The following is a 72089-nucleotide window of genomic DNA, read 5'->3' on the forward strand; positions in this document are numbered from 1 at the left end:
TCATTACATTCCTGTTTTTGTTTATTAAGGACTATGAGGAACACACACAAATATGTTCTCTAATAGTGGAAATATTGTTTACAGTTGTCTTTGGGATCTAAATCTCATATTTTATATCATTTGTATTGACTATTAATTTTCATGACCATTAATTTACACCTCCTTATGACTATTATGAAACTACTGTCAAACACGATTAAGGAGCAACATTAGAGTAATTATTTTTCAGGGTATGAGGCTAAATGTTCCCATTTTGCCCTCTTTATTTCCTTGGAACCTGGCATAGAAATCTGAGGCTTCCCCTCTCAGGAGCAGTCTTTCCCTTCTGGGGTTAAGCAGAACAGCTAATTCAAGCATTTCCAAGGGCAAGAACACTGAAGGCAAGTCAAAGTGGTTGTCTAGGACCAGATAGGGTATGGCCAAACAGCTGTAGCCCATTGCCCAATTTGTCCATCCTGAAGCTGGGCTAATGGCTGCTGCAGGAGGGGCTGACTTTTCTTCCCCTTCAGCTCCTCACTGTACCCACTCCTCCTGCTTCTCCTGTAATAACAGGAAAGAGACTCTCAGTCTGTCCTGTTTCCATCTCTTCCTTTTCCAAGCAGTAGTTGTCCAGCCTTGCTCATAGTTTATTGTGTGAGAAGCCTTGAGCCAGCTGTGTCCTGGAAGATTTATGACTGCATTTTTAGACACTAGTTTATCTCTTGATCTTCTGCAGTCTTGAACTGAGCTCAAGAATTTGGAGTGAGAGAAGGAACATCTGTGCTTTCATCCTGCAAGGCGTCTACAGTCTTTCTGTATCGTCAGTAACATCTCTTTACCAGTGCAAGTGCTTTTCCTAAGGAGCAGAGAGACCTATTGATAAGGGAGAGATTCAGTTTGTTTAATTGTTGCTCTTCCGGATGGTAAAGTGGTTCATGGGTGAATGTTAATAAATTGTGCTCATAATGCCAGGAAAGAGGTATTTTGTCTACTGCCAACTCTGAAGTCCAGAGCTGGTAAATACTCCACAGTAGTCCATGGAGTACCGTGGTCAGCTGTTCCCATCTTTTCTGTGCACCATTGTAGTAGTGGTTTCTTGAGTTGGTCATGCTGACTGAATGTCCTCCACAGTGTGACCCTCCATCACTTCCATGTCATGCTGCCCATGGGACTCTGAATGATTGGGTTCCAAACTGCCTTGCTGGACAGTGCAAATACATCTCAGAAGTACTAAAATAAGAACGGAGATCGTTTTTCATTTTTGCCATATTTACCTCAATAATATATGAAGAGGACTTTTTCTGAAGAAAATTGAGTCCAGAAATCAGCAGTTTCTTTGTATTAGAATTTCTCTTCCATTTCTATATATAGCTAGGTTGTACTGACAAGATTAGATAATGGAGATTCAACACTGATATTTGTAACCAAAAGAAAGACTGGTTCTTTATAAGCATGAGTTGGGATCAACCTCATGCTCTCAGTACCAGTACAAATGTTTTCTTCCAACTCTCATCTTCGCTGTCCTCAGTCTCACTGATTTTTAATTTTGCTTATGTTTCCCTTACATCCTTCTGATTCCTCAGTAATTTGCACTATATCCCTGTTGGTATCATTTTTGTCTGAAGATTACTGCTTTGTGCTGACGTTCAGGAGCATCCCTCCCTTTCTGATCCAAGATGGTACCATTGACTTCTCCATTGAAAAGAATAAGCTTATGTGGAAACTCTCCCAAAGACAGAAGTTGTTATAGCAGCCTATACTGTCCTTTTCTTTGATGTCTTACCTTTTGTTCATGAAACACAACCCCAAAAATTGTTTTGTGGCAAAACTGGTATCACTCTCCCAGTAATAAAAGGGCTTACCAGAGGATTTCCCTTTTTCTTTCTTCTGCTATGGTTGCAGCCATAGATTCACATTTTTTTTCTAATTGTTTTTGGCTCCTAATAGGAATACACAATGTGACCAATTCATGCTTTTATGTCATGCAGTAATAAGTGAAAACTCCTCTTGGAGCAGATAGCTGCTTTCCCACCAACCTGTGAACACCCAATTCAAATTGGAATGAGTATCTTCATGCAGAGACAGCACCTGGCAGCCCAGACAGAATGGAGATTTTAATGTATATTTAGTGGACGGTATGAGGGAATGTTTTACCAGAGATTATCACTAAATAAATTCAAGACTGAGAATTTAACTTTGCTTTCAATGGAAGATAGTAAGCGTTGCATTCTTCCACTATGGCATTGGTTGCAAAAAATCCTTTTAGTATAAATTGTATTCTGGCACAAGATAAATGTGTCCCACACTATTAGTTTCATGTTATTGATTAGAGAGCACCAGTGTGCAGAAGTGACAGCTATACCATTAGGGTATGCTCTTGACTAAGAGAAAATAAATAGATCTTCATATTAATATGTGTCTTCCTGTAATTCACATAAAGAATGCACTCAGCAAAATGTCTTGTCTCTTAGCCATACAATGCAGAAGTCTAATAAAACTATAATCAGGATTTTTTACTGTTGCTGGATTACAAAGGAGCATTTTTAAAAGCACATGTCCATGTAACATGTGCACCTGTAATGATTTACTGTAGATAGTTTTGTGACATTTATCACCTCTTACACTGACCTGCTGAAGTAGTGAATGTCATTATACCCATTTCACAGATAAGGAATCTGGATTTGGATATATGACACCTTAGGTTCGGAGTTAAGTGGCTGATCAGTCACATGGCAGATTTACAGAGAAGGTGGAAGGGACTAAACCCAAAGATAATCCTTCCTTCCAAAACAAGATATTTGTAAGCAGCAGTTCTTAACATATTATGATTAAGGTAGAATATATGTGTGTGTGTGTGACCAAAAAAGCCCTAGAGTTACCAAATGGTAAGTCAAAATGGCATTAAAAAACATATATATATATATATATTATTGTTATTTGTTTGTTTTGTTTTTGCCCTGCAATCAATGAATCATAGAATCATTTATGTTGAAAAAGACCTTTAAGATCATAAATTCCAACCATCAACTTGATCTACTGAATCCCATTGCTAAGCTGTGTCCCTTAGTGCTTCATCCACACATCTCTTAAGCATCTCCAGGGATGGGGTCTCCACCACTTCTCTGGGTAGCCCATTCCAATGCTTGACCACTCTCTCCATGAAGAAATTCTTCCTGATACCTAATCTAAACATCCCATGGTACAACTTGAGGCCATTTATTTGCATTCTATTGCTTGTCACCTGAGAAAATATTGACACTTGCCTCACTGCAACCTCCTTTCAGGATTTTGCTCCGTTTGCTACAACTCTCTGGCCTGGCCCTACAGCCAACTCTTCACCCAGTGAACTGTACATCTGTGCAAGCCATGAGCAGCCAGTTTCCACAGGAGAGTACTGTGGGAAACAGTGTCAAATGCTTTACTAAAATAAAGGTAAACAACATCCCCAGCCTTTCCCTCATCTACCAAGCAGGTCATCTTGTCATAGAAGGAGATCAGGTTAGTCAGGCAGCACCTACCTTTCATAAACCCATGCTGGCTGCTTCTGATCGCTTGATTGTAATAATATTCAGGATGATGTGCTTCATAACCTTCCCTGGTACCGAGGTCAGACTGACAGGCCTATAATTCCCTGGATCCTTGATACTGCAATAACAACCATAGTATAGAGACAGAGGCACCAGCCTATGTTTAAAGTATTTCTAAAACTTATGACTTACTGTGACTCCTTTGGTTTTTGCTAGAGTAAAACTGGAAAACCTGAACTGGGGGTGTGGCTAAAACAGACAGGAAGTTTTACTAATGTTTTAAAAGTAAACCTTTAAATTAGCTTTGTGACCTATATATTTGAGTGCTTGAAGTTACCAAAAGTCTTGTATCTTACATGGGGAATAAATGGAAGAGTTTCAGATATTTGTTGTGAATACCAAGATACAGTCACCAACTCTCATTCAGCACGTACATGCCTCACAAATCCTGGGGAGGATGACTAAGAGGGCAGTCCTATTTTCTGCCATTGCTGTGTGACCAGCTTTGTATACCAACCAAGCAAAATCTTGCAGCACATTCAGTGATCTGTAAGCAGTCACAGCAAATCACTGTGTGGATGTCATTGAAGAGTCTGGACAAAAGCCTTTGATCAGCTATACTGCTTGTTCTACAGTAATTGCAGTGTCTGAGTGTTTTTCAGGGGAATACACAAATAAAGCACATTATTGAAATCCACAGATAACAGAGCCATTGTCATGGTATGAATGCTTAAACCCTGCATTTAAGAAAGCATGTGATTTATAAGGTGTACTACTTTAGCTATTTAAAAAATAATAATCACAACCACATTGGTAAATCTGGATTCATCAAATTTAAGGATCAAAATATGCAGAACAGAATCAGAAATGCAGACATATCAGTTAAGGAAATACATGCAAACAAACAAATATTCATTCTGTAGCTGCTTTAAAAGTCATATGACAGGAATGGCATCTCTGTTCCACATGTGCCTGGCTTCCCATGCACCATCTTCTGAAAATTATACTTGACTCTGAAGAGAATTGGAAGCTAAGAAAGTTATAATGTTGAGGTAGGAAGCAATGAAGGAAAAAAAGATTTACTGTTTCTCCTCCTAGCATTAGATAAAGAGGATAGTTTGTAATGATGAGGGATGGACACCTTGTTGTCTTTTTTTTTTTTCTTTTTTTTTTTTTTGTGTGTTTTTGTTTGTTTTGTTTTGTTTGTTTTGAAAGAGTGATTAATAAGAGAGCCCAAGAGTACAAAACACTATGTATTGGTAGTGAGTCAGAGTCGATTGCAAAGGACAGCACCTGTGGAAGAAAAAAGCTAAAAGATGCTTTTTTTTTTTTTTTTTTTTTCTTTTTTTCTCTTCACCACTAAAAAGCTTGAGAGAGAAGAAAAGTTCCTTTATCTAAAAAGAAAAGAAATGTTTGCAGTTTCTGGGTCAGCACAAAGGTCTTTCCTTGACATTCCAGGCAGAGGTACTGCAGCCTGGAAGGAAGAGTTTTGCTTTCTGCAGTCCCACAGCCTGTGTGGGAATCCTACAGGCTTTGAGACAAAAATGGACACCCTATAAGGAGATTGCTTGCTTTTCCATTTGCAGATGACCCATACGTGGCTTGATAATGCTGGATTGGATTGATAATGCTGACTTTAAAAACTGGAAAGATAAGCATTTGTTTGGATTCCTGACTAACTGCAGCAGCAGGAACAAACAGGGGGACTGCTCACAACTTCGTTCCTCTGAATATTTAGTATTTTATGACTAGTGTTGGTCAAATTAATTGATTAGCATAACATAAAATGCTCTGCAAACAACAGTCTCCTCTGTTAAGCATGCAGTAATCCTTACTGTAGCTGTATGGCAGAGGAAAGATGTGATTTAGCCTATATTCATGATTCTGAACTTCAAGGAAGTTGTGACCTTATGTTCTTCTATTTCCAGCTTCTATTGGTCAGCAGATTAAAAACCTAAATTTGAGCCATGTGAAGGAAAAATAAGATCAGGAAAACAAGATGCCATGGTTGAGTTCAGACTGGGTGCTTAAATAATGAAATGCTTATTGAAATTAAAAGAATATATGCTGAGCAAACTAAGGTTCTACTATTATAGTAATTTCTGGGAAACTTCGTCTTTGTAGCTATTTGCCAACTTCCTCAAACTCTAACATAACAACGGTACAGTGAAGTGAAATAATTATAACACCTGCTGGGGATGGGAGAGTAGCTCTAACAGACTATTTTATCTTACTATATTTAGGATGGTTGCACCTTTCACAAAATCATAAATTTTGCAGGGATGTTTGTGAAAATACAACACAAAAAGACCAATCTTTACATCTTAAGTATTACATAAAGCAGAAAATGACCCAAAAAAACAGCAAGGAAGTTACTTTTTATATTGACCATACAGACTGAACAGAGTCTGAGATTTTGTATGTGGAGCAGGAACTACTCATTGTGCTGAACATCAGCCATTTTATATTATGACACAGTTTGTGTCACTCTTGCCTTCTTGTCAGGGTCCTGGCTGAAGGTCATGTCTTTGCTTAGCATTTGGAAACAATCTGTCCTAACGTTCTCATCCAGAATCAGTGCCAAAACAGAACATTTTTATAAGTTCTGAGTCGTGTTGTACTACATCAAAAGGAAAATACACATCTGGCTTTTTTTTTTTTTTCTCTCTGTTTTGGGGACCAAAATTGAAAGTCAAATTATTTTAACATAAGTGTTTTTGAACTAGATTATGTAGTGAATCTCCAACTGCTTGGCTGGTAGGTTGTTGTCTGTTCTTCTACCACATACACACACATGCAAGCATTAGAGAATAGGTGGCAGAGATGGTTTTTGCATGGTACAGGTATGTACTAGTTAATGAGAGCTACCAGACAATGACAAGGAACACTCCATTAGATTGACATCTTAGGAACAGGCATCCACCGGGCACCTATAAAAATTCAAGAAAATAGAAATCTCCATCTAAACCAGTTGATTATTTTTTTTCCACAAAATAATTATTTACCACCATTACAGTTGCTGTCAGTGCAGATTTTCTGCCCAGCTTTCTGTCCAGACTCTTTGGAATTCTCAGCAGCGTAGGCTTAGCATTGCGAGGATAACTGAGAAACGTTATCCTAGCCTTTATTTCCTCTCATATGGGAACATAAGGAGCAGAATGTACAAGCATAGCTCTGCTGAATGCTGGTGCTGCCAGGAAAGCATGTGTTGTGTGCATGTGCCTCGCAGACTTGTACAATAGGATACACATGGAGTACATCTTGAAGTATCAGAGCTATTGTAGGATAAGTAATTGCCTCATCTTAAGCTGAGTCCAGATGCGCAACCCATAGTCCTGGCCAGGAGTTCACTCTTTCACCATAGCCTAGTGAGAAGAATAAAATTTTGCTGTACAAATGTTGCCACATTTAGCCACATTTTTCTCACTTGAAACAAGATTGCTCTAATCCATTCTGCATGTGGCTACAGCCTGAGATCATTTAGAAATGGAAACTAATACAGAATGTCACAACTCAATATGTCATTCCACAGTGAGATCTCATTACACTGGTGCTCAGGGGTCCATTCTGGTTGCCAGTAACTTTTTGAATAAAGTTGTTGGTTTTAAGTTCCTCATGTTGAACTGTTGCTATTAATATTCATGGATGTGGTTGCTCAGAGGTACTGTTTGTGAAAGGGCTACAGCTGTGGTGTTCAGTCCCTATCTTTGGGAAAGGAGGGGAAAAAATCCCCAGGACTTGTCATAAACATAGTGTCAGGTGTATTTATTCCTGTTTGTTCCTCATAACCTTCTATGAGGTATGGAAATGTTCTGCTTTGTACCATGCCGACAGTGTGTTTGCTATCTACATATAATCAGCGATGAAAGTGAAATTATCTGTTGTAGTTGATATTGAGTCATCTTCTCTGAGGGTGTGCTCTGTCACTTTTCTGTCCTTTCACCTCTTTCCCCTCTCTCTAGGGGTTCATTCAGGAGTTCATTTAGCTAGCTCTTTTTCTCCATGTTAAAAATTCTGGCCAACTTTAACAAAAGCACAGCCTTGTGTTTAAAAATAATAACAAAAAGTATAAGTTTTACCAAGGAGAAAAAGCACATAGCAGCATGGGGGAATTATGAATACTGCTCTCAAGCACTCCAAGAAATTGTGCATTTTTCCCCTTTTCTGATATTTGAAACAAATGGCAGTCTGTCAGGGGACACAGGTGGCAGACGTTGGCTCTGCTCAAAGACAAAAGAAACCTTGTGGTCTGGAATCTAAGGAGTGGGCATGTCTCAAAGAGAAAGATTTTAACTTCATAATACATTATCACTGCTACTGAAATTAAGTAGTTTTTTTGTTGTTGTTGTTGTTTTGTTTTGTTTTTAATATATCCTCTTATTAAAAGCACTCCCTCAAACTTTTGGTGAATGTAATGAGTTGCCTATCTGTAGGAACTCCAAAACAGGTAAAGAGAAAGTATAAATTTCTCTCCTCGGGTCTCCTTGGCACTACAGATCCACAGAGTGGGTTTTCTTTCAAAGCTCCATAGGGCTAACAGGAAGGAGAGGCAGCAGTCGAAGTCCAGTCCTGATTACTTCATTATATTTTTTTGATCCTTGTATTAGATTGCATTTATCGTCATCAGTTTTCATATTTTTGATCCCTGTGCTCTGTGCCTCATCACATCTCTCTTTCTGCAGTTTAATTTTTGTAAAAGTGTATAACAAAGCTCAAGATACATGCCAACACTATGTAAAGAGATAGCTTATCCCATTAAATGTATTTGTTTATTTGAAACCTGCTTTACTGATACTTATTTTTCCGTAATAGGGTCAATGCATCTTGTCCTTCTGTTGGAGAGTTAGGTAGCATTTAATTGCCATTAACCTGAAACATTGTTTTGACATAATTCAATTAACATTAAATGCAATTTATAAAATTTGAGTTTATCATATTTACCTCAGTTCATAAATTTAACATTTATGATCTGAGGTACATATCTTTTTTTTTAATATATATTATTTTTTATTTCTGCAGAATTAAGGAGATGCTATTAAATGCTTGATCACCTTTGATAAGTGTTGTTATCAATTATATCCTTACTTATTATTATCTGTCAAGATACGCATTATGAATAAGTATAAGTTAGGGTTGAGAGGTTGTGGTTCTGAGTCATTAATTCAAACTTGCATATATTCAGTAGTGTTTGGAAAATTGGTCTGTGATTGTGCATTTCTTCCAAAACAATTTATCTGAACTGATTAAGGAGAGAAGTAGTAGTTGGTTTAATGATAAAAAGTGGAGTCCTTTTAAAATCCTCTAATTGAGAATAAATGTTTCAAAAGTATTTGGTCTGAAAATAGTGAATATAAATGAGACATCATTTGTACATCTGAAGATATATCTTTACACTTATGAATCTGAGGAAAACATAAGGAACAGAATCAGATCAAAAGTACCAGGCAGGAGCCCAGGTTTTGACTTCCATAATTTCAAAAGTTATGCAACTGGCAATGTTTGTGCATGCTGTCTGATCATTTATGCTAGTAAGGAAGAGACTGGCAAGATCAAAAGCTAACAGGTAAAGTCCACCTAAGCTCAGTTAAAACCACCTGCCTAGAGCTAGGAGGACAGATAGATAAGCAATTTCAGCTTTCCATCTTTACCCGAGGAAACTCCTCCAAAAATTCAGATGATCCTTTGGTTTAGAATTGTCCCTTTTAAAATGTAAACTAAATCTTTACTAAAATTTGTCCATAATAAAATTAAGGAATAGCTCCTTTCTGCTACTTTCTGCTGTTCTAATCAGAGGAAACTATGTTGAGCCAAAGTATGTTTGTTTGAATTTTATCCCATTGCAAAGGCTACCTAGGCAAGTGAGTTGCTGCACAGCTGTTGAAGTACTGCCATTTTTCAGTCATACTACCTTTGCTAGGAGCGGGTGTTCAGATGAAGTTGTTGTCCATGTCGTATGTCAGTGAATCAACATCATTCCACTGGAAATATTCACTGGAAATTATTCACTGTGTTTGGCCAATTCTTTACACTGAGCAGATGTCTGCAGTTATAGATTAGAAGTAAACCACTGAAATAAACTGTGAAATGCATCTGATTCACAGCTCCTTTGCAGCTGTTATAAAATGTTAGTTTGGAATCCGCTGCATAGTACTATCAATTCAGGCAGTTCATGTATCTGATGTATACAATTCATGCATCTGAAGTATACTGATGTTAAATGGTTCACTAAAACTCTTGACACTGTAAGGCAAGACAATGCTATTGTTTCAATTTATGCTTAATGGTAATTGAATTATTAATCTTGAATTTACCATACGGAACATTTAAAATCATCATGTTTCTCTAGAGTTAAAGCAAGTGAAAGAGAGAGAAAAGATTAAATGCTTGGTCACTTTCAATAAGTATTAGTATCAATTATATTCAACAATTATTATCTGTCAAGATCGTCTTTGCAAATATGGAGACTTTGTAGTGTTAATATGCATACGCACATTAAAATATATGAAAAGTTGCAATCCATGTGCAGTAGCTGGTTTTCTATATTTATAATTCAAACATTTCCATTAAAAACACAGCTCTGTGGTTCATAATAAGAGTTAACTGTCAGAAGGAAAGTAATGTTTTGAACCAGTAGGTGTTAGGAAGAATCTACAGTTAGCAGTGTTTTAAAATAGCCAAATGGACTCCTGTAAGTATGAGCAAATTAAAACATTCAATTATTTCTGAAACATATCATTTATTCTCCAGATGGTATTACCAGGCCCCAACGTAATATGGTGCAGTAGATGATCTGTTTAAAATATCTAAAGCAATTGCAGTGCAGCTACCTGATCATTTCTGAAAGCATTTTTATCCACATTCTGTAGAATTCAGGTGACCATGACCATATGAAATCAAAATGCTCACTGTCTGAGAAAACACAACACAATTACATTGATAAAATTGATGAATAAATGGGGATTTTATACAATGGTCCTGCTAATTTTGTTTATCTCTAACCTGAACCATGTTTCACTTCACTAGCAATGTATTCCAAACTTTTTTTTTTTTTTAAGATAGTCTTTGTAAGCATTAAATCCATTAAAAATAATGATATAAGATCTTTCTCATGTGCAGTTTGACAGCATTCAATTCAAATGCTCTTTTGCAGCAGTCCCTTATGCAAACATATGCCTATCTAACCTTGCCATTTTGCTCCAGTGTCCCTCAGACCACAGAGATCTAAAACAAATCCTTGTAGCCTTGTGTTTAGTCCTATGAATAACTGTTTAGTCATCAACAAAATTATCTTCTGAGAAATGACTCCAAACAAAAATAAAAGTAATACTATTAAGAACGCGTAGCATAATTCTGTTCAAGGGTATTGAACGCAAATCCCTAAACTGAAACGTAGTTATGAGAGATTAATGGTTTCTGAAGAAGTAAGTGTCATATCCCATCTTTTGAGTCTACATTACTGTTGGGCTGGAAATATTAAGATTAAGCTTCAAGAAAGCAACAGCTTGCTGACAAAGCTCCTGCTCTTATATACATGTTCTTAAAGGGAAGAAATAAAGGGATTAGTAATTTATTTATTTTTTTAATTGGTTACATTTTTCAGCCTACCCATTCACTAAGCATGAAAGATTACTTAGGTGATAGCCAACAGAAGACATACCTTTCTTTTGAATGCTGAAGTCAAAACTTCAATGTTGAATGTTGAAGATGAGATTTCTACACATAATTTAAATTTCCATTCAAAAAAAAAAAAAAAAAGTAAAGAAAAACATACCTGTGTCTGTCTTCCATATTTTGTTGGCTATGTCATTTTCACAAAAATAAAACCGCAAGCAAGAGAACAATTAACTACAGTTGCAGTACTGCATTATAAGTTGTTAACAAGCATAAGCTCTGCATGTACATGTATATTGAAAATGTATTGTTTGGTTACATCAGTACAGGAGACCTTGGATACCCAAGGGTGTTGTTAGAACTCTGAATTTGTGCCTGTGATATACTACATCAGTTCAAGTACCGTGCTGCATTGGAAAGAGCTTTTAAGAATTTAGCAATCATTTGTGTCCAATTTTGTGACATGCTATCAATGCTGCATGAACTCCTCAGGGCTAAATGGCACCTCTGTAGCAGGAAGATATGTAACCCATTTTTCTTTTGTTTTGCTTATGTATCTGTGAACAACTCCAGTTCTGGGTTTCTGAGTTTCCCTTTTGTCTTCCTCTGTACATAAGGTAATGATGGTCTTTTAAAAGACCAGACCATATGTCAGATAGCTCTAGGCTATATCAACAACGTTCTTTTCTTTTGTGTGTGGGTTTTTTTTTGTTGTTTGTTCATTTGTTTGTTTGATTGATTGATGTTTTAAACTAGTCTTTCCTATCATGGCTGTATCTTTTTTAACAAAGAAGTTGAGGAAAGGTAGCAAATAAATAAAAATTGCTTGATATACTCCATGTATTGAGGAAATAAAATGAATCTTGTTAAATGTATAGTTCACAGGCCCCCTTTCACTTTATGAACTGATCACTTGCTGATTTTAGAAAAGGAGCTGGTATTTCAGAAGTAACAGTCTTACTGGGAGATGCATTAAGTTCTTAGATTCTGCAGTACTCAAACTAGTCTAGTCTTAGTAACTGCACTTTATGATTACCTCATCTATCTCATGACATTTCATGTCAGATCTGAAAGTACAGCTATTGTAAGTTTCTTGCTCACTAGCATTAACCTTAGAACTGAAGATGACAGACTGTGTAACCTCTTACATACTTTGGAGCCCTCGTTACACCAGTTTTCTGTCCATGCACAGAAGTAGTTCATTTTCCTTAGCAGCACTAGACACGGCTTTAATATTCCTGAGTGATTACAGCTAGTGAGATAAGACACAAAAGACTCTTCTAAAGTGACATTGTCAAGTGCGTTTTAGTACTTTAAAAATATGTTCATAGAAGGACACGTACATAAAAGAATGAGAAGACAAAGTCAGAAGCAATCAATTATAAAGATTATGAAAAATCTCAAGCACATGCTGTATTTCAAATAACCTATCAAGTATTTGAAAACTTAATTCATAGTCAACAATAATAGACCATGATGTGTAGAATATACAAAAAAAATTACATATTATACGAGTAAATCAAAGAGGGTTTTTGACAGTTATAGTAAAGGAAGATGGTGGTTAATATTTCCTGTGAAGATGCCTAAAAATATTTCACTCCAATTGGAAAATGAAAGAGACACAGATGTTCAAAAAATACAATAAATTAATAGTATATTAAAGAGGATTATGCCTTTCTATAATCCTATTAAAATGTTGCCTCAATAATCTGCACATTTATGTATCTTATAGCATGAAAAGTCCTTTGAAATTCATTTAGCCCATGATATATGTTACAGTTTGGTACTCCAACTCTCCCCAAATTTTATTTTATATTTGAGGAACTTGTACTACTCCTTAGAAAGAGCTTTGCTTTTTTTTTTTTTTTTTTTCCTTCCTAACTAGAGTTAGGAACATATTTGCTGTGCATTATAGCTTAAAATAGTTCTGCGAACATTGGGTGTTAAGCAGTGTTTACAGATTGTTTGAAGCAAGTAGATTATTGATCATTTTGCTCTCTAAGTCTGCTTTTGAAGTGTTTGATAGCTCAACCAAAAACACAGAGTACGTTGTTTTCCCTCTCTAAGAGTATAAGAGGAGTACTTCAGAAAATTGGTTGGTTATGCTTCCGTGCCTATTAATTCATAAAGGTACTATTGACTTATATAACTTCCTGGAAATTCTAATGAAAGTGTTTATAAAAGTGGTTGAAATATACAGTAATGTTGAATTTTCAGGCATATCTGTGAATACTTTTATTTTTGCTATGAATCAGTTCCAAAACAGTCAGTAGGAACACTCCAATGGACATTTGGACAAGGGCCTACTTGTCCAAATATATTATGTCGACCTTCATAAAAGCTTAATCCAAAGACAGAAATTCAATAATATTTTTATATCTGTTCGATACTGCTATTGATTCCTTTTATTTTTTCAACACTCATTACTCTCCTTCAACATGGGTACTGTCAAAGAGAGGGTCCAACTATTTTATTGTACAAACAGAGATTTAAAATCTCTGGTGGACTTCTCAATAGTGTCAGTATCTTTTTCTACTGGTGTAGTGAAAATCTTGTCTTAATGATCTTCCTGCTAATTTCTAAACTGACTCAAGAATCACCCAGGTATAAAATGCACATCTATATGAAACAAAAATGAAATGGAGAAGGCAGTAACAGTTTGTTCTTTGGTCACTTTAAACAAAGGTGTTCGCAGTTTATTATACTACTTAGAATAATAAGTTTTGTTATGTATCTCCTGAAACCATGTAAGTGTAAAAAGGGCCATTGAATTGCCATTTGACATAAATTCCCCCATCTAAAGAATCTGGCTTTTCAAAAGATCTCAGATCTTCAGCTATTTTGCACACTCAGTCTGGGTTTAATCTAAGAACCAGAGAGCTCTTGACTTGGAAAATAAACAAAAAAATGTTGTTTCTTGAAATGTGGGTTTCTTGCTCTTCAGTTCAAGTGTCAGTTTGGGTTGCTGTTTTTCTCTTTGTATGGAAAGATGAGTAAAGGTCACTGATGAAATTAGTTTTGTTTATTTTTTATTTATCCTCCTTATGGAATTCATCATCCTGTAGATCTCTCACAAGCTCTCTGGTTTTGTCTTTGAGTTGTGCTTAGTGCAGAATGCAGGTAGCTTATGATCACAGGATCACAGAATGGTTGAGGCTGGAAGGGAAGGGGTCTGTGGGGGCCATCTGTTTCCACCCCTACTCAAGCAGGGACACCTGGAGCAGGGTGCCCAGGGCCACATCCAGGCAGCTTTTGAAGGTCCCTGAGGAGGAGACCCCGCAGCCTCTCTGGGCAGCCTGTGACAGTGCTCCTCACATGCACAGTAAGAGGTGCTTCCTGATGTTTAGATGGAACCTTCTGAGTTCCAGTTTTTGCCCAGTGCCTCTTGTCTTGCTACTGGGCATGACTGAAAAGAGCCTGGCTTCATGGCTCCGTCTTTGCAACCCCCTGCCCTAAACCTCCTCTTCTACAGGCTGAACAGTCCCAGTTGTCCCATAGGAGAGGTGCTCCTGTCCCTTGATCCTCCTGGTAACCCTCTGTTGGACTCTTCCCAGTATTTCTAGGTCTTCCCTGTATTGGGAGGCCCAGAACTGGGCACAGGACTCCAGGTGCAGCCTTATTAATATTGAATAGAGCAGAAGGATTGCCTGCCTCTCTTGATGGGCGGCTTGATGGGTCAGTTCTTTCCAAGGAGCAAGCTTAGAAGCCGCTCAGTATGACTGAAACTAAGCAGCACAACTATAAAGCAACAGTAATCAAATGTTGGCACGTGTGACATGCAAGTAATTAACACTGCCTTAAAATCCCTGCACTGTATATTAAAATGAAATTTTAAATATTTTAAAGGTGACTAATGTAGCACAGCAAACTTAACGTAGGACTGCCAGCTGCTGTAGAAATCTGGCAAAAGCTGTGAGGACTGCTATAATCTGCTAACATTTGATATTTCGACTCATCAGATTATACAAATTCTTGCAGCTTTATTGCAGTACAGTAAAATACCATAAATTTGCTTCCATAAACTGTCTTGCCATTCTGATAATCTCATGGACAATAACACATTCTCATCAGCTGTTTGTCTGATTATTACTCTTATGTTGCTCTTATTTTAGCTGATTTAATGGGAGAGTTAGCAACATCAGATATAAACACTCACCATCTCATTCTTGTAATAACAGAACATTATACCAGACAAGGCAGTGCTACTCTAGAACAACCAGAAGTGGGACTTAATCATCAACAACCTCCATGCACTATTATAGAGAAGGAAGAAAAGTCGTCTGAGAGGGTTCTTTTACCTAGCATACAAAGATGTAACAACGCCCAGTAGTAACTGATGAAAAAAGCAAATTTGTGTTCAAAAGAGCACACATTTAATATTACAGTGACGAAAGTGCCTAGATGTGATGGGTTGCCCATCACTGGCATAAAAATTGGATCTTTTCTTGTAAATATTCTTCCTCAAACAGGAAGTCCCACATCTTGTGTTGCACATTTGAAATCTTTGTAATTTGTGCTAAGTTCCTTGTAAGATAGGGTTTGCTGGTTCGTTTAGCAGCCCTGTTTGTATTAACACATAGGGCAGTCAGTGACAATCTTTTAACCTTTATTTTTTAAGATTTAGCCATTAATTTTCCCTTCATTTTTTAATATTTTAAATAATGTATTTTAAAAATGAATATATTATTTATAATGTATTTCATTCTCTGATTCTCCATCATTTTCATCCAATAACTTGTACTGCTGAGACTTAATATCTTCAATCTTACAGCTAGTTCTAGCTACATGAGATTTGATGAGTGAAATGATACTCAAGTGCAACTATTCTCCTGTCTTGTCTCTGAAGCTGCAAAATCCTAGCCCCATGTTTGCTCTAGTAGGCACAGTATAGAGCCTTCTCTCAATGCACCTGTCAGCTGTATCTATAAAACTCATGATAATCTTAACTATGAAATATGCTTCATGAAAACTAAGTAAAAAAGTTGAATCCTTTTTGAAGTCTCTCTGCATTTTTGCATTGTTTCACTGATGTACATCAAAGTTGCATATTCTTCAAGTAAAAGGAGAGTCTGGACAAAGTCCTTTGAATGAGGTATTGTTGTTGACTCACTAAAAGTATTTAACAACAATTAAACTTCCAGACTCCACTGAATTTGCATTTACACGTTTAAATTCAATTGAAATTTGGTAGCCTCAGACTGAAAGATTTTTTGTATGTACTCAAAGTAAGAAAAAGCATACTTTTTTAGTCACAAAACTACTGCCAGTGTATTTATTAGGATGACAGGGTACAGAGATCACAGTTTGTCTATGTACTGCAGGTAGACTAGAATGTGGGCTATGCTCATAGTGGTTTAAGGGAGAAACAATCTAAACGTAGAAGGTAATATAGAGAATTTTTTATGAAAAGAAGTTTCAGACTGAAAACCATACTGAAAATATAATAAACAGATAAAATAAATTATGTCACAAAGTTATCCTTCTAATGAGTGATGCAGATAAGTGAGTGACAAAACTGATAACACTTAAAATTTCCTAACACTTTTTTTCTTAATTAATTTTTTTTCTAAATCTTTTTTTTTTTTTTTCATTCTTGCCACCTCATGACTCATAACAGTCTGGATGCATTTTTAACATACCACATATGAAAAAAGAAATTGCTGGCCAGCTGAGACCATGTAGACTGAATTTCAGCCTGGAGTGAATTTGACAGCTGAGTTATTGCAGACAGTGCTGTAATAACAACATTACCACCCTGACTGGATACATACATGGAATATTCTTTACACAGGAACTTATTTGCAATTCAGAAAACTCAGCTTGAACTTTAAGCACCGCTGAAATGGATTATAGCTTCACAGTGATATGCTGGAACAGGTTTTCAGTGGTTCAGGCAACCTCTTGCTTAGTCCTGTGCTAAAACTTCTGGGGAAATCACCCCTCCCTTTGATATTATAAAAATCACCCTTGCCTGTGATTACCTGAAGAGATGCTTTTTGCCTTCAGAATGTAGCTCACTGAACTAAATGGAGCAAATGCACTGACAGACTCTCATAAGTTCCTGGGGAAGAAGCCCAAACTACCTTCTAAAAAGTCATCTTTCTCTCTCACACATATACTTGCACACTGGGCAAAACGCTTCAGATTATACACATTGAAAAAAAGTACTTTATTACAGTAAAAAAGTACTTTTACAGAAAATGGACTGAATTTGATAAAAGTCATTCCTCTATTACTGCCATCTTGTCCCTTCCCTTCACCTCCCTCCCAATCTCTCTACCACTGGTTGTGAAAAGTTATTTCTGGAAAACTGTTACGTCTTTTTTATCCTTCACCTCATAGAATATGGAATTTTACCACAGGCCAAGTCAGTTATTGAACTGGTGCTGGGAGCCCCTTGCACTGTCCTTAATTGTAGCTACACTGTGAGAGAAGTTCCTGCATTCAGTTAATGCAAGCATATATTACACATTTGCTTCTATGGATGAGTAGAATACCTTTGTCATGTTGAAACATTGCCAGGAAGAAGAATCATATGGGATTTGCTCTCATCAATTGCTTAGCAATATCTGTCTTTATTTTAAGATCAACATATATGATAGTAATGCTTTAATGCAAAGAAAAGTGCATACTGCTTCCTTTTATTTACATATTTGTTTATTTATTTAGAGCACTAAATAAATAGTTTAAAGGATTTCATTCACAAAACCTTTTTTCAATCATTTTGGGATTAGGGAGGATGTGTGTATGAGAAGTCACCCTCTTTGAATAGTCTCTATACATTTGTTTTTGTTTTTGTTTTTTTTTTTAAATAACTATTATCTTGGAATGTGTGTGAAACTTATGATGAAACTTTGAATAGACTCTTGGCATTAGAGTAAATGTTACTCTTGGTTTCATAACTTTGACTCTGTTATTCTCACTGCATGTGTTACATGGGTCTGATGCTCAAGTTATGTGATAGTGCAACCTGCTTGGCAATAGAGGCAACATCACTCCTTCCAGAGAGGTTGGTGGTATTACAGTGTATGCTTGAAGGACAGAAAAATGTTGGATCTCATATACACGCATACACAAACAAATCCACAAAAACTGTGTGGCCAAAACGGCCAAAATGTTTAATTTATCATAACTATATTCTTCTTTTTGGAAAATATGAACAAATAACCAGGTGCTGGCATTTAAGTGACAACTGCCTCCAGGCTGATCTAATTTGCAAAGTGAGCCTGCACTGCTATCATAAACACCACATCATAAGAAACCACCAACACTAATGCTGACCAAAACAGTTGTGTCTTTCCAAAATTTACAGTATAATCACTTGAAAGAACTCATGCAGCATTAAAAAAGTTTCCAGTGTACAGTAATTCACTGTTAAAAATCATTTGCTCTATACAATAGGGTTCTCTGTCTACTCATGTTATTAGGAGCTCTTTACATGACTGTTTGGGTTGTAACATTGCCTGCAGTAAGTGACAATGCCTTCCAGGGGAAAGTTTTCTGTGGTTAACTGTAAAATATAGCACACCATTGGTTGTGGGAGATTAAGACTAAATGAAGCCAGAGGAAACCAAAATTTCAGACCATTTTGGAAGTTCTTTCCTTCCCTGTTACCTGAGACAGAACGCTCCATACCTGAATCCATCTTCTAATGCTCTGTGAAAACCTGGTGAGGTATCATGTGAGATCACTGTGGTATTGCCATACAATACTGCCTTTTCTATGCTTTTTGCTTCTTGTTGGGAATGATGGTTATAGCTACACTTTGAGTTGCCTAATATTTTCTTTATAACATCCTTCTAGCTAATTTAACTTAGGATTCTCTCTGTGACTCTCATTGTAACACCTGTAATATTTTGACGCTTTTGAATTATTTTCAGCAAAAACAATTGTTTCTAAAAGCAAGAATTAAAGGTAAATTGTTCTCAATAAGAATTTGTTTGTTTGTTTGTTTGTTTGTTTTTTAGAATGTAGCCATTTCTGGAAGGATTCTATGTATTTCTGTACTTTTGAATAACATCTGACAGAATTGTTCATGATACCACACATATTTTTGCTGCCTCTCTGAAAGAGCTTCCAAGCTGGATATTCTAAAAGCAAAAAATCCAGCTTGAAAGGAGTTGAAGGCATTGGAGCTGAAGTCCTCAAAGACATGATCTGTATGGTTCATGTTGGTCATTACCAGGCTTCTGTGTGAAAATGCTGCAAATTGTGGCAGCTGGGTCCCTGCTTTCCAGTGGCTGTTGAGACACTATGAACAGTCAGTTTAGGAGATGACTGCAGGCAGTGGAGTTTCTTTGGCTTAATGAGTTAGCACTCATCTACTGAATGGCTTCAGTTCATTGTGTTTTTGTGCTCCTACCATTGGATATGGAAGGTGAATGGTTACAGAAGTGACAATCAGCTAATGAGTTGTAATTTACTGTGTCATCATTTAGTTGTTTATACACCCAATAGCTGACTGCCTTCCATGCTCTCCAGTTTCTTACTGAAGGGAAGGCAGGGTTGATGATACTTGCACCTTTTGAGCTGCAATATATAAATTCACAATGTGCAGGTGTTAGGTCAAAAGATCACAATACAATTTAAAAGTAATACTTAACTTTGTGGATGGTGCTTGGAGTATGTTTTATAGTACAGCAGCTTGGGTAGAAGAAACATTTTTAAAAAACAGTGACCTTAAGCTTGTGTCTAACTTTTTCCAATCGCAAGTAATTTGTCAGAATTTTGTGCTTTTGTTGCAAATGTTACAAGAACCAATTGAAAAGAAAACAGTATCTGATGGTTTAAAAAAAAAATAAATAAAAATCAAATACTCATTTAACGTGATCCAGTTCCCTCTAGAAATACCATGGAGAAATTTTCCTCTAGATAAATTGCTATCATCAACTTATGCAATGTAGTTGATAGGCCCATTTGTTTCTGAGATAACATTAAATCATTATCTTTTTCTATGTACATGCTGAACTGAATTTGTATCATTATTCTCCCTTTTTGTTCTCCTGCTATGAAAGGACTCTCCAATTAAAGGCAGTGGTAAATTCAAGCCAAATGGCAACTTCTTGTCATTAACAAAAAGATGCATTTGGCAAGCTCAGAGCTCATTTCAAATTTTATTTAATTTTTGAAGTTATACTATGATCATTGCATAGGTGATACACTTGGGAGTATTAGTACACAAATTATAATACCTTGTGCATCCTTTTATGCCAGCTACATGTGACTAGAGTTAAATAGCAAATATTGCTACAAATCAATTACTACTTAACTGTATTTTGTGAGTGGTCTTCAATTGAGAACTATTGATTTTCTTTATAAACTGTGCTTTTGAACTAATTCATCCATGGAAATTCATTCATAGAAAAATAAATGATAAAATTATACACATTGACAGAAGCATTATTTCAAGATTCTGCTGAAAAGTGGATTAAAATATTTATTTTGGGATTAGCAGTATAGTGTTTGGGACTCTCCTGGGTTTAGTTAAATACTTGATATTACTTATCCATAAATTTAAATTCCCTGCTGTTTCTAATAAATCATAACCATAAAAATACACTTTAGAAAATAGTAACCTACTTTGTCTCAAAATTGTCTGTATTCACATTGAATCATAAAAAAATAACCTTTTCTTTTACAATTTAAATAGGATGTAATTATACCTAATATTAACAGATACTGATGTAATTTGTAATACCAGCTAGTTATCAGAACTAAAAAGAGGAGTTTAAATACCCATTATAGCTATACGTAATATTATAATAAGTTCCTGTATATATTAATTATGTAACAAGCAAAATCCTTAATCCCTTCCTTCTGGTAACAGTAATCTGCATAACTTCACTGAAGTCAATAAGATTACATAAAATTAACTTCAGAATTTCTACCTGGACTTTCATAATTCAACAAGATTAAAAATAAAAGTAGGCTTACTGCATATCTTAACTACCTGGAACAGTAACTAACTTAACAGCTTTCAAAAAATTTGCATGGTTATAAAAGACTCTCCTTCCTGAACCACACTGTCTTCAGTAATTTGACTGAAAAGTAATAAAGCTTAGGAAAACCTAGATAATGTATTGTAAACCCTTTGTGATTTTCTTCAGTTATTAAGGGTAGTCATTACCCTTTTTTGTAGTCTGTTGGTCTTTCATTTTGGAAGTGGATATGTGTCTATGTACTTGTGTTCAGTAGTTTTAAAATAAGGCCAGAAAATAAGGCCTGTGCATACTGGCTGTTTATGAAGTGATTCATTTTCTATTTGGACCTCCCATTGTGTTCACAATGAAGACAATTTAACTGCTCAGTTCTTGTGGCACTACTGTTTTAACAAAAAACAAGTATCAAAGTTATGCAGAAGAGTATCACAAAAAAAAAGAAAAATGAAGTTCACTTGGGGATTGTTAGAACTACAAGTATTTGATAAGTCACAGGATCAGTAAGATGATTTAGATGATCAGCCATAATCAATGAAAACTGCTTTTGGAGGCACAGTATTCAAAATGCATATGAGACTGTATTCATTTCTCAGGACCCTAAATAGTAGTTTTCCTACTTTCTACTACTTTCTATACAGTGCATGACCAGTTCTGAGGGATGCTCTGCACAATTTATGTGTTTTTGGCTGGACATACATTTAAAACTTTTTAAGAAAAATTATTTTGAGTTAATATAAGTATCTATAAGTATATATATAAAAGTATATATATATATATAATATCTCTATATATAGGTATATAAGTATGTATAAGTTAATATAAGTATCTGTAAGTAATCTAAGTAATATAGCTGAGGAATCAAATCTACTTATAAATATTCTGTAATCAGAATTGTCTCTCATACAAATGTTGTATTTGAAGTTTTTAGTAGAGAAGAAACAAATGAGCAAACCGAAGCAAAGAATGTTGCAAACGTTAATGCATACTCTTAATAATGCAAAAGTTAAATAGTCCCACCAGTTTTGGATTCACATTCTCCTGGTTAAACCCATGAATCACTACAAAAAAAGACTATGACTAAATTATTGTCTGGTAAGGGGTCCAAGGTTAAAATCCAGTAACAACAAAATACTGAAATCTGTGGTACAAGACGTTGCTTCTCAAGTGGTAGAAGTTTTGTAGGAATAGAATTCAGTTTTTCAGGTTTTGGTGCCATTTAAACTGGAAAGCAGGATGGTCTATCATTTTAGCCATCTAAGAATAAAAGTACAGGAGATGGGAAGGCAGAGAATGAAGAACTTAAAACCTGAGACAAAAAATTAGACATTAGGGACTTTGTTAAGTCCCTGTCTTAATTAATTTAGTGCAAAAATATATTTGAGTGTGGAATGCATAGATGCATCCTGCATGTTGAGTCATTATCGGATAACAGAACAGTAGTTATTCCCACAAAAACTCTAGTTATTCCCACAATTTCATATTGTGTCAAGATATGTACACATGACTCTTAAAGGGATAGATGCTTCTCTAAAAGTTTATGGTTTAATGTTGTCAATTATTGGTGGGACTGGTAAGTCCCATGAAACAAGTCTAGAAGACCTATAGAGAGATCATAGTTTGTGGCACTGCTGCAGTAATTAGAAACAGCTGACAAGGTTAAGATACACAGGCAGTCTGTCACTGTTCTGCAAGCACCAACAGAATAGCTAGGGAGGCTGGGGGACAAAGCATACCTGAAGGGTATTTAAAGGATCCTAAAGGAGGATCAATTGTAACATCTATTGCTTCTTGTCTATTCATAATACTGGAAAATATCCTTTGAAGAAGGCTGCAAGCTTTTTCTGTTAGACCACTAGTTTCTGCAAGAGAGATGCTTTAAAAAGTAGAGGTGATGAGGATGATAATAAGAAAAAAAAAAAATGATACTGAATAAAGCAATGAAAAACAGTCTATTCTCATTGTAGCAGCAAAGAGTGTGAACATATTGCAAAAACATAAAACTATTCTGGACCTTGCCTGGAATTCTTGACATTCATATTTATTTATGCAAACTATATTAATTTAAATTCTTTGCAGACAGGGCACATGAAAATTTTTGGAATTAGGTTTACTTTTGCAAGTGAATGAATTTACTGTTCAATATTAACTTATAAATTTAGTGGCCTTCACTGGTGGCTAGGAGAGTGGGATCATCATTATTATTGGGAAAAGACTTTAAGCACAGAGAACTTATATGTGTTAAAGTTGTTCAGTAACTAAAGATAGTTACATGCTTTATTTTACATAGGAATATGCTGTTGATCTCTAGAACTGCTATGGTATCTGCTAAATTTTCCTTTTCTTCTTATAACCAAAAGTATAATATATGCAACCTTTGACATGTTTTAAATTTAAATTCAGCAGATAGAAGCATGTAGACCTATGATGAGTGCATCTGAATTCAGACAACGCTAATTCAGGCTTTGAGCATGGATTTTTTTCCCTTTCTCCAAATGCAGCTTGGATATTAATTATTTTTTTTTGTTCACCCAAAATGTCAGAAAACCTGCAAGAGGAAGAGCCCTTGCTTTTGCATTCCCTTCTTTTGTTGTTAAGTAAGGTCCTCACTAGTAGAAGTAATTGGAGGAATCAAGGACCCTCCAGCTCTGTCTTATATTTAATTATTTAATTTTAATGGATTTAAGGACTTTAAATGGAATGGGTCTGTATTGGGTGAAGAGAAATAAGGTGAACGAGGGCCTAAATAACTCTAAGACAGATTTTTCAGCATGAGAGATTGAACCTCTTACTCTCTGGTCGTGCTGATTATGGTCAACATTATGTGGTGAATGTCAGAGACTTCCTGAGGAAGGAGTTGCTGGTGTGGAAACCAGTGAACTATGTGGGAAATAGTGGGATCAGGGAATAAGACTTGCAACAGATAGTATTCAGTGAAAACGTCAGGCTCTCAGTTGGCATACAAAGTATTTGTCTTTCCTCAGTCCCGCAGTGCTGGCCTTTAGAAGCTCTTTAAAGGCCCATTCCTTTCCAGAGGGTGCAACACTGAAGGACTGGTATAAGGATCAAAAGTGTGTGATGTCATGGTTAATTAGACCTGTCACAATTAGCAGGGTGATGATAAAAGAGGGGGGATTAATGATTTCCCAGCCCAAGTCCCTGAGTTACAGGGTCCTTCTTCCCCAATCTGCTCAGAAGCTGGACTCTCAGGGCAGGCATTCAACACCTCAGGAAAAAAAGGTAAAATCTTTGTACAAGAACTAGAAAAGCTTTATCAACATTTTCTTAGCAAGAGATATGATTGTATGTTCCTAAAAAACAATGCTAACATACTAAAAAGGAAATTCTTTTAGTTTCAGTATGACCAGAGAAAGTGACAGTAATGCTTTCTGCTGCAGATATTGATCAGAATGGACATTAGAGCTCATTAAAAGCAACTGTTCAGTATGAAGAACAGAGTTTGAAAAAAAAAATTGCCTGGGGGTAGTTCTCTTAATGGATTAATTCCCATAGACTCACACCCACAGGCACTGCCTTTTTCATACTGCTCATCCCACCTTCATTGCTGTGCAGAAAGCCCACAGCAAGGATGGGACAAGTCCTCTCTTGCCTGTAGCTTTACAGAAAGAAGGACACCTTTTGAGAGAGCTGTATGGGATGAGTTAACTCTATAAATGAGTATTGAGCATTGGTAGGCAATCATGGGCTTCCAGCAATGACTGTTTAATGTAAAAATGGTGATTCAATCCATGCGTGCATTGAATGTGACCTTACATATAATGGTATTTTATGTGCCAGAGTGTAGCCCTCATGTAATTTGCAATTTGTGTATGCTTGAAAATCCTTGTGTATGCAAGGCTGTGCATTGTGTACACATCTACGTACATATGTGCAGTTACCTCTGTGAATATGATGAAGAAAAAGTGAAAATAAAGTCCAGGCAGCTAGCAAATTTGATTTAATATCTGTTCTTATAGTCAAGAAGAGGTCCCTATTCAATTCTAGAATTTTAAATACATCATTAAACTTGATCCATCTAAAGAAAAGGATTAATAAAACATAGAAATTCCTGGGCTTGCCATGTTTTCATCCCTAAAATGCTCTCATCTGTCGCTGGTAACCAGCAATTTTCAAAGGTGCTTAAATACATCTTTTCTCATTCTTCCTGTTTACAAATATTACAAATATACCTACCAGGGAAACTAAAATCCTCCACCTCGTTTAGAAAATGCAGACAAAACATCAAAACATAAACTCAGTACTGTTTTTTTTTGTTTTACTTTTCTCAATGATACTCATTGCCTCAGTATGTGTATGCCTCGTGCATTCAATTGAATCCTCAAAACTTGTCTGTACAGAAAGAGAAAACTCTTATCAAGGATTCACAGGGAAGTAAAATAAATGTATTCCTAAATAATGTAGAACATCTATGCTAAACACAGGAAAAAAAAAAGCTGCCTCATGTAAGAACTATCTTTTTATCATGTATAAAAATCCATTTTTCATTTTCACAGTGTGAGTGAAAAGAAAGCCTGACACTGAAACTGGCTCAGGCATATTTTCAAAGCACAAGTAAAATTTTGACCCGCGCCATCCATTTTTTTCTTTTGGCTGGGTGTTGTTGAAGTGGTATTTTTGTTTGTTTTGTTGATTTTTTTTAAGTTATCACTACTTAAATCATTACTTACATTCTGCTGTTATACATCCATTTGTTTCTAATGAGCTTAATCATTAGGATCTTTGTTGGTCACTAACCTAATATTAGCATTGTCCCTCCGTGGCCATGTACAGGATCCATCACTTTTTTCAAACTCAGATTTGTAGAGCTCTTCTGACTTTTGTCACTTTTAACAACTCTAGAAGGACATAAAATATTTTAAAAGGTATAATTCCAATGGTGGTACAGTGCAGCACAAGTCTGTAAGATGGCTCTTGAAAACCAAGGTATTGTTACAGTATATCATTATCTGGACATTTGTCATAGAACAGGTTTTCATAATAAGCTTCAAAGAAGGTGGAAGCCCAGATCTAAGCTTCAGTTTTTTTCAGAAGTAGTTCTATAACAGGAGCTTTATATTCTCTGCACTTTGACCAGTAATCTCCACATGACCATTAAGGTTGAAATAAAGCTGGTTTCTCTATCTAACAATATGAGATGAAACTAAAAAAAATGAATTTTAAATCTTTTATTCTATTTCATGCCATTTAAATCCCTATTGCTCCCCTGAATTTCCCTTAATCTATCTGTTATAATGTACTGAAATTAGAGGTGGGGCATAATTATCTGTGAAACACTGAATCCCTTTCACTAGGTTTATTAAAGATAAAAGGATATCAAACCTGAAACAGGTTAAGGAGAATGGAGAATGCTGGACCAGCAAACCACTTTTGTAGTCTGGATTCCAAATGAAATGTCCTTAAAATAACCTTTTTCACATCATTATAACATGAAGAAGGACCATGGTTGATCCCAAAATGCAGGCTGAGTGAAGAGTCTCTCTACTCACAATGAAATTAACTCATATATTTCATAGGTACACAAGTTTTAAGATTTCCTCTTATTGCTTCTGATTGCCTCAGTATGCCTCTAGAAGCTTTAACCCCAGTTCTTGAATTCCTCAGATCTCCAGACAATCTGGATAAGTAACAAATAGAGGGTACATTACAATTAATAATCTTATATTTCTGTATACAAATTGACACATATATAAAGCATTAAACAGGCAAGAAGATGAGATTTTTTTGCCTCACTTATTTTTTGTTGCTCAATTTTTGTAGAGACAACCAGAAGGATTCGTGCAAGTTTTTATGTAAAATTTATAGTCTAAGACTAAGTCTAAATGACTGTCTTCCCAGCAATTTTTATATTCTCCAGACACTTTCAAGAGAAGAACTCTAATGGGATAAAATTCCTCATTTTTTTCAGGAAAAGACATCTTCCTCTAGTTATTGTATAGCTACAGCATGACTTTGGATCACCACCAAGTGACATTGCAGGTTCTAGTTCTCTCATTCTTCTTTTCCTCTTTGGAATGTATATCCCTCTTAGTTCTACAAATCTTAATTGAAATACATTGCAGAGATATTATTTTAGAAATATTTACTGCCTACTATTATGTATCTCATCTTTCACATTTATTTGAAATCTTGGTTTTGCACTTTTTTTTTTTTTTTTTTCCTAGAGAATATCATAAGCAGTTTTAGAGATACGCAACTGCAGTATCAGGTGGTCTTGCAACCAAGAGGTCAGATGAGTGAACTGACATAGCATTTTTAAATATGCTGCTTTGTCAAGACGGCTGACAGTTCTCCTGTTATGTACATAAAATCGCATATTGCTGTGAATGTTAACTTGGTTGTCAGGAGCAGTTTCGCCATTCTTTTTAGCCTGTGTCATGTAAGATTCCTTTGAGCAACTAAAAAAACAGCCATAATCCATTTGATTTTCTGTCTTCCCAAGAGGAAAACTTTTGACAGATGATAAATAGCAACTGCTGACAATCATCAACGTGAAGCTATCATGCTTTTACATTAAATACAAAAACAGAGTTGTAATGTCACTAGGGATAAGACTTTTGACACATAAGAGACAAATATATAATCCTCAGAACTAAATCACTATTGGGATCTAAGGAAGTGCAACAAAGCACAGCTGCTTTTAGAATCTCACAGAGTCAAACTAAAGCTAACTGTGATTTCTGGAATCATATGCATGTTCCCATCCAGACTATCTTGCTGTTGCACCATAAGTTGCTGTTACACATACAAATATCAGTGGATATATGTGCATGAAGTAGAAAGACATTTTACATTGCTGTCTTATTTAATTAGGGCCAGAAAGGGACCAACATCAGAAAAAAGAATGGTGTTTTCGGAGCCAGTTCAAAACTAAAATGCCAGCTTTTCCTATGGTAAAAAAAAAAAAAAAAAAGTCATACTAGTCATATTTAAGTATTCTATTTTATACAACTTCATGTCTGTATTTTACCCATTTACTCATAAATTAATTGTTGTTAAAAATATAAATAGTAACTTAAATTACATTCTGCTGGCTGGAAGTTTTAGTAATAAAATCTGAATTAGACTTTTGTCTGACTAAACATTTCTAAATTTTTTCATCTCTACAAATGGGAAAGTATTGTCTACATAGTAGTACTTTTAGCCTAGTATCTCTCCTAATGAAAACCAAAACCTGGTACTTTACAGCAATTTTGAAAACAAAGGTATTTCTGTTTTATACTGCTATATAACCCTGCTCCTACAATTGGCATTTGAGTGTGTTTATTTCTAGCATACACTTTACAGTTTTTGTTCCATTCTTCTTAAATATGGAAATTTAAGTAGAAGTAGAACTTTAAGTAAAGTCTCCTCCTTTTTAGCAGTCTCCTCCATTTTAACAGTGTGGCTGGGAACACTACAATTCTCTCGATGTAGATGTCAGTTCATTGAGGCTCATTTAGCAGACAAACTGTGGGGCTGAGCTAGTGAGATCTTTGAGACTGAGATGTCTGAGACTGATGCCTTTTAGACTGAGACTGTAAGATGCCTTAACACTTCATAATCCTCACTTGGTGCTAGAGAAGCACCTTTATACACTAGCCATAAGAGGAAATTCCTTTCTTTTAATCCACAGGTTTCAAAGGCATAACTACTATCCTATGCTGAGACAAAATTTATTATAACATGGATTTGCTTTTAGCCATTCTGGCTAACATAAAGGAAATTTTATTAGCTGATCTACATCTCTTTACCAAGAATCACTGTTGTCCTGACAATACCTGTTTCCCATTCAGGATCAGGACCTGGTTGATATGCACAGTCTTCAATGCAAAATCTTCTGTATTAAATTCAGTGACCTATTTTATGTAGATACTAATATTAGGAGATTTCAATATTCTTTTTGCTTTTAATATCTGTGAATGTAAATGGTCTGTGTATTCACTTCAGAAATGTATTTTATATCTATGATTTCCTAGATGTTTTAACTGGAAATGTTTACATTAAGCCAATAGAAAAGGAAGTTTAGGGAGATAGCAGTCAATACCATTTGTATCTGTTAGATAAAAATTGCTTGCATTAGTGTTCCATCATGTCTTAATGTGACAAGCTTCAAGTTAAGACAAGAAGGAATCTATGGAATGGATAATTTAAGCAGAAGTACCCAAGTATAACAGACAGCAGAGAAACCGTGTTTCCAGCTTGTGAAGTCTCAGAGGGGGAGAAGGTTTTTCATATAATAAACAGAACATCCTCCAGCAAACATACTGTTTCATCCTTCAGGGACACTGACCGTTCACTTTTTAAGAGAGTATGGGATCCTAATAGCATGTTCTTTCTTAAAATATCCTTTTCCTGTCACAGTGTCTGTCTTGAAGATCTTATAAATTAAACTTTGAAATCTAGAGTTTTAGAAGGCAGAGTATGGAGAATGACACATAGTGAAAATTCATTCTGCTGCTTAGGAATTTCTCAAAATGTCTGGAACCTTGGAGACTTAGAATTATGTAATGTAACGCTTTAATGAACACATCAAATACAGTTGACAAATTTGCAGCTGAAATAGGGTCCTCCTTTAAGCTTCTAGTTTAGTGCATTATTTTTCCCAGGAATGGATCCCTTAAAAAAAGCTTATAGAATCATAGAATCATAGAATCATAGAATATCCTGAGTTGGAAGGGACCCTTAAGGATCATCAAGTCCAACTCTTGACACCGCACAGGTCTACCCAAAAGTTCAGACCATGTGACTAAGTGCACAGTCCAATCTCTTCTTAAATTCAGACAGGCTCGGTGGAGTGACCACTTCCCTGGGGAGCCTGTTCCAGTGTGCAACCACCCTCTCTGTGAAGAACCCCCTCCTGATGTCAAGCCTAAATTTCCCCTGCCTCAGCTTAACCCCGTTCCCGTGGGTCCTGTCACTGGTGTTAATGGAGAAAAGGTCTCCTGCCTCTCGACACCCCCTTATGAGGAAGTTGTAGACTGCGATGAGGTCTCCCCTCAGCCTCCTCTTCTCCAGGCTGAACAGGCCCAGTGCCCTCAGCCGTTCCTCGTACGTCTTCCCCTCCAGGCCTTTCACCATCTTCGTAGCCCTCCTCTGGACACTCTCCAACAGTTTCATGTCCTTTTTATACTGTGGTGCCCAGAACTGCACACAGTACTCGAGGTGAGGCCACACCAGCGCAGAGTAGAGCGGGACAATCACCTCCCTCGACCTACTAGCGATGCCGTGCTTGATGCACCCCAGGACACGGTTGGCCCTCCTGGCTGCCAGGGCACACTGCCGGCTCATATTCAACTTGCTGTCTACCACGACCCCCAGATCCCTCTCTTCTAGGCTGCTCTCCAGCGTCTCGTCGCCCAGTCTGTACGTGCAGCCAGGGTTTCCCCGTCCCAGGTGCAGGACCCGGCACTTGCTCTTATTGAACTTCATGCGGTTGGCGATCGCCCAGCTCTCCAACCTATCCAGATCCCTCTGCAAGGCCTTTCCACCCTCATTCGAGTCCACAACTCCTCCAAGTTTGGTGTCATCAGCAAACTTGCTCAAAATACCTTCTATTCCTACATCCAGATCGTTTATAAAAATATTGAAAAGTACCGGCCCTAAAATGGAGCCTTGAGGGACCCCACTGGTGACCGCCCGCCAGCCTGACGCAGCGCCATTCACCATAACCCTTTGGGCCCTGCCCGTTAGCCAATTGCTCACCCATCGTATGATGTTTTTATTTAGCTGTATGGTGGACATTTTGTCCAGTAGGATCCTATGGGAAACCGTGTCAAAAGCCTTGCTGAAGTCCAAAAAAATCACATCAGCTGGTTTCCCTTGGTCCACCATACGGGTGATCTTATCATAAAAGGAAATCAGGTTAGTTAGGCAGGACCTACCCTTCACAAACCCATGCTGGCTGGGACCAATGACTGCTTTGTCCCCCAGGTGCGCCTCAATAAGTTCGAGAACCATCTTCTCCATGATTTTACCAGGCACTGACGTGAGACTGACAGGCCTGTAATTGCTAGGGTCTTCTTTCTGACCCTTCTTGAAAATCGGCACAACATTTGCCAGCTTCCAGTCTACCGGGACCTCTCCAGATTCCCAGGATTGTCGGAAAATAATTGAGAGAGGTTCCGCGATGACGTCCACCAGCTCTTTCAGCACCCGGGGATGAATCCCATCCGGACCCATGGACTTGTAGGGATCCAGGTGGAGTAGCAGATCCCGCACACGTTCAGGGTCAGTTGGGAGTTTGTCATCCCCACCGTCCCAGTCCTCCAGCTCAGGGCACCCTGGGTCCCGAAGCCCATCATCGGCATTGAAGACAGAGGCAAAGAAGGTGTTAAGCGTCTCTGCTTTGCCTATGTCATTGTCTGTGAGGAGACCTTCCCTATCAAGGAGCGGCCCTATGTATTCTTTAGTTCTCCTTTTTCCATTCACATATCTAAAAAAACCCTTTTTATTTTCTCTCACAGACACAGCCAGCTTCAACTCTAGGTGTGCTTTAGCCACACGAATTTTCTTCCTACAAACACGAACAGCATCCCTGTATTCAGGGATGCTTTTTTTTTGTTTGTTTCAGTAAAGCAAACTAAAGCAAATTATATGGTCTGCATGTTATTTCATCCTATTCTAATATAAGTGTTGTATGCATTGCTACTGTCATTTAAGTTTATGGGAGAAAAGATTTAAATTCTTATCAGCTCTGCTAGATTCATGAGCTCCAGGTTTTCATAACTGTTTATGTTTTTCAGTTTTACAGCCTGCCAAACATTTTCTTCCTTTCAGCCTCTTAAGTAACTCCGAACAAACAAAAACCTCAATGGATCTATCTGATGAGGGACTCTGATCCCACTTATAAAGAGTTTTGCTTCCTACTATAACAACCATGACTCCATTTAGCTAGTATCAGACAGCTCTGTTGTGATACTGTTACAGGAAATAGCTCTTGTAGGGGAGAAATCAATCTTTGTGAAGTCAGTCAAAACAGCATCATACATATCTATAACAATAACATAACAGTATTAATTGCCTAGTTTACTAGGAACTGAGTAGCACAGTGTAATGCCTTGAGAGAATACCTAGGAAATCTATGGGACATTTGTGGGTATGTTAACAATTTATCTACTCAGTATACTGTAACCACTTCCGCTTCTTCTGTCCAAGAGCTGATGAATGACCTGACCTGTCATTTCTTATATCTAATGCATTCCTTCTTTAATATACATATCTGGGTTTAGTTATTTCTATCCTTCATGTGCATACAGTTGCTAAAATATTTAGCTTAGCTGATGTTACATTCCTCAAAGATCGTATATATCCAAGAAGTACTCGAGAAGAAATAATTTGGTAACTACTGCTATAATATATTTTCAGGAGGAAATGCTGGCTTATCACACATAGAGGTTTCATATATTCATCTATTTGCTGAACTTTTGTAGTAGTCTTTTAGCTAATAGCCAAAAACAAAAGAGCGTTCCAGACTACATGATAGTTTTGTAGTTAAAATGTTTTCTGGGATGTAGGTAATTGGATATGAGTTCTTAGTCAGAAAGCAGAGAGAAGTATCCAAATGAGTGTGTTAGTCTGTGTTACAGCTCTCCATTGATTTTCCTTGGAAAGGTTTGGGTAGTCTTTGTGGTAGAGAAAAACAAATTCCTGTTGAACTCTGATGACAAGTACTTAAGACTAATCTTTAAGCATGTAGGATTGTCTTTCTGAAAAGTCATTCAAACAGAGAAATTGTTTTCTGTGGGTTGTTGTTTTGTTGTTTTTTTTCTTTAGTGCTCATGCACTATCCATCACTACATATATGTATAGGACCTAGAGAGCTTGCAAGTCCAAACTGATAGGAAAGCAAAAATTGGGAAAAACTATTCTACTATCCACAGTATTTTTAATGATTGTAAGAGAAGTCAGTACATCGTGCCTTTCTGAGCAAAAAAGAGGAGAAACAATTTCATTTATGAAAACAGGTTCTTCAGAAAAGCAAGATAATGTTTTCCTTGCTTGCAAAACTGTCCCAGTGCTATCAAGTTTTTTTGTTTGTTTGTTTGTTTTGTTTTGTTTTATTTACAACTGTACTGATAAGGCATTCTGTAGATTGTGTTAGACATAGCACTGTCTGTCTGTGATGTTTAGGGGAAGCTGAATGGGAGGCAAAGGGCTGTAAATGTATTTGAGAGAAAAGCTTTAAATACATATCTTGTCACGTAGGGGCTAATTCTTGGGGACTTTGACCACCTGTAAATTTCCCCACTAGAAGTTCTGAATTCTAAACCATCAATTATTCAAGCAAAGCAGCCTCATAGCTTGTCAGCAATCTGCTTGAGAATTCAGACTTCTAATTTTTGTATATGAAGATGGAAGTTTAAGATAGAAACAGATTTTACACTTATTTCCATCATAGTCCAATCTTCCTTTTTTTTTGTTTTTGTTTTTGAGAGAGAGCTATAAGTGAAAGAATGTTTTTAGAGGACAAATATATACGGGGAAAGGTAGGAAGAAAATGCGTTCTTTACATTTTTTGTTTTAGCACTGTATAGCTTTTGTGCATGCTCTGCTTTCTCATTACTCAATACCTTCTTCTCTTGCCTTTCCCCTTTATTCTTCTTTATTACACTCCCGTGGAATTCTTTTTCTGGAGGCTTCCCCCTGGCTTCCCTGGATCTCCAGAAAATTCTGTTCCCTTTCATTTGCATACTCCCATTTATTTGATTCTCTCTTTATATCTTTTACATAATCTGCATCTATTTCACTTCTAGTTCAGCTTCTTGGATTTGGTTTGTTTGTTTATTTGTTTTTATTCCACTCCTAGATTTTAGGAGCTTATGGGGTTTCATTTGTCCCTGTATCTCTGCGATGTTTTGCTGCTCTCACAGAATTTCTGCTGGATGAAGTGTCAAAAATACCAGACAGTGACATTTTTTAATCCAGGTTTTATTGACAGAAGATTTTGGTGTGCCCTGACTGAGCAGAAACTACTTACAAACTCTCAAAATACATTTATTTATACATATTGATTGTGTACAGCATCTCAATATTAGTTTGTAAAAAGAAATAAAATCTGCTCTTTGTACACTATTTGATTTACTAGCATTTACCCATGCAGTGAATGTCATAAAAACAGCTTCGCATTCATCTGTGTATTTTTTACAAGTTATTTATTTTATGGGTGTTTATAAATAGAACATCTCTTCACTAATATAACTGTGTAGTAATTTAATAGAAAAGTGCATGTGATAGTATCTTTGTTTTTTATTTCTAAACAAAAAGAAAACCTTAAAATTTCTAAATTCATAAAGACTGAACTTGAAGGTGTGATCAAAGTTATTTTTAGCAACTTTGATATGTAGTTACTTGTATTAGAACATGGAATGTTTTATATCATTTATATTTTATCATAATGTATGCATGTCTATTTATATATATCATATACCAAATACTTTGGTACAGCATCTCACCACCAAGCTGTGCTTTCAGATTTTTTGAGAGATTTTGTCTGCAGTGTCCAGATGTTGAAAGATACCTACAGATAAAGTAAATGAAATTTCAGAAGTTGTTTAGGTAGCTAATATTTTTTATATCAGTTGGTGATTTTTTTTTCTTGAAGACTTGGGTATTTAAGTACCTATTGCTAACCATTGTCAATCCATACTAGGTGGTGTACTTTGAATGCTTAAGAGTCTGTCTTTGAAGACTTAGTTGAATTGTCATGCATATTTTGGCACATTTTCAACTTTAAAATTTGAATTTTTTGCGTATAGGAACATAAATATGTGTGTATTCTGCCTTTCTGTATCTGGGCCTATACGTGTTATAGAATACATGAGAAGTTTGTAGTATGCAAACAAATAACAGTAAAAACTGGAAAGGGGTTATAAATTTTTATCTATTTATTTATTTATTTATTTATTTATTTATTTTACCTGCAGTCCACCATATTACCTAAGCACGTGTTTACCTTTAATTAAATAAGTGCTTTCCCTGACCATATCTCTATGTCTACTGACTGTGTCAAATTAAGCCTATACTCAATTAAAGTCACAGCCGCTTAGAACTACATTTCTAAAAATTTGTGCAGGAATTTTAGCTACAAAGTTGCCCTTGATGTCAGTATGAACTATATCTCTTAACTCAGTTCAACCTCTTAAAAATCTAATGAGTTATTCTAAATATTTCTCATGCAGAACTCTTGCTAAGTTAGTAGAATGTTTGCCTTTTAAAAAGTTGCAGAATCAGACTAAATTAATCTAGTCTGCTTTTGAGTACCTAAAATAAACTGAAATGCTCCAGTCTGCTGTTGCAATGTATCTTATTGTCTAGCTGAATGATTCTTCATGTTCTAATATCTAATTTAACATTTTACTTTAATTCATTATCAGCCTGTCATCAATCCTTGCCCTTCCTCTTAGGATGAGATATAACACTATCATGATTTGTAAATCATCTTTCTGAAAACCTGCAAATGTTGAAGCTGGCTAATTATTCTTCAGAATGAATAACCCTTCCTCCCACATTGCAAGACATTTTGATGTCCATCCAGTGCTTTATTTCATCCTAGTAATGTCCTTTCTGCAGTGTAATGCAGTAATTAGAATGGCACACAATATTCCACATATAGCCTCAGAAATCTTTCATGTAGTGCCAGAATGCCTTCCATTGATAAAATATAATTCTCTCTTTGTTCTTTCCCATCTACCTTATCCAATTTCCTGTTCCAAACTTTTGTTTGCCTTTTTATTCCTGCCAAATATTGTGCAAAACACTTTAAACTATCTTATTCCCACTTCCTTTTCCTGGTCTGTACTCTGTGTTGTGCTTTAATTTAGACTTCAGTCTCAGTGATTATTTTTGGTCCCTAGTCTCATTACCTTTTACTTCTTTACATGGAACTGCATAACTGCTTAGCATCCCATAAGCCTAATTCTATCCAAATCATTATGACTTTGTTTGCTCTGTTCCTCTGTATTTACTACTTCTTAGCTCTGTGTCATCAGCAGATTTAGCTACTTTTGAAAGGATGTCTTCCCACAAGGTCATTTCTCTATTAGCCCAATAAAAGTGATCCAGCTGCAATTTTATTTTGTGGAGTCTTTTTCTTGGACAGCCCATTGTCAGAGGCATGGGTAGTAAGGCTACTCTTTAATATATGTGTAATGTCTATACCCTGGTCTCAGGATTTCACCTAATACGTCTCCATGGTCAAGCAGCAGTGGAGACTTGCAGTAGAACGGAGGGACAGACACATAATTCTGCAGTTATTGGGACACAACTTGTAACTTGCCCAATAAGGACCAAGTACTGTTTTCATTATTGGTTGGATGGCCACAGACAAACAGTTGCATTAAATGGCTCTGTGTCCAGGTGGAGGCTAGTGATGAGTGGTGTCCCTCAGGGATCTATCTTGGGATTGGTCCTGTTAATGTCTTTATCAATGACATAGACAATGGGATTGAGGGCACCTTCAGCAAGTTTGCAGATGACACCAAGCTGAGTGTTGCGATTGATACAACAGAAGGAAGGGGATGGCATCCAACATGACCTGGACAAGCTTGAGAAGTGGGACCACATGAACCTAATGAGGTTCAACAAGGCCAAGTGCAGGATGCTGCACCTGGGTCAGGGCAATCCCAGACATGAGCATAGACTGGGAGATGAATTCATTGAGAGCATTTCTGCAGAGGGGCTTGAAGATTCTGGTGGTTCTAAAGCTTCACATGAACCATCAGTGTGCACTTGCAGCCTGGAAGGCTGACTGCATCCTGGTCTGCATCTTGGCCAGCAAGTAAAGAGAGGTGATTGTCCCCCTCTAACTCTGCCCTCATGAGGCCCCATTTGGAGTGCTGTATCCAAGTCTAGGAACCCCATCACTAGAAGGATGTGAACCTGTTAGAGCAGGTCCAGAGGAGGGCCACAAAGATCAAGAGAGGGCTGGAGCATCTCTCTTATGAAGAAAAGCTAAAAGAGATGGGGCTGTTCAGCCTGGAGAATAGAAGGTTCCAGGGAGACCTCATTGCAGTTTGCAGTACTTAAAGGGGGCTTATAAGAAGACTTTTTACATGAGTAGATAGTGATAGGACAAAGGGAAAAGATTTTAAATTAAAAGAGAGGAGATTTAGATTAAATGTTTGAAGGAAATCCTTTACTCTGAGGGTGGTGAGGCACTGGAACAGGTTGTCCAGAGAAGTTGTGCATGCCCCACCCCTGGAGGTGTTCAAGGGTTGAAGTAGGTGACTTCACAAGAGCAAGGTGGTGAAGCTTCTAGCCTAGATGTGTTAGGACTGTGTTCAGTTCACCTACAGTGACCACTCCTTGGTAGCTTAGATGAGAAGTTATCTCCTGGTACAGTTAAGAGCCATCACAGGCCTCCTCTCTTTTCAGTAGCCTTGACAATACAACCTCAGCACGTATAGGGGCTGAATCTGAGGGACTTTACAGCATTGAAACATGGTACAGCAACAGTAATTCTGATTAGCTCAACAAAGTGACTTACATTGCGATTACATCACTGTAAGTGAGAGGGAAATCTGTCAAACAGAGCATGGTAATGAATCTCCTATGTATCTCCATATACATGTATATACTTCCAATAAAACAGCCAGGCAAAGAGACAGTATGGCTACAGAGGGAGAGCATAAGGTTCATTTAGCTGAGAGCAAAATGAATTCTTTGCCTAAGTATTCCCAAAAGAAGGGTAAGGCAGCATTCCAGAAACTGCAATACACTCTCCTTGGGGAAAAGTGAAATGTTAAAAGGTTTTACCATCATACTAAAGCAGATAATTAGGCAATTATGACTATTAACTTTGACAGAGCACCAGGCTTAAATGCATTAGATTCCAGAGTTTTGATGTAGATAGCTAGGGAAATAGTAGGGTCTTTCTGAGAGCTAACTGAAGACAGGTTACTACTGAAAAGCTAGAAGGTGTGAAAATAATTCCTATGTATGTGTAAGAAACAAAGAATGATTCTGGAAAAGACAGGGTAGTAAATTTGTCTTCAGCAAAAGCGTGGGTATTATTAGAAACATTGGTAAGAATTGCCTCAAAATCTACTTAGCAGTGCATAATTTTAGCAGCGTAGAATCAAGTTGGATTCTTAAAACCATTGTCAGATTGTTAACTTAATCTGATTTCCTCATGTTACTGTGAGATTTCAGGAGCTATTTAATACTGTCAAATAAGACAAAAAAAAAAAAAAAAAAAAGTCTTGGAAATTCTGACATTTCTGCTCAGCAGTTGATTGCTGCATGGACGTGTACTGGGTTCATTTCTACTTTTCCTGGAGGGCACACCTGATCAGGTGTACGGATGATGTGAAAAGCTTCAACCAAACTACTACTGTGATAGATAAGCAGGAAGTGGAGGAAGTGGTTAGAAGTTAAAAGAGGGAGGAAGAGATATAAACTCCATTCAGACTTTGTGCTAGAACTGTATGTGTGAATAGGAAAGATTATTCATGAAATGCAGGTGTCTTCTGCCACATGGCTCAATGCAGTTTTTTAAGAAAACCTGAGCAAAGAGATGCATTTGTTGTGCTCTATCTCTGGTAAAAATTAAGACAAGATCTCAAACTTCTGGTTTTGCAGCAAAAGTCAAAACACATGCTCAGTTTATTCACCTTTATGTCATGTTTTTTGAGTAGAATATATGACCCTATGATAGAATCTATGATTCTATGTCATGTTTTTTGAGTCTGTCCATTGATTTGAATAACTGTAATTTACAGTTGCTTATATCTGTGTTTGGTAAAATTATAGGAGGAAGTTTATTTCTGCAAATAATATACAAAGTCATGACAAATTGATGAGATGTAGATTCAAAGCAAAACTCTGTCCCAGTTCCAGAATTAACTAGCAATTCTTGGCATTTCTGATAGCTCCTTTCACTAGAGAGCTACAAGAAATTGTATCTGAGACTGTGTTCCAGATTTAGTGGCTTCATAATAATTTGAATCAGCTGTGAATTGATCTCATCACTTCTTCCTGTATCTTGCTCCTATGCATGCTCTTGAGAAAAACTAGGTCAACCTCTACTCCTAAATGGCACCTATTTAAAATGAGCAAGAATTATGCACAATCCACATGCAAAATTTGGCTTATACTTAATCAAATGAGCAGTGTTGACAGCTAACAGAAATGTTTTCTCAGCTATATAGGGAAATCCTATTTTCTTAGGTTTGTGGGGAAAAAAAGAAAAAAGAAAAATAACATTTTTTCTTTTCACCTTGGGTTTATAAAGAAAATGCAAAGCGGTTTTCAGAGGTGGAAAAGAGTTATTTTTACATGGAAATATTTGTGAGATGAAAAATAGTTTCCTACATGGATTCACATTGTACTTCGCATCCTACAGCTGCCTGCAAGATTCATGGTCACTTGAGGTGATACCAACTTACATAACAAATTGTCCAACCTAGGCTTGTATGAAAGTTCTGCAAGTGCATCAGCAGAGCCCAGGATGCAGAATTAGTGTGCTTATGTAAGGTATTTTTGGAACTTTCAGCTGTGTCATTGCACACTTACATTTGAGTACTGGGGCTATAGATCTAAAAGGTTAGAAGCATACAGAGCAAACAAAAAGAGACATTGATGCACTGAGACAGGATTGAAAGTATGTGTCTTTGTAATAGCCTGCTTGCAGCATCATCAAATTTACTCTGTGTAAGTTTAACTAACTTGGATCTTTTCTCCTCTGCTGAGTTCTGTCTGCACTAGAGTTCTGGGCTATGCTGATACTGAAAATATATACATGATACACATGCTCTGACAAGCAGACGACTTGGATTTTTTTCTCAGATTGCTTACAGATCCACTGTAGCGCTGTACCTGTTTATGAATTATTTTTCTCAGTATCAAATTAGTTTTGTATTTTTGAAGATATATTAAGATTTGTGGATAAATGACACATCAGTGCTAAGCATTTTTGCTGTTGTACTTTAACTAAAGCAACTAAATCAGAAAATACAACACATAAAGCACAGAGGTCTATTAAAAGGGGCTTTACTCCACAGTGGGCAATGTGACTACAAACACTGCAGTCACTCTTAAAGACAAGCACACTATACGCAAACACACACATAATAATAATAATAATAATAATAATAACCAGTTTAATTGTACTGTTAAAATAGCTAATTATGAGAGTTCTTGAGTTCACTGACACTTAATCTGTTTTTAAGATGTTTTGTTTTTACAGTTCAACTCTACCTTCTCTCTAGATACACCTAGGTGGACAAATGTAAATGAGGCTCCTTCACTTGAGAGGTTACTTACTCTCACTTGGTCATGCATGTGTCAGCCCCAATCCCAAACCTGCATAGCTGCTTTAGCATGGCATTATGACAAATATAATGGTACAGGTTGACTGTTCTCTGATTGTTTTACACCTTTTGAAACCAAAGTTGGCTTATGTCACTTTGAGTTCATGGAGAATATGTGTTGATCTCACCATTATGAAGAAATTTCTCTTGCCACCTTGTTTCTGGGTACGTCAATTTTAGTTCTTAAAAAAGAGCAGTTAGAAGCAGAAACGGATTGATGAAGAGAAATCTTCATACATTTAATGCCAGGAAACCGATTTGTTTCCACAGATTCCAGATAATAGATCAATACCTCTGAATGGATTCCAAGTCATCTCAGTCCAGATTCTAGTACTGAGGGCTTCTCATAGAAATCATTGTGTTTGATTTTCATTCCTCCTGCTAAATCTATTCATAACATGATCATTATTAATCAAGAACTATTTCCAGGCTCTGCCCTGTGTTCATGCAATCAGAAATTCATTCATACTTGTCTGGAACTGAACTTTGAATTCACTTACTCCTGGTACTTATTCTTTTGCATTCCTTGCACCGTTTCTGATTAAATTGAAGACAGAAGCTCATCTAAGCTTTTCTGTTGCAATAAATCACCAGAAAAAGGAGACTAAGTGTAAATCCAGGGATCTTTGAGAGCAGCACAGCATGCCGAACTAAATCTTGGACCTGACATATGCCAGACCTTCCTATCTCCTCTCTTGCACTGTCTAGCCCCCAAATTAGACGAGCAATAGTTTAAAGTGTGTATCATCATGTTCCTGTTAATGCAGCCAGTATGTCTAGCAACTGATACAGGGAAGTGGAAAGATTTGGCAATCTCAGATTCTCATTTTCATTCATTCTGGGAATGCACTTGAGGGAATGAGGCAGCAGCCACTAATCTTTTATCATCCTGACCCATTTTTTTCCCTGTGAAGACTCTCACATGAGCAATGCTCAAGATATACCTATAAAGAACGTGTTAAACACTTCTTCACTTTCTTCAGTATCATGAAGATGTCATTTATCTCCTTTAATATATTCTTCTCTATTAGCTCAGTTAGATCAGATGTCCTTCTGTATCTTCAGGTCACTGTACAGGTGCTTTATTTATTTTTTCATGTAATAAGGTGATCCATCCATTTGTCTGCAGAAAAGTGTTATGTGGTATGTTTATTTCCATCTAATGTTTTGTTTTTTGTAGCTTTTTGGGACCATTTCACTTAAAGTACTATATATAATACTATTATATATAGTATATACATATACTTTATGTAATACTATTATATATAGTACTTTAAGTATGAAAAAATGAGATCATTGAGATGAAAACTCTTTTTTTTTTTTTTTACTTTTAAAGGAGAAAAATAGGGAAATTTGAAATCTTTGCCATTATTAGAAATGTGTATGTACTGAAAGGAATGTGATTTCAAGGCTACTTAAGACATACTTTTAGTCTTAAAGGAGGAAATATGATGTCAGTTGAAATCACAGGCTGGCAATCATGCTTTTCAACATTTTACCTGAAATATTGTTTTGAAGACAGTTTCCAGGTCTCACTTATGAAGGGTAAATGCATGCAGTGATGATGACAAGCAAAAATCCCCAAAGGAGAAGATGAAAAATGAGTGTGCCTAGTTTACATTGTTTCTTCTATTGCAAAATCCTAGCAGAGAGGCTGTTACTGGTTGTTGGATGAGATAAGGAGTGTTGAAAACTTTAGTTGATTATGTCTGCCTCCACCATCAGTTGTCTTTGTGACATCAGGTCTATAATAATAAATGTTTTAAAGAAGACAGTATCAGTCCAAGAAAACTAAAATATGTTGCTTAAAAAACACATTTCCATCTAATGGTGTTATATCGCTTCTACATGAAAATATATAAGTTGATTATGACTGTGTGGGTGTTGTAAAATATGCCTTTCTAAACCACCTACAGGTGGTAATATATCACCCATGTCTCCAGGTCTCCTGAGAATTTCACTAATTACTTTTCCAGAAATATATAAGAGGTCAGTTGTCTGCTACCTTTTATTACTACTTACTCTAGCAACAGCTTTGAATAGTTCTCTGGAAAAAGAAGAAGAAGAAGAAGAAAAAAAAAAAGTGAAAAAAAAAAAAGGTAAAAAACTTTAAAACCTGGAGGGAAATATGCTTTTTAAGTATGTGATCCATAGTTCAAAATGTAAGCCATAAATGCTGCAGGAAACAATATGGAAAATATGGTAATTGAGAGAAAATGAGAAAAGACAGGCTGGAGTGGAGGGGGGAATAAAATTAAGTTTTACCTCCAGTTATCCTGCGTGCTATGTAATAACTTGTTTGTGTAGTGGATAGGCAGATCTAGCAATAAAATGTTGATGCTTGTGGTTATACACACTACCAGTAACAAAAGATACAGAGTTTCTGTTACACAACTTCTGTTTCAGGCTGCCTTAGTAATTTTTAGCTTTACCTTTGCACCTTATCCAGTACTGAAAAGCAAACCCAGGTACTGATGCATGCCAGTGTGTTTGTTTGTTTGTTTGTTTAAAATATTTATAAAATAACCATGTAAAACTAATTGACATGTAGGAATAGACTGATGTGAGTTTTACAGTAGATAACTTTACCAAAGCTCTTCACATAAAGGTAAACACTTCCCTCTTTTGACCAAGAAGCTCTCCAGTCTCTCCTGTTTGAGAAACGCACTCGATGCTGGGATAATGTTCTGCCAAACTGTGGGATCCCCATCAGGCTGCTGAGTGAATCCTGTGAGGTTTTGAGTATTCTGACCAGCTCCTGAAGTGCTTCCCAGGAAGTGCTCAGAGGTATGCCATGGGTCTGTACTATATACACACTACACTGTACATTTACATTTGTGTGACTGTTCATATAAATAAGGGTTTACAAGGTAAAATCGTAGCTTCTCTCTTGGTTTCTATGAAAATATCAGGGGTACAACATTGGTCTTAAATCCATATATGAAATATAAAAAATATACTACCATTAAATGACAGCACTGTGCAAAGCACAAGTAGGGGAATGATTCTGTAAACACCTTCAACCTGTAGAGTGGATTGACCAACCTATGGGTGGTTATCACCGGGGTAAATCCTATCCATATGAGTGGGTCCCTAATGTAATAAACATGACATGCTGGAGCCTCAGCTAATGTAAATGAGTTTGGTGGTTCTGTTGATTTACACCAGCTGAACATTCACCCATATGTTCGGTAGTAAATATTTGCAAGATCAGCCCGTAAATAATATTTTATTTGCAAGTGAACATGGACACGGCTAGCCAGGCTCTAAATGAAGCTTAACACATGAATGCTGAAAAGGTTTCTCCTGCAGGAGCAAATATGAAATATATATTCTGGAAAACAATTTGATGTTACTGCCAGCTCCCCTTCTTTGTCTTCTCCTGTCATGCTGTTACTTCAGTGTGTCTTCTGTATTAAAAGAAACTCCTGTAAGCTTACTCTACCCCATTTTCTTGTTTGACTTTTTTGGTAATTTAATGTTTGTGACTGTTAAACTCAGGATCACTTAGAGTGAATGCAGTTTCCAAAGAATTGATGCTGGATTGTGATGGGAATGCTGACTTATTATCCATGTCACTTGTCAGACACTGTTACCACTCCTGTCTCCCTCTCCTCCGCAGTTGTGATAGAGTGGGATGTGCAGGCAGCAAACAGACACATGTGCTTACACCAGCCTCATCAGGTGGGGTCTGCTTTTACCCACCTGTGGGCAGGGGAGCGAGACACAGAGTGTCACGACCCACATATGGCACAGTTCTGCACGGGTACTTGTCTGGGTCTCAGAAGCGGTACAAGCCTGGTACAAGAGGTACAAGCCTGCCTTCTCCAATTAAATTGGACCTGCATCCCAAACCATTTGTGATTTGGTGTGAGTTTTCAGTAGTGCTTGTTTAGCCTCAGTGGTTACCTCTCTGAAATAGCTGGGCTTATTCCGTTATGGACAGTGAGCTTGTGTGGGCCTCAGCCAGGTACCTTTCAGGCACAAATCCTTCACTTGTCCAGTGTAACATCAGATCTGATCGTGGAGAAATTAGCTGAAACTTGGGAGCAGTAAATCAAGCCTTAGCTCTAGAATTTAAAATAATCAAGTTAACAACTATTGAAGATGGAAAATGGTGCAGTTATTTTACTTTACTAGCTTTTTCTGTTCTGAAATTGTTTCTGGCCTTCTGCTTGCAAAGGACATGATTATGAATGTGAACGGTTCAGCACTTTGTTAGTGACACTGCAGATTGTCAGTCAAACTGTAGCTCAGAGATAAAAAGTGTTTCTGTTTTTTGCCAACTAAAAGCATTGCAACAGCAGTTTGAATGTTAACTATTTAGATGCCACTCCTTTTAGCAGAGTGCTTCAACCGTTACAAAATTCTAAGTGAAGTACAATTAGCACCAGTGCTGACAAAGAAAATAAAGATCCAAGAATACTGATAAAAAGGACATTGCCAGACCAGATACTTGCAGGTAGTTAGGATGTACCCACTGGAAAGGCCAGTTAGGGGACATAAAGCTTCTTTTGAAGCTTCCAAACTTTTTCCACAATTACATTATTTAAAAATACAGCACCCATTGCATCTCTTGGGATTTAATTTGAGACTGGATGCAAAACAGCAAAATGGCATAGTGATCTTAACCTCCCTTGTCCAGGAGCATTTGATTCCTGTACTCTGGCCTCAAATACTTCTTATTCTTAAATAAATATTTTTAATTTTTTTTTGTTTATTTTATTTTATTTTATTTTGATTTCAAAGATTTACCTCACCACTCCCTTGTGTAGGCTTTTGCATGTGTGAAAAACAGGAGAAAAATGAGTATGAAGGATTTCTTTTCCAATCTGACTGTATTCCAACTCTTTCTGTACAGATGTAAGATGACACCAAGATTTGGAAGGTTATACAATAGTAGAGGGCAGTGGCCCAATTCTTATTTAAATTTGGGCTGCTGTATATTACTTGGCAGTAAAGGGACTTTAAAGTGGGTGCAAATCATTTCTTCTCTTTAAACTGTATTGGCATAACTTAGGTAAAAGAAATGTAAATGACAGTGCATCCACTAATAGTAAAATACAAATAATATTCATCTTAAATATGATACCTTAGAATGAGAATGTATATTTTTTGGCTTTCCTCTGTGATTGTAATATATCTTTTCTAAATTTTGTGTTTATAGTTATTGGTAAAGGGAGAGACTTTTCACCATGTAATGCAATAAATGCCAGTGGTAAAACACCTACCAATAGCTTTGTATATTGTGTTGTTTTTTTTTGCCAAGTAAATTTATTTTTCTGTGCTCTGTGCGACATCATGCAGGTAGATATCAACTGGTGTGTTGTTTCTTATTTGGTCTGCAAGTAGGAAGTCTGCATTTTCCATCAGGATACAGTTACTACAGGAACAACCTTAAAATATATGGGGATGGATATGCAAATAAGGTGGAGTTGTGTTTGCATAATCTACACTGCTAATAATATGGAAAGCAGATATGCATGCCTAATATGGAAAATAAATGTTTCCAGAAACATGAACCATTCAGACCAAGATGCATACTTCTTTAGTTAATAAAAAGTGTTGTGGATTTTCTACTAACTAATGCGTCTCCTGAGTACTGCCTAAATGTTATAAACTGGAGCTGATTTCATTTCACACAATCTACTAAGCAGCCATCAGATGGTTATCTGTGCTGTAGTTAAAATTTGTAAGTGAACTATTTTCAAAGTGAAAATATCAAAGGGTTTTTCACAGCCTTCAGAGAGATCTAAACTTCAAGTATTATTTTATTTTTGCTAGCCTTGAAGTGGATCCAGAACCTCAGTTGTTAACTTGAAACTGGTTTCTGTAGTTCAGAAATGTTTCTGAAACTTTACATGGTAATAAAAATGTCTTACAACCTCAAATATTAAATAAAACACTTTTTTTTTTTTTTTTTTTTTTCTGTTGGTCTGGACCAAATACAAAACCTTATACCATATGCTGAAAATGGTTTCTTCAATTTGAAGTGTAATACTATTCTATTTTTTGTAGCATTTAATTAAAATGATTGCATTCATTAGAATCAAAAAGGTTACAGATGGAAAACCTATTATATCACTGAGCACATCTCCCTGTTAAAACATAAATGTTATGTAAGACCAAGGTGGTCCATATTATTCTGTTCTATTTCTGAGATTAAAGGAGAGAATATTACAGTAATAGTTTATATGTTAATCTGTGTTATAAGATTGCTGTGCTTTGATTACTAACTTTATTGAGGGTTGTGAATGTGTTTTTTTCTTTTTTTATTATTTTATTGTTGTTGTTCTGTTTTGTTTTGTTTTACCAAACTGCTAGGATATAAGAATGTAGTCCATCCTCAAAAAATACATTTCATCATTTCATGATGTTTGCTGTGCAAATGGTTGGCTCCAAATGGCATTTTAACAGATATCATCAGAGACCAGTTACATACCTCAAAGATGGTCCCAGGCTACAGAATCAGTATAAAAAAAAGGGTCTCTTTTGAAGTATGTGGATTTTTAGATTTTTGGCTTTGGTTAATGTCTAAAGTGAACGTAAAAATGTTTATGTATAGTTTTAAATATGTTTCATCAAATAACCTACATGTTTATTACCTGATATTTTCTAATAGACAGTATATTTTGAATAGAAACTCCTATAACTTTAAATGAAACATAAATAAAACATTAATGTCATGATATACTTTGTTTCATCATAGATATCTTTAGTGATATGTGAATAAATTATGGGCAAATAATTTTCTTTACTCTTATGACCACCAGAGAAACTTCCCTACTTCATTCAATTCCTTTACATCTGTACATGTGGAGCTGAAAAGAGAACAGGGAACTTTTGCACTTTGCATTGTACCTTTTGATTACATTTGTAATATGCTATTGTGAATCATATATTTTCCAGGGGGAAAAAAAGTCAGACAAATAATTCCTACATTAAGTTAAAACAGATGGATATGATCTAGAAAGCCTTGCAGTGAGAATCTGCTTATGGGGACCAGCTTTACCCTACCAAAAGCAGGCTCAGTCCTAGGGACTGGTCTAATACAAGGGATATAGGAATATATCTCCTTCAAACATACAGTTGCCTTCCTTGTCTTGTCTCATGCAAGCCCAAAGTTAGACTGTTCTGCTGTGGTCTTGTCCTCTAACTAAAGTATTACTGAGGTGATTTATGGTGATTTAGACCTGCCATTGCACTGCTTTGCTACCATCTGCGCTGTACAAAGGGTACCTTTGGTTTGTGGCTCATGTGAGCACTTGCTGCTCACATGAGCCACAAACTGGAAAGAGCTCATAGCTAAGAGCCATAAAATATACATGGTCATCCACAGGGGTCCACAGGTAGGTGATGGTGGTAGCTCTGCACTGGGTGACCACCGAGGTCCCAAGATGAATTGTCAGCACTGACCTCAACGCTCCCAGTCTGTGGGCTTGTTTATGCCCTGTTGGCCTGAGGGTTTGCGTTTCCCAGCAGTTCCCATTCTGCTGCTGATTACATGGGATCTGGGCTGGGACCACATGAACTGTTTATAAATTCTGCATGGTTCTAGATCAATGGGTTTATGAATCCTTTTCTGCTGCTTAGGCTACAAGGAAATAATCATTTAACATTAAAATACTTCCAGATATCTTATTTTAGGCATAAGCAAATTATTATTTAACTGAAACAAGTGTACACAAATATGTTTGTGTAGAGCTGTGGTGCTTGTTTTGTTAGGGATCCAAAATGATTGTATGTGCAGTATTGTCTCGTGGAAGGCATATAATGTACAGTAAGGTGGTGTTTGAGCTCGCTTTGTTATTGTGAAATTTACCTATGTCACACCGGAGGGACTTGAGCAAGGGAGAGATTACCCACAGTGTTTGAAGAAAAGAAAAGGTAATACATTTTGCAAATAACACCTCTCTGTGGGGGGGTTTAAGTGCATCCTACATATTGGTTAGATAATACAAAATAAAAGTAACTTTTCTGATCTATGTGAGCAAGGTAAAAGTGAGCTGGGGAGTCTGTGGAAGAAAACTGTAAGAAGGGAATAAACATTTTCTATGAAATTAAACCCAATACAACTGAAGCTGCAGGGAAAATCACCAGTTAAAATATAATAAACAGTCTTGAAGTCTTTAAATTCCCACAGGAAGGAATTGTTCTGTTACAGGAATCCAGTATTATTAAGTGGAATTCACCCGACAGGGCAGGAAATCCCCTGTAGGACAAGCAGAAGTTTAAAGCTCAATGCTCTGTATTGAACTTCCACTGTGTGCTTTTCAGTTAAAAAGAGAGTATTCAAATGAGAAAAAGATAAGGCAACAACACTTCTCCCATTATCCAGGCATGCTATGCATCCTGCTTCTGCCCTTCATTAGTGGACTTGTCACTTGTTTAGCCTCTGTGGGACTGGAAATATTTCCTTCTTTGTGCGGGGGGGGGGGGGGGGGGGGGGGGGAGAGAGAGTTCCCGATGAGGAAATATTGCAGGATTGATTAAGGAGCAGACCGAGATAAGTTTTTGTGTGATTGTCCAGGTGCAAAGCCAATGTTGATATAAAGCAGGGATGGGACGCAGGTGTGCTTGCTGGGCTTCCTTGGCCCTACCCCAGTGGCAGTCATGAATATTTGGAGTAGGGATAGCTGCCAGGGCACATATCACACATGCCTGTACACGTGTGGTACGTTCTTGTTAGCACATTAAATGGGATTAATATTGGTAGAAGAAGATGTCAGAGACTTAAAAATGACAGGGTAAAAATGTCCCAGTGGAAGCAAGGGGCTTTGCGACAGGAAGAAGCAAAGGCCAGAGAAAACATCTGTTGCCAACAGTGATACAGGGATGGAGAAAATAGTGTGGGAGGCAGAAGCACATATGCCTTGCTGCCAAGCATACTGAAAAGAAGCTAATATGTTGGGTTTTACCACCCCCCCCACTCCCCGCCCTTCAATAGAAAATAAAAAAACAATGCAATCTGCCACAGCTGTAGAAAGTATCAGTAGAAGGAAAACAGGTATAGGAATGGTGCTTCAAATAGCTGACATACAGAAGCCTGAGACAGATAGCTGCAGAGGAAGGAAGGAAAGAGTTGGTAAAACACAAATTAAGTCCATGTCTGTAGAAGGACTTAGGAAGGTTAAGGCAAATCAACTGAAATTGATTCAGCTGTGTGGATTATCTCATTCTGGAGCAAAGCAGCCATAAAGCTTAGCTGCATTTCACACAAGGGTGGGAAGATTGTATCTTATGCATACTGACTTCAGATTTTCAGCTGAGCTGCCTTTCTTGAGTGTCCTGTAGTCAGAAATTACAACGTGAGTATAACTTACACTTTCAAGTCACTCCTGGAGTAAGTGTCACAGGTAGCAATGTGACAGGCATAAAGTGTATGCAAATTGCCCAATTAGATATAACCTGCTATTGAAGAAACAGTTGTAACAGCAACAAAATGCAGCACAAACCATTGTGCAATATAGGAATGCCAATTCAAAATCTGTCCTATGAATATATATATAATGTACTTGACTTTTCTGTTTATTTATTGGGGCATTGAAATTCTTCTGAATCTTGTGAAACAAGCAGTTCTGAAACATAAAGTACCCTCTCCTAATAAGGTGTGATGGATAGGGATGTAGGTAAGAAAAGTGTCTTTATTTCTCAGCCCCAGTCACACAAACCATGCAGGGATTAGTTATAGATTTTCACCCTGAACTGCAGCTCAGGTCAGTGTCAGTTCAGTAGAGACTTATACTATGCATTATCTGCTTTTTCATCAGCATGGTTCTGAAAGCAGTATATAACTATGGGAGTGTATTTGAAAATTAAAAGTCACTGGTCTCTAAATAACAAGTGTAAGTGCATTAGATTATAAGCACTCTTCTCTCCCCCAGGTTTTCTTTGAATATCAGAGGGAAATGACAACATGCAGCATTTTTCTAACGTGTGGAGCATCATTTGGTTTCAGACGGAGTATCTTTATTTTATTCTGTCTAGCAAGTTGCAGCTAGATTTATCTCCTGTGCTCTGGCCATTAGGAAGAGCGTGTGAATGTGCTCCTTCTCTCCTCTGGAGAAATCTCACCCACCCACTGGTGTGAGAAGTAAATTGTTCCTTCTCTTGGAAGCCTTCTGTCTTTTAATGTTGTATTCACCACTGTGGTATCTAGACACTTTCTGGAAGTGAATTAAGTGTTGTAACTAAAATCTGGCATGTATGCTTCCTCTGGCGTTTTTGCTTTTTTTCAGCAATATGCCTTTAAGAAACAAGTACCAAGGCTGTATCCCCCATTCTGATAGGTTTTCAGAGAAAAGTTCTGTGCTGAAAGAGGTGAATTGGCATTCCTTTTAGTGTTAAACATCTCACTGGTGTGTCTTACTCACATCCTGAGGGTTAAAATGGTTCCTAAATTTGACATCAAGTAATTTTGCCAGAGATCACGCTGCTCTGGACAGGTGTGGGGATTTATTGTGCTTGCCTTGCTCACCAGCAGCAGGCAAGGTTCTCATCCTGAAATCACATGGCAGATCCAGCAAGTAGATTCCTTCCTATCATGGCAATTTAGAATGCCTGTTCTCTGAATCACCTTTCCATCAGAGCATAATAGATTAATCTTTTTTGCCTTTTAAATTGCAAATCTTGTATTTCTCTCAAGTTGGGAAGAAGTTTGTGATGCGCAAATGCGGAGTGATTTTTTCCACGGATCGCTTCCAAACTAAGCAGCTGTTATTACATGATTGTCTGAGATTTGGGGGGACTATTTGATGATCTGTGTGACCTCTTCTAATCTTATTATAATCATTGTTGCTCTCTGCTTTTCCTTGCTTTCTGATGGTTGCTATGGAGACATCGTACTCTCCCTTCCTTCTTAAGTGCGAGCCAAGGCAGCATCTCCAATCTCTCTCTCTTTCTCACCTTTCTCCCTCTCTCACACTTTCTGGCTGTCACTGGGAATCATGTCAGCTCCTTTTCTTCATCTCCAAAAGAAGCATTGATGGCCTCTTAGCACCAGCATGTTCATTCAGCATTTTTTGCTGCTCCCTGGGGAGAAGTGTGGCAACACAGGCTGCATCCAGAGTGCATGAGATCTGCCGGAGCCAGGCTCACCCTTTTCAGACTTGCAGATCCCTCAGCAGCTGTGGTGCATGCCCTGCAGAGGCACAGTTTGACCAGCAACAGTCTGGTCTGGGTATGTGCCCATGGAGTACCCTGTGCTGGCCATTCAGCAACATGAAGAGAGGATGCTGTATTCTGTTTAGCACAGCAGTAATTAGGGACTGAGGCAGAATAATATTAGAATGTTTATGGTTGATTCAGAATGAGAAAATCAGATGCTTTTAAACAGTGCAGATTAGGTGTGAGATGTTTCCAGGGGATGTGTATGGAGTGCATTTAAATTTGTTTTTTATTGTCTATTTCATAAATTATATTCCTTTATGGGATAAATTGAGTGGATTAGGTATGGAATCATCTGTAATTAACTGGGTGCTAGCTACTTAGGAGGGCACATACAGCTTGTGTTATTAAACAGCATCATGTCAGATTTAATGGATGTCATTACAGAAGTACCTCAGGGATCTATCCTTGGACCATTGTTATTTATGATCTCTATAAATGAACTGACAAGTCAGTGCACTGAGTACAACATTCATTTTATTCTGATGACACAGTCATGTCCTGAGCTCCTAGTTGCTAACTGAACTTGAAATTTATCTGTGCGTATTTTTGAGAGTTCAGCAATGGTTAATTCTCAATGAAGTTGTTTTAAGCAATGCTACAGTAGATGTTCTGATTAAAGTAAGTAATTCCATGTTGGGTGAGGCCTACTAGTAGCCAGATACTGGTAGGTAAACAGATCTAAACCTTCACGCAGAAGGAAAAAAAATAATAATCATGTACTAATCCCCTAATCTATCAAAAATTAACATTTTTTTTGCAGAACACTCCTTTACTACAAAAATAGATTTTGAATTTCTTTACTAGTATGATATATCTTATTGATTGTATGAGGCAGATACAACTGCTAAATATGGATGTGCAAAAGGATTCAGAAGTGAATTAATGCAAACATTTCTATGTGTGTTGTGCTGATGTGTAATTTTCTGTTCATTTGGTACTTTGGCTTTTTTTTTTATTTTTTTGTTCTCTTTTACCCCCCTCCCTCTTCCCCCCCCCCCCCCCCCCCACACACACACATGCATACATTTTGTAAGGAAGAAAAACTGTGTGTGCCCTTTTTCAGATATCTTTGCGAATCTCTCCATGCTGGAAATCCGCTTTTTATAGTGCAAATTGCTTTTCATTCAATGACAGTGATATGATTTATATGGATCATCTGCTGATATATCAACTCTTGGGAGAAAAAAACTGGAGATTAGGCCCGGATTCTGCCCTAGGGTTTGGATTAAGATTACCCATGGGGGAAGGAGGCAAGTTCCAACAAGTCTTTATTTCCGCCTATAAATTGAACTACAAGGCACCAGAGACAAAATGAGGAAGCTGAGCTAATGCTGCTGCTCTGGAAAATTGTGTTAGTGGCTCTGATAAAATTGAGGGTCTGACATGGCAAACGGAATTTAGTGTACAATGAAAATGACTGAGGGGAACGGGTCAGAAGGTGATTCATTCAATAGAAAGTAATCAGCAGAGTATCATCATAAGTTGCCTGTCCATAAGCAAATGAAAAATGACTGGTGTTTCTTTTATTGTCTCTGCTCTGCCTGATTGTCTGTTAGTTGGTCGCTGTACTTAGCTTAGTGCTGGAAGGTAGAAAGGTAAGGATCATCTTGTCCCTGAGATGGGTCTCCCCTCCTTGGGGTGCACTGACTCAGGGCAGCTTCCATGTGGGAAGCACAGGGGCTGTGGAGCCCAGGGGCCAGCTGGATACACCTTTTCCCATCAGGTGTTCTGTACAATTCTTCTCCTCCACATGCATATACCCATCCCTGAGCATGTCAACAGAGCCTTACAAAAGGCCTTTTTACTGGTTCCCAGCTACTGGGGTAATCTTCTTGCCTTTAGCTTTTACAAGTCTCAGAAACATATTTCTGTTTGTTTACAGTTTCACTGGATTTCAGCACTTCATCTGTCAAGTGAAAAATTAAAGTGCTAAGCTACCTGGAAGTACCAGTCCTGTGACAAAGCAAGGGTTTTCCATTCAAATTTCCACCCAGAAAAAATATATTCTCGGCTTTGGTTACAGTATTGTCTGGTGCTCATTCAGACAAATCCAGTCTGTGTTTTAAGTTTCCCAGGCCCTAAGTGATGTCACTATTTAAAAGAGATATATTGTCCTTATTCATTTTCCTATACCAGTTTAGCATCAGTGTAAACTTGACTTTTTAAGTCACCAGTGCAGTCAAGAGATCCAGGTCGCTGAAAGGAAGATGATTTACTGTTCAGTTAATGACATGTGTCATGTTCTTTTGTTACCTGCAACACATCATTACACCCCTTTAGAAAAGCAAAAAAAGGATGCGCTTAAATTATTTTTAAACTGTCAAAGGAATACAGAATTCTCTTAGCTGGTTCTATTGGTCTTTAATCATGAACTGGCCTTCCCTTGCCTACATAAAACGTAGAAACTGGAATTGATTCCTTTTTTTCTTAGTTCCAAATGATTGCAGTAGACTTTTCCTTATGCTTAATCAGTAAATACAATAATATCTTCCAAACGTGGCTCATAAGGTTATTTAAAGCAGGACTATGGCTGTTTTAATATGGTTATTGTAGCCATACATTTTGTTTTTATGAGTTTTTATATAGCACTATTACTTATATGCTAATCTTAAGGATATTGTTATAATTTGTTTTATGTGTTAAGTATTATAGAGGCAGTTGCTAGTATCACTACAGTTAAGGGTCTTATGAACATCACAGCTGACAAACAATTGCTTGCTGCCAGAAGCCCAATGAAACGGTTACACACAGGGATACAAATCACCTTTGCAGACAGTTTGCATAGATTTTCTTCAAGCAGGAAACCCATCTAAAATGCATTATGTAGGAATATTTGCAGTTCTCTACTCACACATGCTTGCGTGCTTACAAAATTCCCAGGTTAATGGTGCTTCCCTAGCAGGATGGTCACAGGCATATTCTTCACAGTCACTTTGCCTTGACTTTTATCAAACATCTGTGTCATTTGATCCCTTTCTGTACAAGTCCCATGGAAGGGACATGAAACCCTATGCATGTTTTAGAGATTCCTTGTTTTCTTTCTGTGTCATGCTCAGTGCTTTATTTTATTTGTCTCATTCTAAAAGCAAAGTGATACATTTCCTTTGAGAGGGACACTCAGAGGCAGCAGTGACAACTCGCTTTTCTAGGCAAACTCCTACAGGAGCATTAATGCCAGTAAGTCCTGCAACAGGAATACATTCCTTATCCTGGACGTTAATGACATATGTGCTTTGTCAAGTGTTGTCATCAGGCTCACCAGGGACCCATATGACAATGACTTCTTAATTTTTGCTTCTGTCTCTGGGAGTGACAATGTGGATTTCTGCTTTCCTTTGCCACCTGGAGTTCTGTGAGGAAAGCTTAAAGGACTCATTCCTTATACTGACTGGTTGGGAATTTGCTGTTGTAAGAATCGTTGCTGATGGATTTTATTTACAAAGATGGTAGATCTTGAGTCCCTGTGCAAAAATGAAGGGCTCATTTATTGAAACACAGTGCATTCAGGCAGAAAAGCCTTGAGGATGAAAGGCCTGTTTCAAAGAGACCATCTCATCAGCAGCACCTGGAGCACCTCGCTGTCAGTATTTTAGTATTAAACTGGTAGGGTTTTCTCTTGGTGAATGAATATGTAAGCCTACATGACACAGATGTTGTTCGAATGCTAGAGGATGTCCACTAAGAATGAGGCATTTCTTAGGACAAATGATTTAATTCCCATGTGCAAGAGGACATTAAATCGTATGATCCTATGATAATGCCCTCATCACTGAATTAATAGTTTAAAAGCATGAGGGGAAAGATGAGCACTACTTATTCCACCTGTGAGGTTATATTTTGAAGGCAGGCTGATCTAGAAAACATTTACTGGAACAGGGCAGAGGGTTGACATAGACAGAAAATTATCTTGGCAGGCTTTATACATGAGAGAAGCAACCAGACAGGCCTGGCTCCCAGATCTGTTAGCGCTGGCGTGCCTGTTATGTGGTTTTGGAACTTTGATTTTGAAGAATGAAGCACCAAAATCCAGGGTTTCCAGGCTGAGTCTCGCGGTGGGGTGAGGTTTGAAGATTATAGTCTCATTCTACAGAAACTGTAAGTTTCACATTCATACCCTGCTGAAGGCCCCTGGGACACAGTGCTAAGCTTTTAGGCCCTAGGCACTATGTGGTGTGTAGTCCTTTTGGCTAATAGTCTCAGTGATTTCAAAGCATTTGTGTGTGTATCATTGAAAAGAAATTAAATTGAATTATAATTATCACAGCCATTTATTCCCTAAATTAGTTATCTAGCTGTTTGCAGAGAGGTCAATAAGCCAATGGACTATATAGTAACTGGCAGTGAATGCCTTGCGCGGGTAAATGATAATTGCTTGCAATGTTGTGGAGCCTGCAGACACGAGGACAGGAATACTACACAGCTGGCATCATTTCTGTGTAGGGAATGAGCCGTAAGAATGGTGGTAGTTCTTGATCTATAACAGGAAATTGGCAAAGCATAACAGACCCATTATGATACACTGGGTGCTTGAGACAGAGCACAGATCGTACTTTTTTAAGTTTAAAAGACAAATAAATGGGGCAATATTTCATCATAAATTTTGGTGATCTTCTCTGTAATACTGTCTCATAGAGCCAGACAGAAACAAGACAAGTTTCTATATAAGTATAAGTACCAAGGGAATGCTTTCCCTAGTGATGATCCTCCTCTGTAATAAGCACCCAGCTCTAATTTATTATACAAGCTAGATGATGACTGCATGTTGAAGTACCTAGATTATTACTTTTGGATGGCTTGTAACACTTTTACATCTCTCTGATGAAAATACTTGACAAAAGACAGCTCTTCTTATTTGGAAGAACTATGCTATTGCTAAGTGGAATGTCTGCGCTTTGTAGCCTGGGAAGGCATGAATCTAAAATACTGATACTATGTAAAACAGCCCTGTCACCCATATGACATGGATGCCACTACATGTTCTCCACCAATGATTGATGTGACAAACTCCATATGTTAAAAGGAGACTGAGGAAAATCTTTTTTTTCTTCTTTTTTTTTCCCCCAGATGGAAAAAATATGTAACTGTGGTACACAAACACTCTTTGCAGAGTTTCTCCATCCCCTGAGCAGTAATAATGTATCTAAAAATACGACTTGGATCTGGAACAAGAAAAATATCATAGCCTACCACCGCCCTAGCTTTCTGCACAGAAGAAATGTAGACATTTAAGGGCGTCAAGGGAAAGTCGATTTTTATTTATAGTGGCCATGTTTATTATTATTCACTGGATAATTATTATTATCTGGAGAGAGAATAAGGAAGAGTGCTTAAGGTGTTGCTTTCCAAGTAATTAACAAAAATATTTCAAATGTACACAAGGACTGGCAGATCATTCATCAGTGCTTATTTAGGGAAACAACTCTAAGTAGCCACGTGGGTTTGTGACTGCATCTTAAGGGAGCCTCATAATTAAAGAAAAGGAGAATAATTACAATTGTTAGCTATGAATATTTTATTATTACTGGGAGAAATAATACAAGACAAGATAGATAAAACCTGTAGTTAAGAGATCAACACTGATATCTTTAGATACAAAGTCTTATACATGGTTCTGGTTTGGGGATTTATTTTTTTCTAACTTTCCAAAGGGATTATTCCTGGCAGGGACACTGCTTCTACATGAAACTGCAAACAGAATAGAGATTTCTAAAACTAATATTAATATGTGTGTTTTCTATAGTTTGTTTGGGCAAAGAAATCTTATTCAAGGTTTGATGAATGGTAGGTTACTAATTTATATGTTATTGTGTAAGATAAGGCAGGAACATGTGATAATTAAGCCTTTAAAGCTGAAAAATATCTCAGTTTAAAGAATGTATATAAGGAACAATTTTGAGATAGAAAATTTAATAAACATTAACACATTCTGTATTTCAGTTAAATCCCAATACTTCTATCTGTGCACATAAGGTGAGCTGATGAAAGTTCATTTGTTTCTATTTGATTCATTGAATACAGACATCTCTGAGGTTATGCAACAGTGTTATTGTGCAGCTGTATATTCAACCAACATCGTAAAGAAAGTTTGCATTTTTTTAAACATCTAAGGCAGCAAAGGTTTTTATCATTGAGGAATAAAATATTCTGGAAACATTTTTTCAGCTCTAGGCATTCTCCACAGTATTTGAGAATGTGGAACGTATTTAAGATGTTTCAAGAATTATTTCTTAAGTTTAAAACTGAAAGTTTGCAAGAAGAGTACCACTACTGATTTAAAACACCAGTAACAAATTGATGGACAGTTATCCTTATTTTGTCTTTGCAGTGTTTTACATATCTATGTTTCCTTCTAAAGCATAAATGTTTTAAAGAATTTGTTTTCTGTAAATAAAGGTCATGATAACAACAGCTGCTACCTTGTAAAAAGAGATAATGTCTTGGTCTCTAGAAGTTATTTTTGTTGATAGTTTGCCTGCAGCCAATCTTTCCCTGTTTCACAATTCATAATACGTTTATAGTTTAGAGTGAAAGACTACTGTCAAGTAGTCTGCAGAGTGCACAAGTCTGTGTATAATACATATGCACATTCTCCCAAAAGAAATAATAAAGTATAGAGTAAGTTAGAAAGCTGTTTCCTAGATTCTGTGTAAATGCATTTGGCAGTAATAAGCTTGTTTTTATGGCTATGATTATTTTATACTTTTGGTGCTACTAATTTCTTATCAAGCACTGGAACTCTCTGGGAATTTCCTTACTTTCATTTTGTTAAATAAGTAAGCACTTAGTGTAAACATGTTAAATCTGTTATCTTCAAGGAATTCAAGCATAAAGTAATTGTAGGTATCACCTTAAAGATAGGTAAAACTGTAATAATCTAAGATTAGAATAGAAACATCATTCACATCAATATTGAGGTTAATTCCTGGTTAAGAAAGAAGGGACAATATTGTTAGATTGAACAGAAGAACATGTATTAATATACAAACAAAACAGATCTCATGGAGAAATATCCCAGAGAAATATCAAATTTGCAAAGGTGAGAAGGTACCATCTACGTCAAGAGGCCAAGTGATTTGGGATGAAAATCTTTATTAAATATTAACTCTGAATTACCCATGTCGTCTTCTATTTCTTTTTATAAATAGTACTAGACATTTTTTCCCTTGTCACTATGCTCATTTGCATTGGTTTCACTCTCTTTCACTCGTATCTTAACTTATTTTACAGTTTGTGCATTTCTCACAGCTGGATAACAAGCAGAAATCCCACTGCACGACATATAGCCCATGCTGATGAACACTAATTCTATGCATGGATCGTGTAGTGAAGCATACAAGAAGAAAATTTCAATAACATTCTAGTTTTTCAACTAACCACCACACAACTGGAGAAGATTTTCAGGTGGATAGAGATCTTATTTGAGGACTCACAAAGGGGACAGATTTTCCAAGTGGTCCAGTCCCAACAGATTTCCCTTAGGAATTATTGCATTTATGGCCACATTTTGAAGATAGCTCATCCTCCAATGGGCTCACAAAATTCCAAGATCACATTTTAAATCTTTTTTTTCTTCCATAAACAAAAATATGTTTAAATCTAAAATTCTGAAGGTAGACTGATTTGATTGGTAGAGAATATGGCATTCGAATTTCCTATAATACATTAAACACAAACTATTGTAAAGCAAAGTATTTGTCCCCTGCATTTGTCATCCAATTTTCACTTTTAAATTCCCAGGTAACTAATGGCTGTTGCAAATTTGTTCAAAAAGCACCCATATGTATGAATAAATATTGAATTTATAAACTTCCCACTTGTCCACAAAGAAAGGTAACCATGCTCTGCCCTTCCCTATGTAAACAGCAAAGTTTCCTGAGTACAAGGAACCCAGTACATTTTGAAATAAAGGAGAAAGCAGCCTATTGCTTTCAGCTACCAGAAAACGTGTGAGTGAAGATGTGAAAAGGTTGATACTGCCATGGCGGTATAGAACAAACACAGGTTTTCAGTATAACTTTGCCAGAGTTCTTACGCTGGGCTTTTTGAGTAGGTAGTTCTCCCAGACTTTGATGTTACCTTGTGTTTGGTTTCCATTTAATAAACCTGGAATATCAGGTACGTAAGGGACTTACCTGGAGTTGATTTCCCCATCGTTAACCTTCTGTGATGCAAGCAACATGGACCCAAGTCTTTTGAAGGTCTGATGGCATTTTCCCTTCTGAAGTTGCCCGGAGGGAGATTCCCCAGAGTCCTGTTTGCACTCTGCCTCAGCATGCTCATGAAACTGTGAGGTGCGGAGACTTGGTCCTCTCCTTTTTGAAAGACCATATTTTGAAAATACAGCTCCTTAACCTGACAGTAGTTGGGCTAATGCTGTATCCAGTGTGGTTTTAAACTTACATCAGAATACACTGAGAAGAATCAGACTTTGGAGGTTGACAGCTCAAGAAATCTTTGCAGGGTTGGTGAGGCTGTTTGGAGTTGTTCAATGCTAGCATGTCACAACAGTGTATTAGGCTGTTCAAAGAAATTGTTCTGCTCAGTATGTTAATGTTTGTTAGCATGACTGTATAGCCTTTTGGATGGTCTGATATGCTAAGATACTGTAGGAAAATACTATTTTCCAAAGAGGTACATGAAAGGAAAGGAAAAAAGACTATAGTTATTTGTGTCTGTTGGGAACAGTTAGTCCTACCAAATACAATTCACTGGCTATGTGAATCACAGCATATTACATTGAGGTCATATACATTTAATGATGGTGAAGTCTCGTGCTAATGCCCCTAAAGGTCTAAAAGAGCAGTGAAGTCCAATCGATTGTAAGAATATAAGAAAGAACTAAAGTCCTTCCTCAAAGCTTGGCTCACAAATAACCTGAAAAAATTTAGTGAGGGTGTGTAAGATCATTTTGAATGTTATGTATCTTGCCTTCATTTAAGAAGTGCTTTAAAAGCTTGATCTGAAAGAACTCAGACTAATTTTCAGACTGCTGAAGTTTAAATCAGCATTATGTAAAACAATATGCACTCAACCCAGATTTCAGTGCTTTAAATAACTATGCTGCTGGCAAAAATATCAGGCTGAAGACTTGGTCTCTGATTTCTACATGACTGTGTTTCCCATTTGTTGCCCCAACCTCTTTTAACAGGAGTCCAGGAGAGGCTGCTATTCTACAGCAAGGGGGTGGTTCATTTGCTGTGACTATTAAGGGCAGAAAATACTCCAGACCATTAGTTGCCAAGGGCAGAATATGATCAGGCAGGGTGGGGACATCCCCTTGTTCTGTCAAGTCAAGGAAAGGTGTTGCTGCTGCTGTGGGCAGGGCCCAGTGTGGTGCAGAGGCTACCAGTGCCTTTGTTACCCAGCTTTTCTCCAGCAGCTGCTCAGCAGCAGGAATGGCAGCTCTGCCTCACTGACTCCTCTTCTAGCTCCTAGGATTTACTTAATTTTGCCATGCTAATGGTCTTGGCTAAAGTGAAAATGATTAAACCACATTTGACTTTAATTTGTTGAGCTGACGTGCACTTTTTTTTCTCCCAGTGTGACAAATTACTAAAAGAGCAAACCAAATAAAGTGTAATTTACAGTTAGTCCGCTGTTGCGTGAACATAGAATTAAAAGCAAAATAATTTAAGAATTACACAGTACTTTAATTAGAAAAATTACTTGTTCCAAGTCCCCTATGTTCTGTGTTCCAACCTACATTCAAATTTGGTCTTCACAGAGTTTCTCAGAGTTGGACCCCATATTGTGAGACAACTTATCAGGGAGACATAGGTCAGGTAAAAAAAAAATGATGATTATTTGTGGAATTTCAGCATAGCACTGTATACGTACAAATATAGATTTGCCTAGCAAAGCAAGTAAATCCCATGTGGATTTTGAATTCCTGTTCTAGGAAACTTTGTTTTAAAAGTACTGTTAGAGATGTAGACTGGCACATCTATTTGGTTGTATTTGGTGGTAGCTGGGATTTTCTCTGTTAGGGCCAATTAAGAAGACTTGAAAGAGAGTGAGAAGCTCATACAGAGAAAGAAAAGGAATATTTTGTGAATGTTGAGTAAAGGAGCTTAAACAGGATCTAAATATAATCAGCGGTAGGTTTGTAAAGCATAATATTGAAAGACAGCATTTTTCTCAAGCCATCTAAGTTTCATGGAGTGCAACAAAGCTTATTAATATTACAGTGAAGAGAAGGACAGGGGCAGCCAGTGAATGAAACATCCTAGTTTGGCATTGGAAGGAAAAGGAAACAGGAGTCCAAAGACAAGATCACTCAGTGATTCAGATATGTTTGGATGTCACTCATTCTAGCTGATTGTTTTACAATTTGTCTGTGACTACAGGTGTGTGATGAAAATCTGCCAATGATACAGCCTTTGCACAGAGCATTTGTTAGAAAACCCTAAAATATAAAATAAAATAAGATTTTAAAGGCAACCCACAGCAAGGGAAACAACTGAATCCAGAGTCTGACAGGACTTTTTCTGTTATACTTGAATTACCCATATCTCGTATAAAAACAGTAAAAATACAATTTTGTCTGCTAGAAGCTCTCTTCAGGCATTAGACCTTGCCTCCTTAGTGCCAAGGAGGATGCAGGCTGATATTCATCTGGCTATGTAGCTGTGTCTAAATTCCTCTTTGGAGAGTTGTGGTGGGGGAAGGAGCATACTCATTGTGTGAGTACCAGCATTAGTCTGGTACCTGCATCAGCTGGCCTCCAAAACATCTCATACTTAATTTTCTGAAACATTATTAAAGAGGGTAGCAAAATCTGAAGTGGTTGTGTACAGCTGTGTCATTCCCCTTATGACCGTGGTTCCCAAATGACTGTGGTTTATACCCAGAAATCAAAGCATTCAATAGGCAGCAGTGCTGTTACTCTTACAAAATCATGTGCTTAGGAACATCTTCCCGATTATAACTGAGTTAAAGCAAGGCCTGAAGACAAAATGGAAAGAAAAGAGTTTTTGTTTTTGAACAAAAAAAGAGTTTTAATGTTTTTGAACATTAAAAAAATGGGCAGCATCAGTGCCAACTAGGTCTATAACCTTTACTGGGAGCATAAATGAGAAAAGATGTCATTATGATGCAAAAAGCACTATCAAGGTCTTGGCTGTATCTGATAAGCCATTGATCAACCATTTTGTGACATGAATTTCTTGTTCTTTCTCTCGCTAGAGATTGGAGCACACACAAATGACCTAGTGGTGAGACAGTCTTTGTTCAGTTGTTTCAGCTCAATGAATGATTTGCCACAAACTCTGTTTCTAATAAAGTATAGACTTTTTCCCTGCATGCAGTCAGCATGATCATATTACATCCTTGAACCTAGCCAGTCTGCAGAAGTATTTGAATACTACTTGTTAGCACATAAATCTGTTTTGATTGGTTACTAGCAGTTTTCTGCTTTCTGTACTTATTCCTCATGATATATTGGTTAATTGTGATTGGTCAAGAAATCTCCAAATTTTTTCTCTTCCTTAGCTGAGTGAGAATCATTTGTCCTGTGCAAATATAAATTCACTGACACACATCAGTTCATTTTAAAAGCCTTTTTTGATCCTAATACCTCTGGCTACATCTTTGGAATTTACTTCAGTAAACATTCAAGCTAGCAAAACCCAAATGAGTATTTTTTCTTTTCCTTTTTTTTTTTTTTTTTTCCTTCCAGAAAGCAAATACACAAATGACATTAATATGGCTTAAGTAAATTCATTTATAAATACAAGCAAATATTCATGGAAAATGTATCCCCATTAGCAGTCCCCAGAGCTTGTCAGTCTCAGATAGGGTCAAGGGCAGGGGGATATAATGGTGTTAAAGAAAAACAGATGCAGGCAGATAACTCTTGTGTGATTCAGAGATATAATTCACCTGAAGTAAGAAATGGGATCTGAAATGCAGCCCCACTCTCTTAAATAGAAGGCACTCAAGCTTGTTTTTGTAACAGGTTGCAATTTTCTTAAATAGTCTGTTCTACGTGTTCTTTTTCCAGCCAAAATATATTATATGTTTCTGTACTTTTTGAAGTGGGTAGTGTAGAGTGGTGTGATTACAGCTTTTAGCAGCCGCTTTTTGGCTGTCTGGGTGTCCTTTGGTAATTGAAAACTTGTTTATTGGCATCATTTGTTGGACTTTATTTAATCACTGCTTCTCCTCTAGGAGCTGCTTTATCCCTTCTGAGGGCTGACTCTTTGCATAGGCTTTGTCTGCTTTCTGGCACCGGGCAGGCTCCGTTTCATGCAAGTGGATTTGTAATTTAGACATGGTGAGTAGCCACCAGCTATCTTGTCAGGGGCTGTGGCGGGGATCTGCTTGTCCAGGGCTCAGCGGTGCCGGCCTCACTGCTGGTGGCCCTGATAAGTACCTGGGCAAGGAGAGGCGCCTTACCCTGTGCCGTGCTGGTTGGTTGCCAGCTGCTGCCGCAGCCATTCCCACCAAGGCCACCCTGGTTCTACCGAGTGCAGCAGCAGGCAGTCTGGCTGCATTTTTAATTGGGAAGAGTTTGCTTAACAGTGCTGTGTTTATCAAAGTGGACCCTTGTTAACACTGATCACTTAGATTTCTGTTTAATCAAATTACATACAGTGTAGACTAGGTTTTGCTCTAATTTAAATATTGCCTTTTCATCCTTGTCAGCACAGTGCTGCAGCTTTGCTTCCTATTAATCCTGAGAGGAAAGAAGGGGTTTTTATCTTAGATTACTGTTTCTTTATGGCACCTGACAGAGGCTGGTGCTTGCTGGCAGAGTGAGAGGGATGCTGCTGTAAGTGACCAACGAGCTTGTTTGCTGTTTGTGAAAGAGATTTAAATGCTGTGTTTGCCGCGTCTAATCACACTAAATTTCTTTGTGACCCCTTAGGAAAAGCTGCAGGCAAGGTTCTTCTAATGGGATAGTTATAGGAAGGGGAAAGAGTCATCAAGTTTAGAGTCCCAAGTGTCTGTTGCATCTGAATTTTAAGCTTATCAACTAGGGGAGAGGGCTTGCAGATCAATATTGAATTGCTTCTTTTACTACCTTTGTGGAAAGGATAGCTAAGAGTTGCTGAATATTTTTGCTTGGTTTATAGTGTTTTGTTGTTAGTGTTTTTGTTTGTTTTTTTTTTTAAATAATTTATTAGTGCTTCCTGCAGAGGAGCATCATTCTTATACTGATGCCTATACATAAGGATGTGCTTTCGTATATATGTGGTGAGTATCTTCTTATATATGTGGTAAGCACATGTATTCTTTCTTTCTGTCAGTCAAAGTGGAGGTTCAGAATACAAGAAACCCGTTCCTGCTGCTGGGGGTAATATGGACAGGGAGTGACTAGCTGCCAGGTGTACATGAACCATGAAAATGGGAAACAAAAGAATGTAATGCATGTATTTTTTATTTTTGTGAACAGAATGTGCCTGTATGTTTGCCTGTCCTTGTGTTGTTTGAGAATTGCCAACAATTAATTGTTGGAAAGGCTCAGGAGTGATTTTTTAAATGTGCTTGTTTATTTGCACTAGAAAATGAAATACACGGAGACATGCCCATACATATACATACGTGTCTATTTATAGATGTGTGACACAGGATAGACTTCACTTTTACTGTTCAATGACAGATTCTTCAGAGCCCTGGCACAGACCCAGTTAAGCAAGCCAGACAGAGGAACTGCCTTATTCTGAGTTTATAACAAGCCCACCTACTCAATTAGGTTGTGTGGTGACAGAAAATTAGAATACATGCAGAGTGGATGCTTATGTATTTGTTTCAAGAAATAACATTATTCCTAATGTAGCAGCAGGAAACGGTTCTTAACATTTCTCCCTGAAAAATCATGCTTTCTGGGTGGGATCTTGGAATTGACCTGTTTGTGTTGTCCAAAACCACACCCTGTACACCTGCTTTTCATCAGTTTATTCTAAGACTTTTAAAAATTATGCTGTTTTAGCCAGTAAATTTTAGTCTATCTCTGTTTTGTAAAATAATGCAGACAAAATTTGTTTGTTTACTTCTCTATGGCAAGTTCTCTAATATTAAAAGAAAAAATCCCTGATCCTGCTTATCAGCTAAATCTCCCTCAGGTTTGCCTCTCTCAGACAGTTAAAGCCTTAGTGCTTTAAAATAGACTTGAAATTATAAAAAATAAACTGTTTATGAAGTGACATGGCACTACATAATTAGTCATTTTGAATTTTTTATGCTGAGTATTAACAGTTTTTAATAAAAATACTTCTTTTAATAAAAATAATTAAAATAAATTCACTGTCAATATGAATGCATTTGTAAAATCAGTCTGTCTGCAGGGGAAGTTACATTGGCTGAGCATGTTGCTGACTATGGTTGTTTTGTATTGTATTTGTTCTCCATGTTTTTCTTTTTTCTTGTTACTGTTTTCTCTTGTAATGTTAAATGATTGTATTAAAGCTTCATGAGAGTTTACCAATTTTATTCTTAATTTCTGTTTTGCAATCTTTGCTATTATCAGCAAGTTGCTAGTTTTCCTTTGCATAATACCAAAACTTTCTGGGTTTGAAATACTGTTGTCTCTTCTTTATTGGGAAAATCATTCTGCAGATGTTATGAATCCTGACAGAAGAAGGAAAGGGGAATGAAGCTATACTACTGAATGACCTTAGATGCAGAGCTATAAAGCTGGTAAAATGGTTGCTGTTGTAAAATACCTAATTACAAGTATTAGGATGAATGAGAAGTAGATCAAGCAGACAGAGTTGTGTGCTTTTTTTTGTTTTTGTTTGTTTGTTTGTTTGTTATTTTTGTGTGTTTTCTTTTTCCTCCTCCGCTCCCCCCCCCCCCCCCCCCCCCAAACCTTTAAGGAAAAGATGGCATATATCCTTTTTTGCACAGTACAGCTAACTGAATATTAGTCCCACTAAAGTTGGTGGGAATGGTGACAAGCCCCGTCACCTTTGTGAGGAGAACTTAATACAAACATCAAAATATGTGTGAGTCTGTAAACATATATGTATATATTCATAGTGCATATGCATAGGTGAATACAAAAATATATAGAGGGAGTTTGTGATGTTTTTCCTTCCTACTTTTTTTTCCCTTATTCTCTTGGAAAAGATAAGTGGCTACTTTTGATAGTGGTTTGCTGTATTTTAGTGAGATCTTAATACCTTGGAAACAGAGCTCCCTTATGTACCTTATGAAATATCTAGCAGTGTCTCTCTCTTGTGTCTCTAGACTGTATCTGAAAAGCTGCTTTGCCAGATGGCACTGTAGATCTGTAACATTTAAACATATTTTTGGCAGCCCTGTGCATGCATAATATCCTGGGTGAAATATTTTTGCTTGCCAGGCTAAAAAAGTGTGTAAACTTCAAAACTGCATCCAATGACACCTGAATATCTTTCTATATCTTCTTGTCCAAGTACCTACAGAGAACTTGGCTTAACTAGTAATAAGCAGATTAAACAAAAGTGTAATCCTCCACTACAGCTGTTATCTGCCTCTCACCAAAAGATATGACAAAAGTAGTGACTTATTTTAAAAGTTCTTCTGATGTCTTGGGTCTGGTACTGCTGAGAAAATCTTACCTTTAACATATTGATACCTACATACACTTCTATTGGTATCCTGGATAACTTTTATGACTTAGGTTATGACCATATCTGTCTATAATTCATAGAGCTGTTTTCCCCATTGTTTTAGTACAAGCAGTCTCCTCTTCACCACATGTGATAAACAGTTTAAGACTCGTGTCAATTGTGTGACCTCTTTATTTAGCTGGGGCACACAAAAAATGTTGTTTACCAAATACTTGATACTTGATGATATTTACTAAATAGATGACATTCACCAAAAAGAGTAACATTATTAACCCAATGGAAACTCACAAAACATTTTGGAATATAGAGAGCAGACGTGGAAGGAAAAGTGGAAAATGCTGACTGAAATTTCAAAACCTATCAAGTTCCAGACATGGCCATAAACTTGTATTCATTTGTCTGATCAGAAATTAAGAGCAACAGTAGGGGCAGCTTGGAGAAGGTTGAATTTGGAAGTCTGTTTTTTCTCAGGTTTATTGAGATCTTGAGTCAGTCCTTTGGGTTGATTTTGCTACTTGAAATTCAAGTTTTAATCTTATGCAAGTAAATTTGAAGCACTAGTAAACAGTACTACCATCTCTTAGCTTACTATACTTTTAGCTTACTATACTTACTATTACTTATAAGCATGCTCATATTTACATGTAGACTTATCCAGATTTTAGCAGCAAATAACATTATTCAATTTATGAGTGCTGAGGCATACACTGTCAAAGGCTAAATTCCCTGAGAGGCAAGCGTTGTGCTGTCTGACTTTAAGCCGTTAGACATCCAGTGTGAATCCAGAAGCTGGGTGGCAAGGCTGCCAGCATGAGTGCAAGGGGGAGTTAAAAACCTCAGCATGGGATTCAAAGCTGCCATCCTGGGTTCACTCATAGGAAACTAAAGAATGCTCAATAAGGGCTTTGAGGTGTCAGTTTTGTCTCCTCAGATAGGTGTATATACTACCGTATCTCTTCCCCTTTTGTTTCAGGCATTGCTGTCTTTTAGAACATGCATAAAAGGGGAAGAACTTCTTACAGTCTAATACTTGGTATGCAGGCGTATACTTGATTCTTAGCTTCTTTACAGACTTTCCAGTACTTCAGTCCCTTTTATTTTAGTGAAACCAATTTAAGTAGGAATTTCTACCTCTTGAGAACATGCCTACCAAACCAGGTAGGCAGTAGTGTCATTCTCTCATTCGGGTACAGCTGTACCATTATACAGAAAGCTGGTGAGCAGAGAAACATAAGTTTGTAGTTTAGTGATCAGGACACTTTTCAGGAGGAGTGCATTCTTGGGTTGTGTTTCCTCTCTATTCAGTTAGATATCTGCTTCTGTATTTTATATTAAGCAGCTTAGTTTCTAGATTCCTGTCATGACATTCCGCTAATTGTAAAGCTGTTGAGCCTTGTCAAGACTAAAATGTTCTGTTGACTCCTAAGTTTTCAATTCTAAATGTCTTGTGAAAATTGAAGTGGAGTCAATGCAGCTTAAACACCTCCAGGATTAAACAGAAGCTGAATGGTCATAGCACATGTATAAATGCCTTATCCACAGCTGTGTGCTTAAAAACTCTGTCATCCAATGACCATTTCTGCTTTTCATATCTACTTTTAGTGTTCCTCCGAAAGCTCCTTGATCCTGATATTTTCTGTGCAACTCTTCCATAAACGCTACTTCAACCAATTCATTTCAGGCATGAAATGAAATTAAAAGACATGGTTAAGAAAGATATGAAAATCTTAAGCAGCAGTTGGAGAAGAAAAAAAAAATGTAAAGTATTATGAAAAGATTTAAATAAAAAAAAAGAGGCAAAATGTAAAACTGCAGGGAGGAGTGAAGAGAAAGCAACAACAGTGAGGACATGAAAGAATTCTCAGGATTTCAGTTGAAGTACAGTTAATTCATACAGAGTATGGAATTTAAAATAATTAATATAAATATTACAGATAAAAAGATTTGAGGACAAGATGATCAAGTATTTAATCTTTTTGTTGTGGTGGTTGGTTTGTTTGTTTTTTACTGTTTGAATCTTGTCTGATTTTTTTACTGTAAAGACCTAAGCACTAACTTGTTTTTATTCTGCAGTTATTTCCAAGTCCATAGAGATTTAGGGATGTAGGGAATCAAAGATGGCATTATAAGTGATGTAGTGATTGATACGCATGTGAGCCATGCTTAGGTTTCTGGATTTGTTTTTAAAGATGAGCAAGCCACAAACATATTGTAATTGAACATGTCCCCTGGATGCCTTCCAACTCTCTCCTTTGTATTCAGATCTTGGAGTAAAACTTCTTTTTGTTGAGGCTCTTTGACACTACTGACTGGATAGATGATTAGGCTAATCATTTATATGACCTGTTTTACAGGTCATATAAATTATGACATGACATTACATCCACATCAGGCTGTTGCCCCCAAAATAAAGGAAAATCTGTCCTCTGTGATATTCCTTTGGATTATGGGACTTCTACATTCACCGAGGGGATCAACAGTATCATGCCTCATGCCTGTCCAATTTAGCACTTACTAGTAGATCTTGGAGGATCTTTCAAATAATGTCAGGGTCCTGGCACATCTAGACTTTTACCTTAAGATAACTGTGTGGAACAGTGAGGTCTTTTATCGTCCACTGAATTCAAAATTAAAAGCCAGATGTAGCTAGTTTTCACCAAAGCAAGAGCTGTGTGCTTTATAGTAGTTGTGTGCTCTCTGCTTACCTGAGACCTTGACAGAAACTGAGAGGCAAGAGCCACTGGTTTTCAGGAGAGGGTTTTTGCCTCTTGAGCATGCACCGATTTATTTTTTTTTTTTGTTCCCATTTCAGGCATTTGGTGGCTATGAGGCTGTGCCTTGTAAATATGGTCTCTCTCTCTCTGTCTTTTGTAGCACTGAATTTGGACTGTGATAAGGAAAAATTTCTCATCCTCTTGCCCTGTGGTTTATAACTAAAGCAAGCAAAAAAAAATGATAATAATAAAAAAAAATAAAACTGTAAATAGACGGAAGAATGGAGGAAAGACAATTCTGAGAGAACAGAATTGTTTCCTGCCAAGTGGAGATAGACAAATTAGAGTAGTGTTGATGAACCCAAAACTTTGAGACCCTTTCTCTCTCACATTTCTCAGTCTATGACCTAAGTAGTCTTGCTCCTCTTTTGGGAATCCTTAAAAATACATTGTGTTGTAAATGATAGGTATATTATATAGCTATCACGTTTCCCATAATATTACTGCAGATTTCTGATTAACCATGGCTTCAAAATCTCTATTTCTATTTGTAACATATTACTGTGCAAATGTATAGTTCGGTCTCGTGAGCACAGATGTTGCAATGATGGTGTCTGACCTCCAGATGTGTTTATTATAATCCATTCATTGTAAAGAAAAATCAAATAATGATAAAAATTCGAAATGGTAAAAGTTGCAAGCAACTGAAAATATCACTCTTCTGTTCTGCATTCCATTCAGGCTCTCCAGTGAATATGTGTTGTAGATTGTATTATTCCCTGATATTCAGAGCCCCATATATTTAAATATACTCCTTGCTATAAGCTCTGACAGCTGCATTCCACTGGAATCATGAAGCTGTGACCAGAAGAAGAAATCTCACTAGCACAGATAGGAAAACTAAGCTTATGAAACTTACCACAGGAATAAATAAAAGTGACTCACAACATCACACTATTCAGCAAAACTCAGCTCATTCGGTTGACTTTCCCTCATTAAATTTCTTATGTGCAGACATACATTTTTCTATCTACTTTTCATGATCTCTGGAGAAGAGATGTTTTTTAAATTCTTGGGTGGAGTCTGGTTATCATGGTGATAATCAACTTGTAAGAAAATAGAAATACAGCAGCTAAACAATACCATCTTGATTAGATACAGAGAAGAAGAAGAGAAGAAAGGGGGGGGGGGGGAGGGAAAAAGTACCTACCTGCCTTTTGAGCCCCCAGGGGAAGTAAAAGGGAACATGAGAGTATTGTGAAGTCCTTTAGTTTGGTGTTATATTCATAGGTTTTGAGAGGGAGTATAACAGCTGGAGATGGTATGGAAAACATGTAACATTGGCTTAATCCTGTTTCATTGAACTTGGATCAACATTTTTAATATCTAGAAAGAGTCACATCCTGGTCTTTTCAAAGGCTGCATGAGATTAACCCTTTGATCATTGTTGGGAAGAATCCTAGAGCTTTTTTATCTGCTGTTTGGAAAATTAGGTATGAATATTGATTCTCTGACATTGGTGAGCAAAAGAACTTACCTTAATTTTCTACTGAGAGTTTGACTCAAAATCAGAAACTGTCATTGGAAACAAAGATTGATGTAGCCTGGGACTGTGGTTTTGAGCTTCTTATTTTTTATTACACTTCCTGATGTGTCACTCAACTAAGATTTCCTTTTTGAAGTGGGGCTATAGATCACTGTCTCAAGTTGTTTCCATTTGTACAGTTTTATTTCACGCTATTGTGTACTTAGTGGTACTATTGGTAACTGGCCACAGCTAGATACCAGCTGCTACTTCACATGCATCATTTTTTTTTTTTTTTCATAATGCCTGAAAAGACATTGTTTGTGGAAAGATGTAGTGACAGAATACCTGAATATTTACTTTAGGAATACTTCTAGTTACTAGAATCTGTGCTACTACAGTGACTTCACATGTTCTGAAAATCCTTCACATGTTCTGAAAGTAATCTTTATTCCATTTAGACTTAGTAAATCTTTTATAGAGGGGGAAAAAAGTATATTCTGTGTAGAATGTGCGTGGTTTAAAATTTATTGGACATGGTATAAAACACTATGCATTTTTACTTGGCTTTGGCTCTGATGATTTGCTTATGATGTATCTGATTCCAGAGTACAGGTAGCTTCATAATCTTAATTCAACTACATATTTATTCCTAATTTCTTTCTCCTTTAATTGTGATTTAAATCCCACTTTTACTCCATTCTTAGACTCAGAGACCTTTTCAGATTTTTCTTGTTTTCTTGTCTGGTAACATACAAAAGCACA

This window comes from Anas platyrhynchos, chromosome 8 (assembly GCF_047663525.1).
Source record: "Anas platyrhynchos isolate ZD024472 breed Pekin duck chromosome 8, IASCAAS_PekinDuck_T2T, whole genome shotgun sequence".
Lineage (NCBI taxonomy): Eukaryota > Metazoa > Chordata > Aves > Anseriformes > Anatidae > Anas > Anas platyrhynchos.